The sequence below is a fragment of the Pseudophryne corroboree genome, unplaced genomic scaffold, assembly GCF_028390025.1.
Source record: "Pseudophryne corroboree isolate aPseCor3 unplaced genomic scaffold, aPseCor3.hap2 scaffold_1085, whole genome shotgun sequence".
NCBI classification, from domain to species: domain Eukaryota; kingdom Metazoa; phylum Chordata; class Amphibia; order Anura; family Myobatrachidae; genus Pseudophryne; species Pseudophryne corroboree.
The window spans coordinates 131,717-195,483 of record NW_026967711.1 but is presented as its reverse complement, the minus strand read 5'-3'; the positions used below and the strand labels follow the sequence as shown (position 1 = coordinate 195,483).

General features: G+C 43.4%; 6 non-coding genes across 6 annotated transcripts; 3 read left to right on the top strand and 3 right to left on the bottom strand.

Annotated features, from left to right (window-relative positions):
* Positions 1-12,317: 12,317 nt before the first annotated feature.
* On the top strand, positions 12,318-12,391 carry TRNAY-AUA (transfer RNA tyrosine (anticodon AUA)). Its single transcript has one exon. It is a non-coding gene; the product is annotated as a tRNA-Tyr (tRNA).
* A 1,095-nt stretch (positions 12,392-13,486) lies between these two features.
* Positions 13,487-13,560, top strand: TRNAS-ACU (transfer RNA serine (anticodon ACU)). Its single transcript has one exon. It is a non-coding gene; the product is annotated as a tRNA-Ser (tRNA).
* A 2,266-nt stretch (positions 13,561-15,826) lies between these two features.
* On the top strand, positions 15,827-15,900 carry TRNAN-AUU (transfer RNA asparagine (anticodon AUU)). Its single transcript has one exon. It is a non-coding gene; the product is annotated as a tRNA-Asn (tRNA).
* Positions 15,901-45,380: 29,480 nt separating this feature from the next.
* TRNAN-AUU (transfer RNA asparagine (anticodon AUU)) lies at positions 45,381-45,454 on the bottom strand. Its single transcript has one exon. It is a non-coding gene; the product is annotated as a tRNA-Asn (tRNA).
* A 12,637-nt stretch (positions 45,455-58,091) lies between these two features.
* Positions 58,092-58,165, bottom strand: TRNAS-ACU (transfer RNA serine (anticodon ACU)). The gene has a single exon. It is a non-coding gene; the product is annotated as a tRNA-Ser (tRNA).
* A 1,073-nt stretch (positions 58,166-59,238) lies between these two features.
* Positions 59,239-59,312, bottom strand: TRNAY-AUA (transfer RNA tyrosine (anticodon AUA)). Its single transcript has one exon. It is a non-coding gene; the product is annotated as a tRNA-Tyr (tRNA).
* Positions 59,313-63,767: the final 4,455 nt, after the last annotated feature.

Here is a 63,767-nt window from a genome sequence, read left to right as displayed (position 1 = left end):
CTACTAACCAAAAGGTTGGTGGTTCAATCCCACCCAGGGACATGATTGACATTGTGATCAGGTTTTGGTGATATTTAAGTAGACAAGTCAAAATTTCAAACCCCCTCTTTTGGTGTAGGGTACCTGGCCTTCTCTGATGTAATCGGAGTTAGATTTGATTCAGTGATTTTATAAAAAACAGCTAGGAAGCACAATTTAGCAATGGGTTGCAGAGAAAAAAATATGCTGGTAGAAAAATCCAATTGAGTGATTAAACAGCTCTTCATTTTCTGCCTTTATTTTTATGCTAACAAATTTGTTCTCTGAAAAGTGTCCACAAAGCCAAGTCTCTGATTAACACCTTTGTAAGGATGGTTTTTCACCTATTACTAAATTAAACTTGCTTCATTGGAAAGGCAGCAAGATGCATCCTCATTTCAATGTCTACTGAAATAATACAGGTTGACACCAGGAAACATTAACACCACTGCATCCTTGCTGCTTTCTCATGTAGAAGTCTGTTTTATGTGAAAACAAGGTGACATGTAATTAGCACACAGGTAAGGAATTAAGAAAATCTTTATTTAAGGGTGAAGATGTTTCTCACAAAATCGTTGCCCCAATGCATCATTGAAATTCAAGCTGGAAAGATGATTTTAATATATCACTTGTACATTTTGTATTGCTCTTCTGGTGACAATGTAGTTTGTTTTTGTCAATTACCCTTTTAATAATAGGGTAAAGAAAATTAAGTGGATTTTTTAAAGAAAACTATACTGTCAATATACTATTAAAACAAATTAAAATGGTAAAAGTTATTGTACTTTAAGTAAAAATAAAAGAGCAAAAATATCAATCCCAGTTTTGATTACTTAAATTAACAAAAAAAAATGCATATAGCAAAGGATAGTTTCAATTAGAGATGAGCGCCTGAAATTTTTCAGGTTTTGTGTTTTGGTTTTGGGTTCGGTTCCGCGGCCGTGTTTTGGGTTCGACCGCGTTTTGGCAAAACCTCACCGAATTTTTTTTGTCGGATTCGGGTGTGTTTTGGATTCGGGTGTTTTTTTCAAAAAACCCTAAAAAACAGCTTAAATCATAGAATTTGGGGGTCATTTTGATCCCATATTATTATTAACCTCAAAAACCATAATTTCCACTCATTTTCAGTCTATTCTGAATACCTCACACCTCACAATATTATTTTTAGTCCTAAAATTTGCACCAAGGTCGCTGGATGACTAAGCTAAGCGACACTAGTGGCCGACACAAACACCTGGCCCATCTAGGAGTGGCACTGCAGTGTCACGCAGGATGTCCCTTCCAAAAAACCCTCCCCAATCAGCACATGATGCAAAGAAAAAAAGAGGCGCAATGAGGTAGCTGACTGTGTGAGTAAGATAAGCGACCCTAGTGGCCGACACAAACACCGGGCCCATTTAGGAGTGGCACTGCAGTGTCACGCAGGATGTCCCTTCCAAAAAACCCTCCCCAATCAGCACATGACGCAAAGAAAAAAAGAGGCGCAATGAGGTAGCTGACTGTGTGAGTAAGATTAGCGACCCTAGTGGCCGACACAAACACCGGGCCCATTTAGGAGTGGCACTGCAGTGTCACGCAGGATGTCCCTTCCAAAAAACCCTCCCCAATCAGCACATGACGCAAAGAAAAAAAGAGGCGCAATGAGGTAGCTGACTGTGTGAGTAAGATTAGCGACCCTAGTGGCCGACACAAACACCGGGCCCATTTAGGAGTGGCACTGCAGTGTCACGCAGGATGTCCCTTCCAAAAAACCCTCCCCAATCAGCACATGACGCAAAGAAAAAAAGAGGCGCAATGAGGTAGCTGACTGTGTGAGTAAGATTAGCGACCCTAGTGGCCGACACAAACACCGGGCCCATTTAGGAGTGGCACTGCAGTGTCACGCAGGATGTCCCTTCCAAAAAACCCTCCCCAATCAGCACATGACGCAAAGAAAAAAAGAGGCGCAATGAGGTAGCTGACTGTGTGAGTAAGATTAGCGACCCTAGTGGCCGACACAAACACCGGGCCCATTTAGGAGTGGCACTGCAGTGTCACGCAGGATGTCCCTTCCAAAAAACCCTCCCCAATCAGCACATGACGCAAAGAAAAAAAGAGGCGCAATGAGGTAGCTTACTGTGTGAGTAAGATTAGCGACCCTAGTGGCCGACACAAACACCGGGCCCATTTAGGAGTGGCACTGCAGTGTCACGCAGGATGTCCCTTCCAAAAAACCCTCCCCAATCAGCACATGACGCAAAGAAAAAAAGAGGCGCAATGAGGTAGCTGACTGTGTGAGTAAGATTAGCGACCCTAGTGGCCGACACAAACACCGGGCCCATTTAGGAGTGGCACTGCAGTGTCACGCAGGATGTCCCTTCCAAAAAACCCTCCCCAATCAGCACATGACGCAAAGAAAAAAAGAGGCGCAATGAGGTAGCTGACTGTGTGAGTAAGATTAGCGACCCTAGTGGCCGACACAAACACCGGGCCCATTTAGGAGTGGCACTGCAGTGTCACGCAGGATGTCCCTTCCAAAAAACCCTCCCCAAACAGCACATGACGCAAAGAAAAATAAAAGAAAAAAGAGGTGCAAGATGGAATTGTCCTTGGGCCCTCCCACCCACCCTTATGTTGTATAAACAAAACAGGACATGCACACTTTAACCAACCCATCATTTCAGTGACAGGGTCTGCCACACGACTGTGACTGATATGACGGGTTGGTTTGGACCCCCCCCAAAAAAGAAGCAATTAATCTCTCCTTGCACAAACTGGCTCTACAGAGGCAAGATGTCCACCTCATCATCACCCTCCGATATATCACCGTGTACATCCCCCTCCTCACAGATTATCAATTCGTCCCCACTGGAATCCACCATCTCAGCTCCCTGTGTACTTTGTGGAGGCAATTGCTGCTGGTCAATGTCTCCGCGGAGGAATTGATTATAATTCATTTTAATGAACATCATCTTCTCCACATTTTCTGGATGTAACCTCGTACGCCGATTGCTGACAAGGTGAGCGGCGGCACTAAACACTCTTTCGGAGTACACACTTGTGGGAGGGCAACTTAGGTAGAATAAAGCCAGTTTGTGCAATGGCCTCCAAATTGCCTCTTTTTCCTGCCAGTATAAGTATGGACTGTGTGACGTGCCTACTTGGATGCGGTCACTCATATAATCCTCCACCATTCTTTCAATGGTGAGAGAATCATATGCAGTGACAGTAGACGACATGTCCGTAATCGTTGTCAGGTCCTTCAGTCCGGACCAGATGTCAGCATCAGCAGTCGCTCCAGACTGCCCTGCATCACCGCCAGCGGGTGGGCTCGGAATTCTGAGCCTTTTCCTCGCACCCCCAGTTGCGGGAGAATGTGAAGGAGGAGATGTTGACAGGTCGCGTTCCGCTTGACTTGACAATTTTCTCACCAGCAGGTCTTTCAACCCCAGTAGACTTGTGTCTGCCGGAAAGAGAGATCCAAGGTAGGCTTTAAATCTAGGATCGAGCACGGTGGCCAAAATGTAGTGCTCTGATTTCAACAGATTGACCACCCGTGAATCCTTGTTAAGCGAATTAAGGGCTCCATCCACAAGTCCCACATGCCTAGCGGAATCGCTCCGTGTTAGCTCCTCCTTCAATGTCTCCAGCTTCTTCTGCAAAAGCCTGATGAGGGGAATGACCTGACTCAGGCTGGCAGTGTCTGAACTGACTTCACGTGTGGCAAGTTCAAAGGGCATCAGAACCTTGCACAACGTTGAAATCATTCTCCACTGCGCTTGAGACAGGTGCATTCCACCTCCTATATCGTGCTCAATTGTATAGGCTTGAATGGCCTTTTGCTGCTCCTCCAACCTCTGAAGCATATAGAGGGTTGAATTCCACCTCGTTACCACTTCTTGCTTCAGATGATGGCAGGGCAGGTTCAGTAGTTTTTGGTGGTGCTCCAGTCTTCTGTACGTGGTGCCTGTACGCCGAAAGTGTCCCGCAATTTTTCTGGCCACCGACAGCATCTCTTGCACGCCCCTGTCATTTTTTAAATAATTCTGCACCACCAAATTCAAGGTATGTGCAAAACATGGGACGTGCTGGAATTTGCCCATATTTAATGCACACACAATATTGCTGGCGTTGTCCGATGCCACAAATCCACAGGAGAGTCCAATTGGGGTAAGCCATTCCGCGATGATCTTTCTCAGTTGCCGTAAGAGGTTTTCAGCTGTGTGCGTATTCTGGAAACCGGTGATACAAAGCGTAGCCTGCCTAGGAAAGAGTTGGCGTTTGCGAGATGCTGCTACTGGTGCCGCCGCTGCTGTTCTTGCGGCGGGAGTCCATACATCTACCCAGTGGGCTGTCACAGTCATATAGTCCTGACCCTGCCCTGCTCCACTTGTCCACATGTCCGTGGTTAAGTGGACATTGGGTACAACTGCATTTTTTAGGACACTGGTGAGTCTTTTTCTGAGGTCTGTGTAAATTTTCGGTATCGCCTGCCTAGAGAAGTGGAACCTAGATGGTATTTGGTAACGGGGGCACACTGCCTCAATAAATTGTCTAGTTCCCTGTGAACTAACGGCGGATACCGGACGCACGTCTAACACCAACATAGTTGTCAAGGCCTCAGTTATCCGCTTTGCAGCAGGATGACTGCTGTGATATTTCATCTTCCTCGCAAAGGACTGTTGAACAGTCAATTGCTTACTGGAAGTAGTACAAGTGGGCTTACAACTTCCCCTCTGGGATGACCATCGACTCCCAGCAGCAACAACAGCAGCGCCAGCAGCAGTAGGCGTTACACGCAAGGATGCATCGGAGGAATCCCAGGCAGGAGAGGACTCGTCAGAATTGCCAGTGACATGGCCTGCAGGACTATTGGCATTCCTGGGGAAGGAGGAAATTGACACTGAGGGAGTTGGTGGGGTGGTTTGCGTGAGCTTGGTTACAAGAGGAAGGGATTTACTGGTCAGTGGACTGCTTCCGCTGTCACCCAAAGTTTTTGAACTTGTCACTGACTTATTATGAATGCGCTGCAGGTGACGTATAAGGGAGGATGTTCCGAGGTGGTTAACGTCCTTACCCCTACTTATTACAGCTTGACAAAGGGAACACACGGCTTGACACCTGTTGTCCGCATTTCTGTTAAAATAGTTCCACACCGAAGAGCTGATTTTTTTGGTATTTTCACCAGGCATGTCAACGGCCATATTCCTCCCACGGACAACAGGTGTCTCCCCGGGTGCCTGACTTAAACAAAACACCTCACCATCAGAATCCTCCTGGTCAATTTCCTCCCCAGCGCCAGCAACACCCATATCCTCCTCATCCTAGTGTACTTCAACACTGACATCTTCAATCTGACTATCAGGAACTGGACTGCGGGTGCTCCTTCCAGCACTTGCAGGGGGCGTGCAAATGGTGGAAGGCGCATGCTCTTCACGTCCAGTGTTGGGAAGGTCAGGCATCGCAACCGACACAATTGGACTCTCCTTGTGGATTTGGGATTTCGAAGAACGCACAGTTCTTTGCGGTGCTACTGCTTTTGCCAGCTTGAGTCTTTTCATTTTTCTAGCGAGAGGCTGAGTGCCTCCATCCTCATGTGAAGCTGAACCACTAGCCATGAACATAGGCCAGGGCCTCAGCCGTTCCTTGCCACTCCGTGTGGTAAATGGCATATTGGCAAGTTTACGCTTCTCCTCCGACAATTTTATTTTAGGTTTTGGAGTCCTTTTTTTACTGATATTTGGTGTTTTGGATTTGACATGCTCTGTACTATGACATTGGGCATCGGCCTTGGCAGACGACGTTGCTGGCATTTCATCGTCTCGGCCATGACTAGTGGCAGCAGCTTCAGCACGAGGTGGAAGTGGATCTTGATCTTTCCCTAATTTTGGAACCTCAACATTTTTGTTCTCCATATTTTAATAGGCACAACTAAAAGGCACCTCAGGTAAACAATGGAGATGGATGGATACTAGTATACAATTATGGACGGACTGCCGAGTGCCGACACAGAGGTAGCTACAGCCGTGAACTACCGTACTGTGTCTGCTGCTAATATAGACTGGTTGATAAAGAGATGTCGTAGTATGTATGTATGAAGAAGAAAGAAAAAAAAACCACGGTTAGGTGGTATACAATTATGGACGGACTGCCGAGTGCCGACACAGAGGTAGCCACAGCCGTTAACTACCGTACTGTACTGTGTCTGCTGCTAATATAGACTGGTTGATAAAGAGATGTCGTAGTATGTATGTATAAAGAAGAAAGAAAAAAAAACCACGGTTAGGTGGTATACAATTATGGACGGACTGCCGAGTGCCGACACAGAGGTAGCCACAGCCGTGAACTACCGTACTGTACTGTGTCTGCTGCTAATATAGACTGGTTGATAAAGAGATGTCGTAGTATGTATGTATGAAGAAGAAAGAAAAAAAAAACACGGTTAGGTGGTATACAATTATGGACGGACTGCCGAGTGCCGACACAGAGGTAGCCACAGCCGTGAACTACCGTACTGTACTGTGTCTGCTGCTAATATAGACTGGTTGATAAAGAGATGTCGTAGTATGTATGTATGAAGAAGAAAGAAAAAAAAACCACGGTTAGGTGGTATACAATTATGGACGGACTGCCGAGTGCCGACACAGAGGTAGCCACAGCCGTGAACTACCGTACTGTACTGTGTCTGCTGCTAATATAGACTGGTTGATAAAGAGATGTCGTAGTATGTATGTATAAAGAAGAAAGAAAAAAAAACCACGGTTAGGTGGTATACAATTATGGACGGACTGCCGAGTGCCGACACAGAGGTAGCCACAGCCGTGAACTACCGTACTGTACTGTGTCTGCTGCTAATATAGACTGGTTGATATAGAGATGTCGTAGTATGTATGTATGAAGAAGAAAGAAAAAAAAACCACGGTTAGGTGGTATACAATTATGGACGGACTGCCGAGTGCCGACACAGAGGTAGCCACAGCCGTGAACTACCGTACTGTACTGTGTCTGCTGCTAATATAGACTGGTTGATAAAGAGATGTCGTAGTATGTATGTATGAAGAAGAAAGAAAAAAAAACCACGGTTAGGTGGTATACAATTATGGACGGACTGCCGAGTGCCGACACAGAGGTAGCCACAGCCGTTAACTACCGTACTGTACTGTGTCTGCTGCTAATATAGACTGGTTGATAAAGAGATGTAGTAGTATGTATGTATAAAGAAGAAAGAAAAAAAAAACCACGGGTAGGTGGTATACAATTATGGATGGACTGCCGAGTGCCGACACAGAGGTAGCTACAGCCGTGAACTACCGTACTGTGTCTGCTGCGACTGGATGATAAATAATGATATAAAAAATATATATATATCACTACTGCAGCCGGACAGGTATATATATTATATAATGACGGACCTGCTGGACACTGTCTGTCAGCAGAATGAGTTTTTTATAGAATAAAAAAAAAAACACCACACAAGTGAAGTCACACGACGAGTGTTTAACTTTTTCAGGCAATCACAATATAGTATACTACTAACTATACTGGTGGTCAGTGTGGTCAGGTCACTGGTCAGTCACACTGGCAGTGGCACTCCTGCAGCAAAAGTGTGCACTGTTTAATTTTAATATAATATGTACTCCTGGCTCCTGCTATAACCTATAACTGGCACTGCAGTGCTCCCCAGTCTCCCCCACAATTATAAGCTGTGTGAGCTGAGCACAGTCAGATATATAATATATATATACATAGATGATGCAGCACACTGGGCTGAGCAGTGCACACAGATATGGTATGTGACTGTCTTGTACTCCTGGCTCCTGCTATAACCTATAACTGGCACTGCAGTGCTCCCCAGTCTCCCCCACAATTATAAGCTGTGTGAGCTGAGCACAGTCAGATATATATACATAGATGATGCAGGCATGCAGCACACTGGGCTGAGCAGTGCACACAGATATGGTATGTGACTGAGTCACTGTGTGTACCGTTTTTTTCAGGCAGAGAACGGATATATTAAATAAAACAACTGCACTGCTGGTGGTCACTGTGGTCAGTCACTAAACTCTGCACTCTCTTCTACAGTATCAGCCTCAGGTCAATCTCTCTCTCTCTCTCCTAATCTAAATGGAGAGGACGCCAGCCACGTCCTCTCCCTATCAATCTCAATGCACGTGTGAAAATGGCGGCGACGCGCGGCTCCTTATATAGAATCCGAGTCTCGCGAGAATCCGACAGCGTCATGAGGGTGAAAATGTTTCTCACAAAATCGTTGCCCCAATGCATCATTGAAATTCAAGCTGGAAAGATGATTTTAATATATCACTTGTACATTTTGTATTGCTCTTCTGGTGACAATGTAGTTTGTTTTTGTCAATTACCATTTTAATAATAGGGTAAAGAAAATTAAGTGGATTTTTAAAAGAAAACAATACTTTCAATATACTATTAAAACAAATTAAAATGGTAAAAGTTATTGTACTTTAATGAAAAATAAAAGAGCAAAAATATCAATCCCAGTTTTGGATTACTTTAATTAACAAAAAAAATGCATATAGCAGAGGATAGTTTTAATCTGCTTACCTCTGGGTTATGGGCCCAGCATGCTTCCATTGCAATACTCTGCTGCACATGTAAGTGCAAGAGATCCTGAAGCACTCACTCATCATGGGAAAGTACCAATGTGTTTCTTCGTTGGTGGATGGAAGAAACATCTTACAAAAACTCTCCAGATTATTGACTTTTTAAAGTTTTTCTAGGAAACGTTTTAGATGAATGCTTATTAGCCTTTGTCAGTATGTACTTTTGCAAAGTGTCTCTGTGGCGCAATCAGTTAGTGTGTACGGCTATAAACCAAAAGGTTGGTGGTTCAATCCCACCCAGGGACGTAATTGACCTTGTTATCAGATTTTGGTGATCTTTAAGTAGACAAGTCAAAATTTCAAATCCCCTCTTATGGTGTAGGGTACCTGGCCTTCTCTGATGTAATCAGAGTTAGATTTGATTCAGTGATTTTATAAAAACAGCTAGGAAGCACAATTTAGCAATGGGTTGCAGAGAAAAAAAATATGCTGGCAGAAAAATCCAATTGAGTGATTAAACAGCTCTTCATTTTCAGCCTTTATTTTTATGCTAACAAATTTGTTCTCTAAAAAGTGTCCACAAAGCCAAGTCTCTGATTAACACCTTTGTAGGGATGGTTTTTCACCTATAACTAAATTAAACTTGCTTCATTGGAAAGGCAGCAAGATGCATCCTCATTTCAATGTCTACAGAAATAATACAGGTTGACACCAGGAAACATTAACGCCACTGCATCCTTGCTGCTTTCTCATGAAGAAGTCTGTTTAATGTGAAAACAAGGTGATATCTAATTAGCACACAGGTAAGGAATTAAGAAAATCTTTATTTAAGGGTGAAGATGTTTCTCACAAAATCGTTGCCCCAATGCATCATTGAAATTCAAGCAGGAAAGATGATTTTAATATATCACTTGTACATTTTGTATTGCTCTTCTGGTGACAATGTAGTTTGTTTTTGTCAATTACCCTTTTAATAATAGGGTAAAGAAAATTAAGTGGATTTTTTAAAGAAAACTATACTGTCAATATACTATTAAAACAAATTAAAATGGTAAAAGTTATTGTACTTTAAGTAAAAATAAAAGAGCAAAAATATCAATCCCAGTTTTGATTACTTAAATTAACAAAAAAAAATGCATATAGCAAAGGATAGTTTCAATCTGCCTACCTCTGGGTTATGGGCCCAGCATGCTTCCATTGCAGTACTCTGCTGCACATGTAAGTGCAAGAGATCCTGAAGCACTCAGTCATCATGGGAAAGTACCAATGTGTTTCTTCGTTGGTTGATGGAAGAAACATCTTACAAAAACTCTCCAGATTATTGACTTTTTAAAGTTTTTCTAGGAAACGTTCTAGATGTATGCTTATTAGACTTTGTCAGTATGTACTTTTTGCAAAGTGTCTCTGTAGCGCAATCGGTTAGTGTGTCCGGCTACTAACCAAAAGGTTGGTGGTTCAATTCCAACCAGGGACGTAATTGACCTTGTTATCAGATTTTGGTGATCTTTAAGTAGACAAGTCAAAATTTCAAACCCCCTGTTATGGTGTAGGGTACCTGGCCTTCTCTGATGTAATCAGAGTTAGATTTGATTCAGTGATTTTATAAAAACAGCTAGGAAGCACACTTTAGCAGTGGGTTGCAGAGAAAAAGAAATATGCTGGCAAAAAAATCCAATTGAGTGATTAAACAGCTCTTCATTTTCTGGCTTTATTTTTATGCTAACAAATTTGTTCTTTGAAAAGTGTCCACAAAGCCAAGTCTCTGATTAACACCTTTGTAGGGATGGTTTTTCACCTATTACTAAATTAAACTTGCTTCATTGGAAAGGCAGCAAGATACATCCTCATTTCAATGTGTACTGAAATAATACAGAATGACACCAGGAAACATTAACGCCACTGTGTCCTTGCTGCTTTCTCATGTGGAAGTCTGTTTAATGTGAAAACAAGGTGATATCTAATTAGCACACAGGTAAGGAATTAAGAAAATCTTTATTTAAGGGTGAAGATGTTTCTCACAAAATCGTTGCCCCAATGCATCATTGAAATTCAAGCTGGAAAGATGATTTTAATATATCACTTGTACATTTTGTATTGCTCTTCTGGTGACAATGTAGTTTGTTTTTGTCAATTACCATTTTAATAATAGGGTAAAGAAAATTAAGTGGATTTTTGAAAGAAAACAATACTGTCAATATACTATTAAAACAAATTAAAATGGTAAAAGTTATTGTACTTTAAGTAAAAATAAAAGAGCCAAAATATCAATCCCAGTTTTGGATTACTTTAATTAACAAAAAAAAATGCATATAGCAGAGGATAGTTTCAATCTGCCTACCGCTGGGTTATGGGCCCAGCATGCTTCCATTGCTGTACTCTGCTGCACATGTAAGTGCAAGAGATCCTGAAGCACTCACTCATCATGGGAAAGTACCAATGTGTTTCTTCGTTGATTGATGGAAGAAACATCTTACAAAAACTCTCCAGATTATTGACTTTTTAAAGTTTTTCTAGGAAACGTTCTAGATGTATGCTTATTAGCCTTTGTCAGTATGTACTTTTTACAAAGTGTCTCTGTGGCGCAATCGGTTAGTGTGTCTGGCTACTAACCGAAAGGTTGGTGGTTCAATCCCAACCAGGGACGTAATTGACATTGTTATCAGATTTTGGTGATCTTTAAGTAGACAAGTCAAAATTTCAAACTCCCTGTTATGGTGTAGGGTACCTGGCCTTCTCTGATGTAATCAGAGTTAGATTTGATTCAGTGATTTTATAAAAACAGATAGGAAGCACAATTTAGCAGTGGGTTGCAGAGAAAAAGAAATATGCTGGCAAAAAAAAACCAATTGAGTGATTTAAACAGCTCTTCATTTTCTGGCTTTATTTTTATGCTAACAAATTTGTTCTCTGAAAAGTGTCCACAAAGCCAAGTCTCTGATTAACACCTTTGTAGGGATGGTTTTTCACCTATTACTAAATTAAACTTGCTTCATTGGAAAGGCAGCAAGATGCATCTTCATTTCAATGTCTACTGAAATAATACAGGTTGACACCAGGAAACATTACCGCCACTGCATCCTTGCTGCTTTCTCATGTAGAAGTCTGTTTAATGTGAAAACAAGGTGATATCTAATTAGCACACAGGTAAGGGATTAAGAAAATCTTTATTTAAGGGTGAAAATGTTTCTCACAAAATCGTTGCCCCAATGCATCATTGAAATTCAAGCTGGAAAGATGATTTTAATATATCACTTGTACATTTTGTATTGCTCTTCTGGTGACAATGTAGTTTGTTTTTGTCAATTACCATTTTATTAATAGGGTAAAGAAAATTAAGTGGATTTTTTAAAGAAAACTATACTGTCAATATACTATTAAAACAAATTTAAATGGTAAAAGTTATTGTACTTTAAGTAAAAATAAAAGAGCCAAAATATCAATCCCAGTTTTGGATTACTTTAATTAACAAAAAAAAATGCATATAGCAGAGGATAGTTTCAATCTGCCTACCGCTGGGTTATGGGCCCAGCATGCTTCCATTGCTGTACTCTGCTGCACATGTAAGTGCAAGAGATCCTGAAGCACTCACTCATCATGGGAAAGTACCAATGTGTTTCTTCGTTGGTTGATGGAAGAAACATCTTACAAAAACTCTCCAGATTATTGACTTTTTAAAGTTTTTCTAGGAAACGTTTTAGATGAATGCTTATTAGCCTTTGTCAGTATAGACTTTTGCAAAGTGTCTCTGTGGCGCAATTGGTTAGTGTGTACGGCTATAAACCAAAAGGTTGGTGGTTCAATCCCACCCAGGGACGTAATTGACCTTGTTATCAGATTTTGGTGATCTTTAAGTAGACAAGTCAAAATTTCAAACCCCCTCTTATGGTGTAGGGTACCTGGCCTTCTCTGATGTAATCAAAGTTAGATTTGATTCAGTGATTTTATAAAAACAGCTAGGAAGCACAATTTAGCAGTGGGTTGCAGAGAAAAAGAAATATGCTGGTAAAAAAATCCAATTGAGTGATTAAACAGCTCTTAATTTTCTGGCTTTATTTTTATGCTAACAAATTTGTTCTCTGAAAAGTGTCCACAAAGCCAAGTCTCTGATTAACACCTTTGTAGGGATGGTTTTTCACCTATTACTAAATTAAATTTGCTTCATTGGAAAGGCAGCAAGATGCATCCTCATTTCAATGTCTACTTACATAATACGGGTTGACACCAGGAAACATTAACGCCACTGCATCCTTGCTGCTTTCTCATGTGGAAGTCTGTTTAATGTGAAAACAAGGTGATATCTAATTAGCACACAGGTAAGGAATTAAGAAAATCTTTATTTAAGGGTGAAAATGTTTCTCACAAAATCGTTGCCCCAATGCATCATTGAAATTCAAGCTGGAAAGATGATTTTAATATATCACTTGTACATTTTGTATTGCTCTTCTGGTGACAATGTAGTTTGTTTTTGTCAATTACCATTTTAATAATAGGGTAAAGAAAATTAAGTGGATTTTTAAAAGAAAACAATACTTTCAATATACTATTAAAACAAATTAAAATGGTAAAAGTTATTGTACTTTAAGTAAAAATAAAAGAGCAAAAATATCAATCCCAGTTTTGATTACTTAAATCAACAACAAAAAATGCATATAGCAAAGGATAGTTTCAATCTGCCTACCTCTGGGTTATGGGCCCAGCATGCTTCCATTGCAGTACTCTGCTGCACATGTAAGTGCAAGAGATCCTGAAGCACTCACTCATCATGGGAAAGTACCAATGTGTTTCTTCGTTGGTTGATGGAAGAAACATCTTACAAAAACTCTCCAGATTATTGACTTTTTAAAGTTTTTCTAGGAAACGTTCTAGATGTATGCTTATTAGCCTTTGTCAGTATGTACTTTTAACAAAGTGTCTCTGTGGCGCAATCGGTTAGTGTGTCTGGCTACTAACCGAAAGGTTGGTGGTTCAATCCCACCCAGGGACGTAATTGACATTGTTATCAGATTTTGGTGATCTTTAAGTAGACAAGTCAAAATTTCAAACTCCCTGTTATGGTGTAGGGTACCTGGCCTTCTCTGATGTAATCAGAGTTAGATTTGATTCAGTGATTTTATAAAAACAGATAGGAAGCACAATTTAGCAGTGGGTTGCAGAGAAAAAGAAATATGCTGGCAAAAAAAAACCAATTGAGTGATTTAAACAGCTCTTCATTTTCTGGCTTTATTTTTATGCTAACAAATTTGTTCTCTGAAAAGTGTCCACAAAGCCAAGTCTCTGATTAACACCTTTGTAGGGATGGTTTTTCACCTATTACTAAATTAAACTTGCTTCATTGGAAAGGCAGCAAGATGCATCTTCATTTCAATGTCTACTGAAATAATACAGGTTGACACCAGGAAACATTACCGCCACTGCATCCTTGCTGCTGTCTCATGTAGAAGTCTGTTTAATGTGAAAACAAGGTGATATCTAATTAGCACACAGGTAAGGGATTAAGAAAATCTTTATTTAAGGGTGAAAATGTTTCTCACAAAATCGTTGCCCCAATGCATCATTGAAATTCAAGCTGGAAAGATGATTTTAATATATCACTTGTACATTTTGTATTGCTCTTCTGGTGACAATGTAGTTTGTTTTTGTCAATTACCATTTTATTAATAGGGTAAAGAAAATTAAGTGGATTTTTTAAAGAAAACTATACTGTCAATATACTATTAAAACAAATTTAAATGGTAAAAGTTATTGTACTTTAAGTAAAAATAAAAGAGCCAAAATATCAATCCCAGTTTTGGATTACTTTAATTAACAAAAAAAAATGCATATAGCAGAGGATAGTTTCAATCTGCCTACCGCTGGGTTATGGGCCCAGCATGCTTCCATTGCTGTACTCTGCTGCACATGTAAGTGCAAGAGATCCTGAAGCACTCACTCATCATGGGAAAGTACCAATGTGTTTCTTCGTTGGTTGATGGAAGAAACATCTTACAAAAACTCTCCAGATTATTGACTTTTTAAAGTTTTTCTAGGAAACGTTTTAGATGAATGCTTATTAGCCTTTGTCAGTATAGACTTTTGCAAAGTGTCTCTGTGGCGCAATTGGTTAGTGTGTACGGCTATAAACCAAAAGGTTGGTGGTTCAATCCCACCCAGGGATGTAATTGACCTTGTTATCAGATTTTGGTGATCTTTAAGTAGACAAGTCAAAATTTCAAACCCCCTCTTATGGTGTAGGGTACCTGGCCTTCTCTGATGTAATCAGAGTTAGATTTGATTCAGTGATTTTATAAAAACAGCTAGGAAGCACAATTTAGCAGTGGGTTGCAGAGAAAAAGAAATATGCTGGTAAAAAAATCCAATTGAGTGATTAAACAGCTCTTAATTTTCTGGCTTTATTTTTATGCTAACAAATTTGTTCTCTGAAAAGTGTCCACAAAGCCAAGTCTCTGATTAACACCTTTGTAGGGATGGTTTTTCACCTATTACTAAATTAAATTTGCTTCATTGGAAAGGCAGCAAGATGCATCCTCATTTCAATGTCTACTTAAATAATACGGGTTGACACCAGGAAACATTAACGCCACTGCATCCTTGCTGCTTTCTCATGTGGAAGTCTGTTTAATGTGAAAACAAGGTGATATCTAATTAGCACACAGGTAAGGAATTAAGAAAATCTTTATTTAAGGGTGAAGATGTTGCTAACAAAATCGTTGCCCCAATGCATCATTGAAATTCATGCTGGAAAGATGATTTTAATATATCACTTGTACATTTTGTATTGCTCTTCTGGTGACAATGTAGTTTGTTTTTGTCAATTACCATTTTAATAATAGGGTAAAGAAAATTAAGTGGATTTTTGAAAGAAAACAATACTGTCAATATACTATTAAAACAAATTAAAATGGTAAAAGTTATTGTACTTTAAGTAAAAATAAAAGAACCAAAATATCAATCCCAGTTTTGGATTACTTTAATTAACAAAAAAAATGCATATAGCAGAGGATAGTTTCAATCTGCCTACCTCTGGGTTATGGGCCCAGCATGCTTCCATTGCAGTACTCTGCTGCACATGTAAGTGCAGTAGATCATGAAGCACTCACTCATCATGGGAAAGTACCAATGTGTTTCTTCATTGGTTGATGGAAGAAACATCTTACAAAAACTCTCCAGATTATTGACTTTTTAAAGTTTTTCTAGGAAACGTTCTAGATAAATGCTTATTAGCCTTTGTCAGTATGTACTTTTTGCAAAGTGTCTCTGTGGCGCAATCGGTTAGTGTGTTTGGCTATTAACCAAAAGGTTGGTGGTTCAATCCCACCCAGGGACGTAATTGACCTTGTGATCAGATTTTGGTGATCTTTAAGTAGACAAGTCAAAATTTCAAACCCCCTGTTATGGTGTAGGGTACCTGGCCTTCTCTGATGTAATCAGAGTTAGATTTGATTCAGTGATTTTATAAAAACAGCTAGGAAGCACAATTTAGCAGTGGGTTGCAGAGAAAAAGAAATATGCTGGCAAAAAAATCCAATTGAGTGATTAAACAGCTCTTCATTTTCTGGCTTTACTTTTATGCTAACAAAGTTGTTCTCTGAAAAGTGTCCACAAAGCCAAGTCTCTGATTAACACCTTTGTAGGGATGGTTTTTCACCTATTACTAAATTAAACTTGCTTCATTGGAAAGGCAGCAAGAAACACTAGACTAATTGGAGGTGCGCCCTAAAGCAAATTACAATGTTAGGATTAGGGGGTTCGGAAAGACCTCTAGTGTATACTGTCACGATCCGGGTATCTGGACGCCATAACTTACCTTTCAGATGCCTCCTAAGGCTGGCTCAGCGCTCCAGGACCGGATCCCATCTGTTATTCTGATGTCCCCATTCCTGCCTCCTCTCCTGTCACTCTGAGACGCTGTCACAGCGGCGCCATGTTACATCTTGAATGGCATCTCCCGCAGCCTCCGCCGCCGTCCCTGAGTTTCTGCATGCAGGATGTCAGAGTGGCGCTTATGTCAGCCGCGGCCTCCGCTGTTGCCCGCGTGGTTCAAATGTGCACTCATCAGTCTGGCGTCTCCTGTTTACTGTTGCCGGCGCCGCCATTGCTGTTAAAGTTCCCACATGGATTATCAAACCAATCTTCCCTCCAAGTGTCTGCATGGGCGCAGCCATGTTGGATTCTGTCACCTGTTCATTTCCACCAATCCGCTGTTTCCATTGTAATCTGCATAATTGCCTAGCCAATCCCTTCCTTGCTGCAGGTATAAGTATTCTGTGCCTGAGCAAGGAAGGCGTCAGTGATTTGGTTGTCAAACCTAGTTCCAGTTTGTCTCTCTCCCGTGGTTGTTTTCCAGGTTCCAGTTACCATCTCCAAACCTCCACTAAAGAGACCCGCTCTAGTCTACCACCTGCGGTGCAGCCTGAGTCTCTAGTCCTCTGGGACTCATCTGTTTCCAGTTACAGATTTACCTGCTTCCAGCCTAGCTTCCAGCAGAGATCAGCTCTTCTTAAAGTGCCGGTATCATTTCCGCAGATTACCACTCACCACCGGCACTATTATTTCACCGCTCTCAAACTCCATATATCAATCATATTTCATCGCTCTCAAGCTTCATTTATTATTTGGCTGGTTCCATCCAGCAATCCACTCCGTGCTTACATCAGTCTGGTTTCAGCCAGTACCCACAGCAGCCATTTTATCCACAGCAGCCCAGCTTTTCCTGGAACACCAGCTAGTATGATCCTGGGCTATCTCCATTGCTACAGTCGGGCCTGGTAAGGACTTTCCAACTAGAAGATAATAAGAACTGTCTCATACTACCAGAGCCCTGTGGTCCTTGTCCTCCTGTAGTACCCAGGAACTGTATTATTTCTCTGCTGATTTTATGTTTCTCTTTTATTACTGCTGTGATGCATGGAGTTTGTCAAAATAAACATCATTGACTTTTATCCTGGTTGTCGTGGGCACGCCTTCAGGCAATTCTTCTACATTTAACTTACATGTCCAGGGGTCTGATACAACCTCCCAGGTTCCACTACACCTCAGCCCCTACAACTGAGGCTGCCTCCAGTCAGCTCAGGCCCTCAGTTGTGACATATACACTGTATATACATTTTAAGATAGGAAGGTACAAATTACATATTCACATTGCATCTATGGGCTGGATTCACATGTCCCTTTCCTCCCTCAATCGTGCCCGTCAGCAGCTATTCTATTCTATATAAGGAGCCACGAGTCGCCGCCATTTTCACTTGTGCATTGGAGATGATAGGGAGAGGACGTGCAGCGTTTTCTCAGTTTCTGTGTTCAGTGTGCTGCAAATATCTGTGCTCAGTGTGCTTGCAAATATCTGTGCTCAGTGTGCTGAAAATATCTACGTTCTCTGCCTGAAAAATGCTCCATATCTGTGCTGCATTGTATTATATAGTATGAGGACAGGGCAAAATTTTGCTGACCACCAGTATATAATATATAGCAGTATGGTACAGTAGGCCACTGCTCTACCTACCTCTGTGTCGTCAAGTATACTATCCATCCATACCTGTGGTGTATTTTAGTAGTTGTGCGCAGTATATATAGTAGGAGGACAGGGCAGAATTTTGCTGACCACCAGTATATAATATATAGCAATACGGTACAGTAGGCCACTGCTCTACCTACCTCTGTGTCGTCAAGTATACTATCCATCCATACCTGTGGTGTATTTTAGTAGTTGTGCGCACTATATATAGTAGGAGGACAGTGCAAAATTTTGCTGACCACCAGACTTCTACTTAAGTCCAATGGTGTAGGATGTGCAAAGCTGTTTGGCTGTGCATTTATTGATCTAAGCATGCATTTTTATCAAAGCGTGATAAAATTGACACATAACGCAGCGTTCAATCAGCGTTAATTTATCTTCAGCTGATATCGATTGTGAATTGACGTTTCTTCTCTTCTTGTCACCTACAGGTAATTACAATTGACTACAACCACCAATCTATTCTGCTGCACTATATCTATATATGCAAAGCTAATTCTGCTGGGTAATGCAAATTGAAACATTATTGCATAGTATGTGATTTTGAAGTACTTTTTTAAAGTTTTGAATGATATAGACCCAGTTTAATTTTTGTGGAATGCCTGGTTGTAGCTTTTAAGGTAATTTATTGCCTGGCATTTGAGGGGGTGGGGTGTGGTTACAGATTTAAATTATTGGTTTCACTTGTAATAGTCTTCTACTTAAGTCCAATGGTGTAGGCTGTGCAAAGCCATTTGGCTGTGCATTTATTGATCTAAGCGTGCATTTTTATAAAAGCGTGATAAAATTGACACATAACAGCAGTGTTCAATTAGCGTTCAATCGAAGTGAAAAAGAAGGAAAACAGAAGCACACCAATCTAACAAAACAAAGAAAACTGAAGAACTAATAACAAATGTGAGTCACTTACTCCTCAGATCACTCACCTCCTGATTGTTGCATCTGATTACATAGCACAGAACTACCTTACTTGGACATTTCATAAACCATCCATTTCACCTACAAATGCCTGTATCTGTATTATTGTAATTTTGTTTTTTAAGCACAGCTGCACCAATGCAATTTTACCTGCAAACACTTAAAACATCTAACATAATTACCATTGCTTCTTAAACCTCTCACAATCCTTTCATTTCTTACACTCCAAATACATTTCCACGGCCCAGAGAATTTTCACCAAGGTAATGGCGGAAATGATGGTTCTCCTGCGTAAGCAAGGTGTCACAATTATCCCGTACTTGAGCGATCTCATAAAAGCGAGATCAAGAGAGCAGTTGCTGAACAGCGTATCACTTTCACTGAAAGTGTTACAGCAACACGGCTGGATTTTCAATATCCCAAAGTCGCAGTTGGTTTCTACGACTCGTCTGTCTTTCTTGGGCATGATTCTGGACACAGACCAGAAGAGAGTTTATCTCCCGATAGGAAAGGCCCAGGAACTCATGACTCTTGTCAGGAACCTATTGAAACCAAAACTTGTGTCAGTGCATCACTGCACTCGAGTCCTGGGAAAGATGGTGGCATCATACGAAGCCATTCCATTCGGCAGACGCAGATTCGGCATTCAGGACTGGATCCTGGTGACCACAGAGGCAAGCCTCCAAGGTTGGGGAGCAGTCACACAGGGAAGAAATATCCAAGGTCTTTGGTCAAGTCAAGAGACTTGTCTTCACATCAACATCCTGAAACTAGGGGCCATATACAATGCCCTACGTCAAGCGGAGACCTTACTTCGCGACCAACCGGTTCTGATCCAGTCAGACAACGTCACCGCAGTGGCTCATGTAAACCGCCAAGGCGGCACAAGGAGCAGAGTGGCGATGGCACAAGCCACCAGAATTCTTCGCTGGGTGGAGAATCACGCAAGCGCACTGTCAGCAGTGTTCATTCTGGGAGTGGACAACTGGGAAGCAGACTTCCTCAGCAGACACGACCTACATCCGGGAGAGTGGGGACTTCATCAGGAAGTCTTTGCACAGATTACAAGTCGGTGGGAACTGCCACAGATAGACATGATGGCGTCCCGGCTCAACAAAAAGCTACAGAGGTATTGCGCAAGGTCAAGAGACCCTCAGGCAGTAGCTGTAGACACCCTAGTGACACCGTGGGTGTTCCGGCCGGTCTATGTATTTCCTCCTCTTCCTCTCATACCCAAGGTGTTAAGGATAATAAGACAAAGAGGAGTGAGAACAATCCTCATTGTTCCAGATTGGCCACGGAGGACCTGGTATCCGGATCTGCAGGAAATGCTCACAGAAGATCCGTGGCCTCTTCCTCTAAGACAGGACCTGTTGCATCAGGGGCCCTGTCTGTTCCAAGACTTACCGCGGCTGCGTTTGACGGCATGGCGGTTGAATGCCGGATCCTAGCAGTGAAAGGCATTCCGGTTGAGGTCATCCCTACGCTGATAAAGGCTAGGAAGGATGTAACGTCAAAACATTACACCGTATATGGTGAAATTATGTTTCTTGGTGTGAGGCCAGGAATGCTCCTACGGAAGAATTCCATCTGGGCCGTTTCCTTCACTTCCTACAAACTGGAGTGAATTTGGGCCTAAAATTAGGCTCTATTAAGGTCCAGATTTTGGCCTTATCCATTTTCTTTCAAAAAGAATTGGTTTCTCTTCCAGAAGTTCAGACTTTTGTAAAAGGAGTGCTGCATATTCAGCCTCCTTTTGTGCCTCCGGTGGCACCTTGGGACCTTAACGTGGTGTTAAGTTTTCTAAAATCACACTGGTTTGAACCACTTAAAACGGTGGAGTTAAAATATCTTACATGGAAGGTGGTCATGTTATTAGCCTTGGCTTCGGCTAGGCGAGTGTCGGAATTAGCGGCTTTGTCACATAAAAGCCCATATTTGGTGTACCATGTGGATAGAGCGGAATTGCGGACCCGTCCTCAATTCCTACCAAAAGTGGTCTCATCTTTTCACATGAACCAACCTATTGTGGTGCCTTTGGCTACGCGTGACTTGGAGGATTCCGAGTTACTTGATGTGGTCAGGGCTTTGAAGATTTACGTGGCCAGGACGGCTAGAGTCAGGAAAACTGAAGCGCTGTTTGTCCTGTATGCAACCAACAAGATTGGTGCCCCTGCTTCAAAGCAGGCTATTGCTCGCTGGATTTGTAACACGATTCAGCAAGCGCATTCTATGGCTGGATTGCAGTTACCGAAATCGGTCTAGGCTCATTCCACGAGGAAAGTGGGCTCTTCTTGGGCGGCTGCCCGAGGGGTCTCGGCACTACAGCTGTGTCGAGCTGCTACTTGGTCAGGTTCAAACACCTTTTCAAAATACTATAAGTTTGATACCCTGGCTGAGGAGGAACTCATGTTTGCTCAATCGGTGCTGCAGAGTCATCCGCACTCTCCCGCCCATTTTGGAGCTTTGGTATAATCCCCATGGTCCTTACGGAGTCCCCAGCATCCTCTAGGATGTTAGAGAAAATAAGATTTTAAACCTACCGGTAAATCTTTTTCTCGTAGTCCGTAGAGGATGCTGGGTGACCGTCCCAAGTGCGGACTACTTCTGCAATACTTGTATATAGTTATTGCTTCAATAAGGGTTATGTTAGAGTTGCATCAATCCTGCACTGATGCTACAGTATGTTGTTTTTTCGTACTCATAACTGGGTAGTTTATCACAAGTTATACGGTGTGATTGGTGTGGCTGGTATGAATCTTGCCCTGGATTAACAAAATCCTTTCCTCATACTGCCAGTCTCCTCTGGGCACAGTTTCTCTAACTGTGGCATAGAGGGGCATAGAGGGAGGAGCCAGTGCACACCCAGAACTAAAGTCTTTCTTAAAGTGCCCATGTCTCCTGCGGAGCCCGTCTATCCCCATGGTCCTTACGGAGTCCCCAGCATCCTCTACGGACTACGAGAAAAAGATTTACCGGTAGGTTTAAAATCTTATTTTCTACTTTATTCTTTTCTATCCTAGTTTATTACGACCAACTTTCATCCAAGGAGTTTGATATTCTACTACCTGCATGCAATTTAAATTGCTTAAATTGTTTATATGGTTGATTTGTCCTTCACAATCCATAATCTGCAACTTGGATGTACTTGTGTCATTGAAAATCTTATAATAAAAATGTTTATATATTGAAAAAAAAAGTTATAAGACATATGCCTACCTACTAAATGGGGTAAAATTAGGGGATTCTGTACTGGAAAAGGACTTAGGTGTCCTCATAGATAGCAAGCTAAGCAGTAGTACCCAAAGTAGGACTGCAGCAAAGAAGGCTAATAAGATATTAGCATGCATAAAACGGGGTATTGATGCTAGGGACGAGAGTATTATACTCCCGTTATATAAATCACTAGTGAGGCCACACCTTGAATACTGTGTACAGTTCTGGGCACCGTACTACAAAAAGGATATCCTGGAGCTTGAAAAGGTACAGAGGAGGGCGACCAAACTAATTAAGGGCATGGAGATGATGGAATACAAGGAAAGGCTTGAAAGACTAGGCATGTTTACATTGGAAAAGCGGAGACTAAGAGGGGATATGATCAACATCTACAAATATATAAGGGGACAATACACAGAGCTTGCGCGGGACCTGTTTCTGGTTAGATCAACACAGAGGACTCGTGGACACTCGCTCAGGTTAGAGGAGAGGAGATTCCGCACAATACAGCGTAAAGGCTTTTTCACGGTAAGGACAATACGTGTTTGGAATTCCCTGCCCGAGGGAGTTGTAATGGCGGAATCTGTCAACACCTTTAAGAATGGGTTAGATAAATTCCTATTGGATAAGGATATCCAGGGGTATGGTGCATAGTCATGCATTATAATTACTATAAATAGGGATAAAATGCAATGGCTGACAGCAGCATCAGTCAGACATTTTAGTAAAATCATCATGCATAGGACACCACAAATAGGTTGAACTCGATGGACAATTGTCTTTTTTCAACCTCAGATACTATGTTACTATGTTACTATGTAATATTTGAAGAAACAAAATAAAATAAAGCTATGTATTGGGTTTCACTAACAAGCACATTGGAAGACTTGACTACTGTTAAAAGACATGCATTACATGGTATAGAGCCACAAACCACAATGTAGTAAAATAAAAACAAACTTACATGTGTATCAAACCTATGTGAGGCTTACATTGATAGTGCAAGATCAACACTCTATCAACTGTGCAAACTAGACTGCACATAAATGCCATAAAATTTATCTGAGATTTTAGTAAATAAGGCCTGTTGCTGTCCGGGTCACACAGCCGTCACGGCCCCGCCCCCATACGGTCCGGTCATGTCTGCGTTGTCCTGACTGTGCTCCCAAAATGGCGGCACAACGCCGCTGGCCCGACTCCTCCTGCCCAGTGACCGCCTCTACCTGTCAATCAGGCAGAGGCGCTCACTGGGCAGAGATGCTGATCGCATCTCTGGCATGTGCCGGTGCACTGTGGCACCAGCACACACGCACTTCAGACCTGATCTCCTGTTGTGTGAATATGCACAGCAGGGATCAGGTCTTAATTAGGCCCTATATACAGCTGTCAGTAAAGCAGGGATGTGCTGCTGCCAGTGAGGCAGGGATGTTCTGCTGTCAGTGAAGCAGTGATGTGCTGCTGTCAGTGAAGCAGTGATGTGCTGCTGTCAGCGAGGCAGTGATGTGCTGCTGTCAGCGAGGCAGGGATGTGCTGCTATAAGTGAGGCAGGGATGTGCTGCCGTCAATGAGGCAGGGATGTGCTGCCGTCAATGTTGCAGGGATGTGTTGCTGTCAACGTTGCAGGGATGTGCTGCTGTCAGTGAAGCAGGAATGTGCTGCTGCAGTGAGGCAGAGATATGCTGCCCACTATCTCCCTATCACCCCTGCCTGAGTCGCACACTTTCCCTGTCACCCCTGCCTCAGTTACCCACTATCTCCCAGTCACCGCTGCCTCAGTCAACCACTATACCTGCGACCCCTGCCTCAGTCTCTTACTGTCCCTGTCACCCCTGCCACAGTCATCCACTATCTCCCTATCATCCCTGCCTTATTCATTTATTATCCCTGTCACCCACTTTCTTCCCATACTTACCCAACCCCTTCCTATCACCCCTCCCTCAGTAACCCACTATCTCCCTGTCACCCCTGCCTAAGTCACCCACTATCACTGTCACCCCTGCATCAGTCACCCACTATCTCCCAGTCACCCCGGCTTCAGTCACCCACTATATCCCACTCATACATGCTTCAGTCACCCACTATCTCCCAGTCATCCCTGCCTCAGTCACCTACTGACACCAGTGCAGATATTTCTGCTGCAGCCTCTCCACTCTCCAGCGTGAACGTCCTGACGACTGAGGAAATCCGTTTCCCAGTTGAGGACTCCGGGAATGAACACTGCCGATATTGCTGGCAGATGACGTTCTACCCAACTGAGGATTTTTTTATACTTCCAGCTTTGCCATGCAGTTTCGAGTGCCGACTTGATGATTTGTGTACACTACCGTGGTGGCGTTGTCCGATTGTACTTGAACAGGCCTGTTCTGTACTAGAGGCAGGGCCAGTATCAATGAATTGAACACTGCCCGCAATTCCAGAATGTTTATCGGGAGGAGAGATTCCTCCCTGGTCCACCGATGGTGAAGGGTCGTCATCACGGCCATGACCTTGGTGAATTTCCGAGGTGCCGTGGCCAAACCAGAAGGCAGGACCTGAAATCCAAAAACTAACCAGGCACAACACTGCTTAGCTTCCAACATCAGATGAGATTGGACATATCCAGTGCGATGCGGCTGTAGATGATTTTTGCTGTTTCTAACTTCTACATCAATGAATAAGTTTCAAAATAGAATGCATCAAGAGAACGGTGTTGGTAGTATAAAACTACCTACAGCACCTGGTATTCCCAGGTGGTCTCACATCCAAGAACAAACCAGGCCTAAGATCAGGTGATATTGGGCATATACAGTGTGGTGTGGCTGTAGATGAGCTTAGTGGTTTCTGTTAGAGTTCTTCTACTTCTAACTACTAGTACATAAATGAATAAGCGGCCGATTTATTAAACCTGGTGGAATGATAATTTGCATGGTGATAAAGTACCTAATTGCCATGTCACAGGCTGGGTTTGAAAAATGACAGTTAGGAGCTGACTGGCTGGTACTTTATCACCTTGCACTTTATCAGTTCACCAGGCTTAATAGATCTGCCCCAATGTTTCAAAATGGAATGCATCAAGAGAACGGTGTTGGTATTGTAAAAATACACACAGCTCCTGGTATTTCCTGGTGGTCTCCCATCCAAGTACTAAAACCAGGACCAACACTGCTCAGCTTCCATGATCAGGAGAGATTGGGCAAATCCAGTGTGCTGTGGCTGTAGATGAGCTGGTGGTTTCTGTTAGAGCTTTTCTACTTCTAACTTCTGGTACATAAAAGAATACATGTAAAAATTAAATGTACCAAGAAAAGGGTGTTGGTAGTTTAAAAACACCTAAAGAATCTGATAATACATGGATGGGAGACTGCTTGGTAGTAACAAAGTCCAATACTGCTTTGCTTCAAAGATCAAATGAGATTGGGCATATCCAGTGTGGTGTGGCTTTAGATAAGCTTTGTGGTTTCTGTTAGAGCTCTTCTACTTCTAACTACTGGTACATTAATGAATATGTATAAGGTTGTAGTTTATCCAATATGCCTTTACTACCTTACCTTACCCCCCCCTCCCCTCCCCTCCTTATAGCTTCCTTTGTTCTCTCCTCGTGTGTGCGTTATTTGTTTTCTCATACGTCCTAGAGGATGCTGGGATCACATTAAGAACCATGGGGTATAGACGGGATCCGCAGGAGACATGGGCACTTTAAGACTTTCAAAGGGTGTGAACTGTCTCCTCCCTCTATGCCCCTCCTCCAGACTCCAGTTTTAGAATTGTGCCCAGTGAGACTGGATGCACTACAGGGGAGCTCTACTGAGTTTCTCTGAAAAGACTTATGTTAGTTTTTCTTATTTTCAGGGAGGCTGCTGGCAACAGTCTCCCTGCTTCGTGGGACTTAGGGGAGAGAAGTATGACCAACTTCTAGTGAGTTCAATGGCTCTACTTCTGGCTGACAGGACACCATTAGCTCCTGAGGGTGCTGATCGCTGGGTACGCCTAGATGCCCACTCCCGTAGCCTGCCATCACCCCCTTACAGAGCCAGAAGTCAGAAGACAGGCGAGTAGCAGAAGAACAGATGGCATTCTGAGGTACCACGCAGCGAGCGGAATGCTGTGCGCCATGTTCCCACACAAACACAGGCACTGCAGGGTGCAGGGCGTTGGGGGGGGGGGGCACCCTGGGCAGCATAAATTCCTCACAAAAGGCTGGCAAAAGTGGACATTAGTGCCTGGGCACTGTCCTTACCCCACCAGCGTAATTAATTATTTGTTTCTGAGCGGGACAGAAGCGTGCCATTACAGCGGCGGGGCTTCTTCCTCACCTCACCAGCACATCTATAGAGCGTTACAAGTCTATCACTATAGAGTTTATTATTTCCCAGACTGTGTACTTTTGATGCTGGGTTGTGAGCTGAAAAATCCCATCTGTCCCTCTGACAGATTTACTGTAGGTCTATCCCCCATAAGCCGATGTGTCTGTGGGTACTTGGTACATGTGTGTCAACATGTCGGTGGCTGAATGTTTTTCCCAAGAGGAAACTATATTAGGAATGCAGACATATGATGGTGGCCCTGTTGGCACCACCAATAACTGACTGGGTGAAAGTTTCAGTAATATCAGAGTGAGGTTGGATAAATCTGTGTCCCAGACACAGACGTAGAGAAAAGATGTGATGTTCATGGCTATGCTTCTTTTCCCTCAGGCCCCGCAAAAATGTTATTTTGCCCAGTTACTACACACTGATACTGACTCGGATACTGATTCCTATGTCGACCATAATATTTCCTGATTAGATCCAATATTGGCAAGGAGCATTCAGTACATGATTGTGGATATTAAGGACATATTAACATCACTGAGGACCCTGCTGTTCCTGACAAAGGGGTCTATATGTATGTATATATAGATATATAATGAAAGCTGATGTAACGTTCCTCCATCTCTGTTTGAGAAAGTATGGGCCAGCTCGACAAGATGGTTTCAAATCCCCAAAAGGTTTCCGGTTGTTTATTCATTTCCTGCCGCGGACAGAATAAAGTGGGAATCACCCCCTGTTCTGCATGGGGCCCTGTCACAAATCCAGCGGATCGTATGCAGGAAGCTACATTATTTCTAGTTATGTAACCACGGGTACATTACTTAGACCTGCCATTACATGCGCATGGGTGAGTAGTAGTATTCAAGAATTGGTCGAATACCTTGTCATCCGATATAGATATCCTGGAGACATGGGATGCTCCTTACGTTGGATCATATCAAGGACACTGCAGCATACTTACGACTGCAAGGGATATAGGACTCTTGAGTTCACGGGCCAATTTCATGGCAGTCTCGGATAGGAGGGCATTGTGGATTCACCAAGGGAATGCTGATGCTGACTCCAAGAAGAAAGGGAGTCTCTTCCCTATGAAGGTGAAGCCTTGTTTGGCGACGGCCTAGTTAATTTGATCTCGGCAGCTCCCGCAGGTAAGTCAACCTTCTTGCCCTATGTTCCCTCTCAACGGATGAAGACTCATCATTATCTAACGCAGTCATTTTGGCCCAATAGATATGCAAGAAGTTAAGATTCCCCTTTCTTTGCAGGTAGAGGAAGGAGAAGAGGGAAGAGGTCTGTAGCCTCTTCAAGATCGCAGGAGCAGAGATCGTCCTCTGCTTCTGCCAAATCCACTGCATGACGCTGGGGCTCTCTTGCAGGAGCCCACACCAGTGGGGGCACGTCTAAAACACTTCAGTCAGTTCTGGATTAATTTGGACCTGGACTCGTGGGTTTTACAAATAGTGTCCCAAGGGTACAAACTGGGGTTTCAAGACGTTCCCCCTCACCGATTGTTCAAATCGGCCTTAGTCAGCAGGGAGAAGGCTTTTATTCAAGCCTCTTCGTGGTCCCGAAGCCGGAAGGCTCAGTCAGACCAATCTGAAATCCCTCAATTTCTACCTAAAGAAATTCAATTTCAAGATGGAATCTCTCAGGGTAGGGATCTCCAGTCCGGAGGAAGGAGATTTCATGGTTTTGGTAGACATAAGGATGCCTACTTACATGTTCCGTTTAGCCACTGCATCAAGCTACCTGAGGTTTGCAATTCAGTATTGTCATTACCAATTTCAGACGTTGCCGTTTGGTCTGTCCACGGCTCCGAGGATTTTCACCAGGGTGATGGCGGAAATGATGGTTCTCCTTCGCAAGCAAGGAGTCACAATTATCCCGTACTTGGATGATCTCTTGATAAAGGCGAGATCCAGGGACCAGTTGTTGCAAAACATTGCACTCTCCCTGACAGTTCTTCAACAACATGGTTGGCTCCTAAACTTGCCAAAATCGCAGTTGGTCCCAATGACGCGGTTGTTGTTTTTGGGAGTGATACTGGACACAGAAGAGGTTTTCTTCCAGTGGAAAGGCTATGGAGATCCAGAGTCTGGTCAAACAAATTCTGAAACCAGCAAGAGTGTTAATCCATCAATGCATTCGGTTGCTGGGGAAGATGGTTGCGGCCTACGAGGCCATTCAGTTTGGCAGGTTCCATGCTAGAGTGTTCCAGTGGGACCTGTTGGACAAGTGGTCCGGATCCCACCTACACATGCACCGGAGGATAATCCTATCTTCCAAGACCAGAATATCACTCCATTGGCGGCTGCACAGTTCTCACCTCCTAGAGGGGCGATGGTTCGGGATCCAGGACTGGATCCTAGGGACCACGGATGCAACCCTCCGAGGCTGGGGAGCAGTCACACAGGGGGAAAACATCCAAGGAAGATGGTCAAGTCGGGAAAGTTGTCTCCACATAAATGTTCTGGAGTTAAGGGCCATTTAATAACTGCAGACACAGTACGCACTGGGACGGGTGCCCTGCATCCTCTACGGACTAAGAGAAAAGGATTTACCGGTAGGTATTAAAATCCTATTTTCTCTAACGTCCTAGAGGATGCTGGGGACTCTGTAAGGACCATGGGGATAGACGGGCTCCGCAGGAGACATGGGCACTTTAAGAAAGACTTTAGTTCTGGGTGTGCAGTGGCTCCTCCCTCTATGCCCCTCCTCCATACCTCAGTTTGATACTGTGCCCAGTGGAAACTGTGTGCTTTTCAGGAGCTCTCCTGAGCTTTCTGACAGAAAGTATTTTGTTAGGTTTTTAATTTTCAGGGAGCACTGCTGGCAACAGACTCCCTGCATCGAGGGACTGAGGGGAGAGAAGCAGCCCTACTCTCTGAGTTGCAAGGTCCTGCTTCTTAGGCTACTGGACACCATTAGCTCCAGCGGGATTGGTACGCAGGATCTCACCCTCGCCGTCCGTCCCAGAGCCGCGCCGCCGTCCCCCTCGCAGAGCCGGAAGATAGAAGCCGGGTGAGTATGAGAAGAAAAGAGACTTCAGCGGTGGCAGAAGACTTCATGATCTTCACTGAAGTAACGCACAGCACTGCAGCTGTGCGCCATTGCTCCCATACACCTCACATACTCTGGTCACTGTAAGGGTGCAGGGCGCCCTGGGCAGCAATATAAACCTCTTTTTGCCAAAAATATAACATATATACAGCTGAGCACTGTATATATGTATGAGCCCCCGCCAATTTTACAGTTTAAGCGGGACAGAAGCCCGCCGCCGAGGGGGCGGGGCTTCTCCCTCAGCACTCACCAGCGCCATTTTTTCTCCACAGCACCGCTGAGGCAGCTCCCCAGACTCTCGCCTGCTGAAACCACGGTAGACAAGAGGGTTGAAAAGAGGGGGGGGGCACATAATTCGGCGCAAATTACATACAGCAGCACTACTGGGCAAACATTAAGTTACTGTGTTATTCCTGGGTTATATAGCGCTGGGGTGTGTGCTGGCATACTCTCTCTCTCTGTCTCTCCAAAGGGCCTTGTGGGGAAACTGTTTTCAGAAAAAGCATTCCCTGTGTGTGTGGTGTGTCGGTACATGTGTGTCGACATGTCTGAGGAAGAAGGCTATATTAGAGAGGAGCGGGAGCAAATTAATGTGGTGTCTCTGCGACAGCTGATTGGATGGATATGTGGAATGTTTTAAATGCTAGTGTAAACTCAGTGCACAAAAGATTAGACAAGGCTGAAGCTTCGGGACAGTCAGGGTCTCAACCCATGCCTGATCCTATGTCGCAGGGACTGTCAGGGTCTCATAAGCGCCCACTATCCCAGATTGTTGACACAGATACTGACACGGATTCTGACTCCAGTGTCGATTACGATGATGCAAAGTTACAGCCAAAATTGGCAAAATCCAATGAATGTGGGAGGGCAGAAGGCTGCCTAATACTGAAGCACCCCCAAACAACAAACCAAAAGCATCAACTAGTGCAAGCATTCCTGGGGGAAGGATCCAATAACAGCTCCAGAGTTGCTCTACAAGACAAGTAAAAGGGTGTGAGCCCTGCAGCACCACCTGTACTTTGCATACACACATATAGGACAGCATCTCTTATATGCCCCAGGGTCAATAAAATAGTATCCTTATCTAGGGTATCCATCCCCTCAGATAAGGTATCCGTCCATGCTGCTACAGCACTACACACCCAGGCCGACGCAATTGCCGGTCTGAGTAAGGTACCCGAATGTGTATAAATGGACTTCAGGGTTATCTCCTGTTTGCGGTCAGCAGACTCTTTGAGGGTAGCCGTATCCTGGGACGGGAGGGCTACCTTCTTGGATAAGCGTGTTAATGCTTTGTCCACCCTAGGGGAGGATTCCCATCTTAACCTATCCATTGATGGGAAAGGATACGCCATAAGAATCCTTTTGGAAATCTGCAGTCTTTTATCTGGAGATTCCCAGGCTTTTTCACATAACTCGTTCAGCTCGTGTGAGGGGGGAAAGGTTACCTCAGGCTTCTTTCCCTTGTACTTATGTACCCTCTTGTCAGGGACAGGGGGTTCCTCTGTGATGTGCAAAACATCTTTTATTGCCATAATCCTATATCGAATGGATTTTGCCAATTTTGGCTGTAACTTTGCATCAACGTAATCGACACTGGAGTCAGAATCCGTGTCGGTATCTGTGTCAACAATCTGGGATAGTGGGCACTTATGAGACCCTGACAGTCCCTGCGACATAGGATCAGGGATGGGTTGAGACCCTGACTGTCCCAAAGCTTCAGCCTTGTCTAATCTTTTGTGCAATGAGTTTACACTAGCATTTAAAACATTCCACATATCCATCCAATCAGGTGTCGGCGGAGACACCACATTCATTTGCTCCCGCTCCTCTCTAATATAGCCTTCTTCCTCAGACATGTCGACACACGTGTACCGACACACCACACACACACAGGGAATGCTTTTTCTGAAGACAGTTTCCCCACAAGGCCCATTGGAGAGACAGAGAGAGAGAGTATGCCAGCACACACCCCAGCGCTATATAACCCAGGAATAACACAGTAACATAATGTTTGTCCAGTAGCGCTGCTGTATGTCATTTGCGCCGAATTATGTGCCCCCCCTCTCTTTTCAACCCTCTTGTCTACCATGGTATAAGCAGGGGAGAGTCCGGGCAGCTTCCTCTCAGCGGTGCTGTGGAGAAAAAATGGCGCTGGTGAGTGCTGAGGGAGAAGCCCCGCCCCCTCGGCGGCGGGCTTCTGTCCCGCTTAAACTGTAAAATTGGCAGGGGCTCATACATATACAGTGCCCAGCTGTATATATGTTATATTTTTGCCAAAAAGAGGTTTATATTGCTGCCCAGGGCGCCCCCCCTGCGCCCTGCACCCTTACAGTGACCGGAGTATGTGAGGTGTATGGGAGCAATGGTGCACAGCTGCAGTGCTGTGCGTTAACTCAGTGAAGATTATGAACTCTTCTGCCGCCTCTGAAGTCTTCTTTTCTTCTCATACTCACCCTGCTTCTATCTTCTGAATCTGCAAGGGAGACGGCGGCGCGGCTCTGGGACGGACGGCGAGGGTGAGATCCTGCGTACCAATCCCTCTGGAGCTAATGGTGTCCAGTAGCCTAAGAAGCAGGACCTTGCAACTCAGAGAGTAGGGCTGCTTCTCTCCCCTCAGTCCCTCGATGCAGGGAGTCTGTTGCCAGCAGTGCTCCCTGAAAATTAAAAACCTAACAAAATACTTTCTGTCAGAAAGCTCAGGAGAGCTCCTGAAAAGCACCCAGTCTCAACTGGGCACAGTATCAAACTGAGGTATGGAGGAGGGGCATAGAGGGAGGAGCCAGTGCACACCCAGAACTAAAGTCTTTCTTAAAGTGCCCATGTCTCCTGCGGAGCCCGTCTATCCCCATAGTCCTTACGGAGTCCCCAGCATACTCTAGGACATTAGAGAAACTAGAATTTTAATACCTACCGGTAAATCCTTTTCTCTTAGTCCGTAGAGGATGCTGGGCACCCGTCCCAGTGTGTACTGTGTCTGCTGTTATTAAATGGCCCTTAACTCCAGAACATTTATGTGGAGACAACTTTCCTGACTTGACCATCTTCCTTGGACGTTTTCCCCCTGTGTGACTGCTCCCCACCTCGAAAGGGTTGCATCCGTGGTCCCTAGGATCCAGTCCTGGATCCCGAACCATCGCCCCTCTAGGAGGTGAGAACTGTGCAGCCACCAATGGAGTGAGATTCTGGTCTTGGAAGACAGGATTATCCTCCGGTGCATGTGTAAGTGGGATCCGGACCACTTGTCCAACAGGTCCCACTGGAACACTCTGGCATGGAACCTGCCAAACTGAATGGCCTCGTAGGCCAAAACCATTTTCCCCAGCAACCGAATGCATTGATGGATTAACACTCTTGCTGGTTTCAGAATTTGTTTGACCAGACTCTGGATCTCCATAGCCTTTCCACTGGAGGAAAACCTCTTCTGTGTCCAGTATCACTCCCAAAAACAACAACCGCGTCATTGGGACCAACTGCGATTTTGGCAAGTTTAGGAGCCAACCATGTTGTTGAAGAACTGTCAGGGAGAGTGCAATGTTTTGCACCAACTGGTCCCTGGATCTCGCCTTTATCAGGAGAACATCCAAGTACGGGATAATTGTGACTCCTTGCTTGCAAAGGAGAACCATCATTTCCGCCATCACCCTGGTGAAAATCCTCGGAGCCGCGGACAGACCAAATGGCAACGTCTGAAATTAGTAATGACAATCCTGAATTGCAAACCTCAGGTAGCTTGATGCAGTGGCTAAATGGGAACATGTAAGTAGGCATCCTTTAAGTTTACCAAAACCATGAAATCTCCTTCCTCCAGACTGGAGATCACTACCGTGAGAGATTCCATCTTGAAATTGAATTTCTTTAGGTAGAAATTGAGGGATTTCAGATTTCAGATTGGTCTGACTGAGCCGTCCGGCTTCGGGACCACGAAGCGGCTTGAATAAAAACCTTCTCCCTGCTGACTAAGGCTGATTTGAACAATCGGTGAGGGGGAACGTCTTAAAACCCCAGTTTGTACCCTTGGGACACTATTTATAAAACCCACGAGTCCAGGTCCGAATGAATCCAGAACTGACTGAAGAGTTTTAGACGTGCCCCCACTGGTGCGGGCTCCTGCAAGAAAGCCCTAGCGTCATGCAGTGGATTTGGCAGAAGCAGAGGACAATCTCTGCTCCTGCAATCTTGAAGAGGCTACAGACCTCTTCCCTCTTCTCCTTCCTCTACCTGCAAAGAAAGGGGAATCTTAACTTCTTGCATATCTATTGGGCCGAAATGACTGCATCAGATAATGATGCGTCTTTATCCGTTGAGAGGGAACATAGTGCAAGAAGGTTGACTTACCTGCGGGAGCTGCCGAGATCAAATTAACTAGGCCGTCGCCAAACAAGGCTTCACCTTCATAGGGAAGAGACTCCCTTTCTTCTTGGAGTCAGTATCAGCATTTCCTTGGTGAATCCAGATATACAGGGAATGGGGGGAAGGGGATGTGTTTTGCACCAGCTATTAAATTCTAAATATTTGTATGAAGAGGCCCCAATAAATGTCCATCAGTTATATTAAATATTAATTGTAGGACGTTCGGGGGTGCTACCAGAGACAAGTAATGTTATGCAGGAAAGGAGAAGAGAAAAGAATGTCTCTTTTGCTGGCGCACAAATGATGATTTAAAAATTAACTTTTAATAAATTTGTTAAAATTGTCTAAACACGAAATAAAGTACAATAAGTTTGTATAATGTAATTACCATATATAATAAATGGAAATACATTTATTAATATCAAGGTTCGCTACCTGTGTTGTGTCTTTATTATTGATCCAAATTGACTATATCGATTAGTCTGATACTGAATTACTGGACACTATGTAATATTAGTTGAATGTATATTAGTAATTCACTTGACAAATGTCAGAACCTGGCAATAGTTCTACATATCATACACTTACAGCACTCTTTCCACAATATTTTCCCTTTATTCCAGATCAAATGGTATAATCCCCCACAGTAATTATTCCTGTTGTAGTATAGTACAGTATGGTTGCTGGGGACGTCTACAATGAAAAGAGAGGGAACATCTAATGTGTCTCCTTATGGGTAAAATACTTGCAAGCTAAGTGCTATGAATAGCATCAGCATGTAGATAAATGCTGAGTGTTAGGTGAGTAATGCAGATAAATAGGGATATCTAATAATTCTATAGAATAGTGGGTGAATTATTAGATATCCCTATTTATCTGCACCTCTAAGCACACTATTTGACTGTCCACACCCTGCTGTGCCTATTACCCATCTCCTCCACCACCCTCAACACTGACCCACACATCATTCACCCACAAAGATACAATAAAGGTAGTTTGGATAAATTAGCTAAATGAAATGGATTTAACCAATTTATCTAAATGACCATTTTTGGATGTTTTCCAGTGTTTGGGAGCAAATGGTCAATTGTCATTTGCTGCCACATATTAGCATAATTTTGTTTCAACTAGAAAAAAAAATTGGACAGATAATCTAAGTGTGGATCCAGTTTAATGCTGATTTCAGAGCCAACTATAGACTTGATTGAGGTACTGTGTCCCCGGTACCAAATACCAATTAAAATAATATTGTGAGGTGTGAGGTGTTCAAAAAAGACTGAAAATGAGTGGAAATTATGGTTATTGAGGTTAATAATACTATGGGATCAAAATGACCCCCAAATTCTATGATTTAAGCTGTTTTTTAGGGTTTTTTGAAAAAAACACCCGAATCCAAAACACACCCGAATCCGACAAAAAAATTTCGGTGAGGTTTTGCCAAAACGCGTCCGAACCCAAAACACGGCCGCGGAACCGAACCCAAAACCAAAACCCGAAAAATTTCCGGTGCACATCACTACTTAATTAGAACTTCAGTCAATGTGAATTAATTATTGGACTCAACCATGGTTATCCTTAAAACCCAGGGGTCTATTTAAGATCGATCTTAATCGATGTTGGGCTTCCAGGTTGAAAAAAACACACATTTACTAACATTTTAAAATTTATATAAAAAATCATCTGTTCGTAAATGCAGTGCACATGGTTTTGCCCAACTGCTAACAAAATTCCTGCTGCGATCAACTTGGAATTACCCCCATCGATTGATGTTTTCACACTGCTCGTTCCAACCCCAAAAACTATGAAGAGGATGGGGGCATATACGCAGGGTCCATCCTGTGCATGTGCCTACATTTTCTCCGGGTGCCCCGCAGAAAATGCGAATGCCTCTGCCTGTCAATCAATAGAGGGCGTACCTTCGCAGGTATATCGCGATCATGAGCCATGTCTCCCATTTTTCTCATTATAGGTGCTCTGTGAGCTGCTGACCATGCCCCAGCCCCTCTGTCTCCCGTGAATAGACATTGGGGCTTATTCAGACCAGATCGCTTCAATTTATTTTCACCCAGCGGGCAATCAGGTCTGCACTGCACATGCGTATGCGCCACAATGCGTAGGTGCACAAGAAGATTGACAAGAAGAGGGTGTTTGTGTGGGTGGCAACTGAATGTTTCTAGGGAGTGTCCGGAAAAACACTGGAGGGACCCGGCGTTTTGTGGGAGGATTTGTGACGTCACCTCAATGGCTGAGTAAGTGCTGAGCTGTGCAGCTCTTGTGCACATGTGATCACACACCTGCACAGCAAATTTTCCCTTCCGCTGTAGGCGGCAACCACCTGATCACAGGGATGCAAAAAACACACCCTAGCGATCAGGTCTGAATTACCCACAATGTGCATATTTGCAGAGCAACAAGCTACAGGGAGCCTTCCACCCCCCCCCCCCTTCCCCATGACTATGGGACACTGGGGGGGGGTTATTTGGGTTAGCTGGACATTCCCAAAAAAAGTGACTGTCCTGCAAAAATTGGGTTAGTTGGGAGGTATGTGCAAATACATTTATTGTTTTGCATGCAGGGTAAATACTGGCTTCTTTGACATTTAGCCACAAATGCTGCACAGTTGAATTACAGTATTACACTGCAATTAACAGTTATGCTAGGACATTCCTTCTCCCAAAATCTACCTCTCTCTGCATGTTACATCTGTCCCACAGTGGCGTGCGGTGAGGTCAGTGGCTAGTGAGGCACTACAGCCATAATGTCCGCCGAATCCTGCCGATGACCCTTAGCCAATGCCCGCTACTGCCTCTGAGCCGATACCCACTGCCACCGCCAATGGCTTACAAACTCTCCCACAATCAACTGACCCAGCCCTCCACCACTAATTTCTATCTCAGTCCGATGCCGCCAATGCCCGCTGCCTGCCTGCTCATTGTTCTTGTGATATATTATAAATTTTTTAAGAAAAAAAATGAGTGTTTGGGACTGGGAAGGGTGAGGGAGGAGGACATGAATGCAATTTTGTTGTCCAGGGCTTCCATTAACTTAAAGGAGAAGGGTCTGAATGGGTTAAAAAAAATGTGTGAGGTCCCCCCTCCTTAGTATAACCAGCCTCTTTGAGCCGGTCCTGGTTATTTAAATACTGGGGGGAAAATTGGACAGAGGTTCCCCGTATTTAGACAACCAGCACCGGGCTCTTAGACGGGTCCTGGTTCCAAAAATACGTGGGACAAAATATGTAGGGGTCCCCCATATTTTTAAAACCAGCACCGGGCTCCACTAGCCAGAGAGATAATGCCACAGCCAGGGGACACTTTTATGTAGGTCCCTGCGGCCCTGGCATTACCCCTCCAACTAGTCACCCCTGGCCGGGGTTCCCTGGAGGAGTGGGGATCCCTTAAATCAAGAGGTTCCTCCCCTCGAGGCACCCAAGGGCCAGGGGTGAAGCCCGAGGCTGTCCCCAGCACCCCTGGGTGGTGGGTGCCGGGCTGATAGCCATATGTGTAAAAAAAGAATATTGTTTTTTTGTTGTGGAACTACAAGGCCCAGCAAGCCTCCCCCACTTGCTGGTACTTGGAGAACCTCAAGTACCAGCAGGCGGGGAAATAACGGGCTCGCTGGTACCTGTAGTTCTACAACAACAAAAAATACCCAAATAAAAACACAAACACACACACTGTGACAGTAAAATTATTGAGACAGGCTGTAGCATGTGGATGCATGTAACCCTATAAAAGTGATGGATTGGGTGACTATTACAATACCCACTGTTGCTGTCTGAAAAATGATGGATATATAGGCCCTCATTCCGAGTTGTTCGCTCGGTATTTTTCATCGCATCGCAATGAAAATCCGCTTAGTACGCATGCGCAATGTTCGCACTGCGACTGCGCCAAGTAACTTTGCTATGTAGAAAGTAATTTTACTCACGGCTTTTTCATCGCTCCGGCGAACGTAATGTGATTGACAGGAAATGGGTGTTACTGGGCGGAAACACGGCGTTTCAGGGGCGTGTGGCTGAAAACGCTACCGTTTCCGGAAAAAACGCAGGAGTGGCCGGAGAAACGGTGGGAGTGCCTGGGCGAACGCTGGGTGTGTTTGTGACGTCAACCAGGAACGACAAGCACTGAACTGATCGCACAGGCAGAGTAAGTCTGAAGCTACTCTGAAACCGCTAAGTAGTTAGTAATCGCAATATTGCGAATACATCGGTCGCAATTTTAAGAAGCTAAGATTCACTCCCAGTAGGCGGCGGCTTAGCGTGTGTAACTCTGCTAAATTCGCCTTGCGACCGATCAACTCGGAATGAGGGCCATAGATTGCTCTGCCGAGATATGTTTTATTTCTAAAATGCACCACAGGTATGGATGGATAGTATACTTGACGACACAGAGGTAGGTAGAGCAGTGGCCTACTGTACCGTACTGCTATATATTATATTATTTATTATTATTATCCTTTATTTATATGGCGCCACAAGGGTTCCGCAGCACCAAATTACAGAGTACATAAACAAATAATCAAACAGGAAAACAGCAACTTACAGTTGATGACAATATAGGACAAGTACAGGGTAAATAAACATAGCTACATCAGCAGATGACACTGGAATAAGTATCAGGTGGCAGAAGACTGCTGGATTTGGTGCAGCTGAAGATTATTAAAGTAAGAAAAGAGTAAGCACATGAGGGAAGAGGGCCCTGCTCATGAGAGCTTACATTCTAAAGGGGAGGGGTAGACAGACAGGGGTGAGACAGATGGGGTACATAGAGAGCGTGGAACAGAGGTTTAGGATGAGATTTGGCTGGGTTTGGTGAAGAAGTGGGTCTTGAGAGCCCATTTGAAGTTTTGTAGAGAGGTGGAGAGTCTGAGGGGGAGAGGTAGGGAATTCCAGAGAAGTGGTGCAGCACGTGAAAAATCTTGGAGGTAGGAGTGGGAGGAAGTAATCCGTAGGCAGGAGAGTCGGTGTGCATTAGCAGAGCGAAGAGGACCGGTGGGAGTGTAAAGCGAGATAAGATCAGAGAAGGGGGAAGGGGAGCCAGTGAAGGACTAGTAAGAGAGGAGAGGTGGACGTAGTGCATTTGGTGAGGAAAATGAGCCGGGCAGCAGCATTGAGGATAGATTGGAGTGGAGAGAGGTATTTGTCAGGAATGCCAGTCAGGAGGAGATTACAGTAGTCCAGTCTGGAGATGACCAGTGAGTGGATAAGAGTCTTAGTAGCATCCTGGGTCAGAAAGGGTCTGATCCTGGAAATATTTTTTAGATGAAAACGGCAGGTTTGTGAGAGGTGCTGAATGTGTGGTTTGAAGGAGAGGGAGGAGTCAAGGATTACTCCAAGACAGCGCACTTGGGGGGTAGAGGAGATAGTAGTGCCATCAATAGATAATGAGATTGTAGGAGGTGAGGTTATGCGGGAGGGAGGGAAGATGATCAGCTCGGTCTTAGACATGTTAAGTTTAAGAAAGCGCTGGGACATCCAGGAAGAGATAGCAGAGAGACAGTTGGAGATACGAGTGAGGAGAGTAGGGGAGAGGTCTGGAGAGGAAAGATAGATTTGAGTGTCATCAGCATAGAGATGATATTGGAAACCAAAAGAACTAATGAGCTTACCTAGTGAGGACGTATAAAGAGAGAAGAGGACCAAGGACAGAACCTTGGGGTACCCCTACAGTTAGTGGAAGTGAGGGGGAGGTGGAGTCATGAGAGGAGACAGAGAATGAACGGTCAGAAAGGTAGGACGACAACCAAGAGAGGGCAGTGTTACGCAGACCAATGGAGTGAAGGATTTGCAGTAGGAGAGGATGGTCCACAGTGTCAAAAGCAGCAGAGAGATCAAGTAGAATAAGTAGAGAGTAGTGTCCCTTAGATTTAGCAGCATGGAGGTCATTGCATACTTTTGTAAGGGCAGTTTCAGTGGAGTGGAGAGGACGGAAGCCAGACTGGAATGGGTCAAGCAGTGAGTGTGAGGAAAGAAAGGAAGTAAGGCGGTTGTAGACAATACGCTCAAGGAGTTTGGAGGCAAAAGGGAGAAGAGAGATGGGTCGGTAGTTGGAGAGAGTGTTTGGATCAAGGGTAGGTTTTTTTAAGAATAGGAGAGATGAGAGCGTGCTTGAAGGCAGAGGGGACAGTGCCTGATGAGAGGGAGAGATTGAGAAGGTGGGAAAGATGGGAACAAGCAGAAGAAGAGATGTGGCAGAGGAGGCGGGAGGGGATAGGGTCAAGTGGGGAGGTGGTGAGGGGACAGGAACGAATGAGGGCCATGACTTCCTCTCCAGATGCATGGGAGAAAGATGACAGAGTTGGTGCGAGGGATGGGGAGGGTTGGTAAGGGATGGGAGAAGGCTGGTTACTGATAGTCTGGTGTGATGTGATGTCCTGACATATGGAGTCAATTTTGGATGTGAAGTAAGTGGCAAAGTCAAGAGCAGAGAGTGAGGAAGGGAGACGAGGTGGAGGTGGGCAGATGAGTGAGTTGAGAGTGGCAAAGAGGCGCCGGGGGTTGGAAGACTGGGAGGAGATGAGGTTCTTGAAGTATGACTGTTTAGCAAGAGAAAGGGCAGCACTGAAGGATGAGAGCATAAGTTTGAAATGGAGGAAGTCTGCCTTAGAGCGTGATTTCCTCCAGTGTCGCTCAGCAGTACGTGAGCATTTTTGCAGATATCTGGTGCATTTGGTGTGCCAGGGTTGAGGTGTTAATTTGCGAGGGTGAACAGTGGTTGGTGGAGCAACAGAGTCAAGAGCAGAAGTAAGGGAAGCATTGTATGTGGAAGTGGCTTGTTCAGGGCATGAGAGAGAGAGAGAATAGGAGAGAGAAGTGAGTCAAACAGGGAGGAAAGGAATGTGGTGTCAATAGCTTCAATGTTACGCTTAGTGATGGTAGCCTTAGGAGGTTGAGATGGGGAAGTCGAGAGAGATAGGTTGAAGGAGAGCAGGTGGTGGTCAGAGAGGGGAAATGGGGAGTTTGAAAAATCAGAAATATCACAGCGGTGAGTGAAGACCAGATCCAGTGAGCTCCCATTCACATGGGAGGGTGAGGAGGTCCACTGGGAGAGACCAAGTGAAGAGGTGAGGTTAAGGAGTTTAGAGGCAGGGGATTGTGTGGGGATGTCAATAGGGATGTTGAAATCGCCTAGGATAATGGTGGGAATGTCAGAAGAGAGGAAGTGAGGAAGCCAGGAAGCAAAGTTGTCGATGAATTTGGAAGCAGTGCCAGGGGGGCGGTAAATGACAGCTACTCTAAGATGGACTGGTTGGAAGAGACATATGGAGTGGACCTCAAATGTAGATAATATAAGGGATGGTTCTGGTGGTATGAGTTGGTAGGAGTAACTAGAAGGTAAAAGGACCCCAACACCACCCCCATGGCGACCCCCAGGTCGGGGGGTGTGTGTGAATGTAAGGCCCCCAGCAGAGAGAGCAGCAGCAGAAGTAGTGTCAGAGGGCGTAATCCAAGTTTCAGTAATGGCTAGTAGGTGTAGGGAGTTGGAAATGAAAAGGTCATGAGTGGGGACCAGTTTGTTACAAACGGATCTGGCATTCCAGAGGGCACAGGATAGGGGGTATGAGTTTGTGGGAGAGATGTGAATTAGATTTTCAGGGTTGCTGTAGCGATGAGGTGGGATTAACTTTGAGGGCAGGGATGAGAGAGTAGTGATGGTACGGGTGCCTGAGATAGGAGGGGAAACTGCAGGAGGTGGGCAGGGAGGGAGGTCAGTGTGATGTGGATGGGGGTGTGGGGAGGTGACAGGGAAGGGAGAGAGGGAGCAGGGCTGAGTTGTGGGGTAGCAGGACCATGGGGCAGAGGTGAATGAAAGTGGGGTAACAGGAAAGGTGGGGGAAGGAAACAGAGGGATGGAGGGGAGACAGAGGAGGAGGTGGAGGAGACTGGGGGGGGAAGGATAAAGATACATTATTAGGTAGACACTGAGTGATGTGGGGAGTATAAGAAAGCATTCACATAGTGTTAAGAAGGTAAATAGGTTGAGGGAAAGTGGAAGTAGGAGAGGAGACTGTAAGGGAATCCGAGCAGAAGAATTGTAGAAATGCAGGTGAGAAAAGCAGTGTAGGCTCAATTTAGTATGAAATGAGTCAAAAGCGTAGATAAAGTGGGTGCAGAAATGTATTTGGAGTGTAAGAAATGAAAGGATTGTGAGAGGTTTAAGAAGCAATGGTAATTATGTTAGATGTTTTAAGTGTTTGCAGGTAAAATTGCATTGGTGCAGCTGTGCTTAAAAAACAAAATTACAATAATACAGATACAGGCATTTGTAGGTGAAATGGATGGTTTATGAAATGTCCAAGTAAGGTAGTTCTGTGCTATGTAATCAGATGCAACAATCAGGAGGTGAGTGATCTGAGGAGTAAGTGACTCACATTTGTTATTAGTTCTTCAGTTTTCTTTGTTTTGTTAGATTGGTGTGCTTCTGTTTTCCTTCTTTTTCACTTCGATTGAACGCTAATTGAACACTGCTGTTATGTGTCAATTTTATCACGCTTTTATAAAAATGCACGCTTAGATCAATAAATGCACAGCCAAATGGCTTTGCACAGCCTACACCATTGGACTTAAGTAGAAGACTATTACAAGTGAAACCAATAATTTAAATCTGTAACCACACCCCACCCCCTCAAATGCCAGGCAATAAATTACCTTAAAAGCTACAACCAGGCATTCCACAAAAATTAAACTGGGTCTATATCATTCAAAACTTTAAAAAAGTACTTCAAAATCACATACTATGCAATAATGTTTCAATTTGCATTACCCAGCAGAATTAGCTTTGCATATATAGATATAGTGCAGCAGAATAGATTGGTGGTTGTAGTCAATTGTAATTACCTGTAGGTGACAAGAAGAGAAGAAACGTCAATTCACAATCCATATCAGCTGAAGATAAATTAACGCTGATTGAACGCTGCGTTATGTGTCAATTTTATCACGCTTTGATAAAAATGCATGCTTAGATCAATAAATGCACAGCCAAACAGCTTTGCACATCCTACACCATTGGACTTAAGTAGAAGTCTGGTGGTCAGCAAAATTTTGCACTGTCCTCCTACTATATATAGTGCGCACAACTACTAAAATACACCACAGGTATGGATGGATAGTATACTTGACGACACAGAGGTAGGTAGAGCAGTGGCCTACTGTACCGTATTGCTATATATTATATACTGGTGGTCAGCAAAATTCTGCCCTGTCCTCCTACTATATATACTGCGCACAACTACTAAAATACACCACAGGTATGGATGGATAGTATACTTGACGACACAGAGGTAGGTAGAGCAGTGGCCTACTGTACCGTACTGCTATATATTATATACTGGTGGTCAGCAAAATTTTGCCCTGTCCTCATACTATATAATACAATGCAGCACAGATATGGAGCATTTTTCAGGCAGAGAACGTAGATATTTTCAGCACACTGAGCACAGATATTTGCAAGCACACTGAGCACAGATATTTGCAGCACACTGAACACAGAAACTGAGAAAACGCTGCACGTCCTCTCCCTATCATCTCCAATGCACAAGTGAAAATGGCGGCGACTCGTGGCTCCTTATATAGAATAGAATAGCTGCTGACGGGCACGATTGAGGGAGGAAAGGGACATTTGAATCCAGCCCATAGATGCAATGTGAATATGTAATTTGTACCTTCCTATCTTAAAATGTATATACAGTGTATATGTCACAACTGAGGGCCTGAGCTGACTGGAGGCAGCCTCAGTTGTAGGGGCTGAGGTGTAGTGGAACCTGGGAGGTTGTATCAGACCCCTGGACATGTAAGTTAAATGTAGAAGAATTGCCCGAAGGCGTGCCCACGACAACCAGGATAAAAGTCAATGATGTTTATTTTGACAAACTCCATGCATCACAGCAGTAATAAAAGAGAAACATAAAATCAGCAGAGAAATAATACAGTTCCTGGGTACTACAGGAGGACAAGGACCACAGGGCTCTGGTAGTATGAGACAGTTCTTATTATCTTCTAGTTGGAAAGTCCTTACCAGGCCCGACTGTAGCAATGGAGATAGCCCAGGATCATACTAGCTGGTGTTCCAGGAAAAGCTGGGCTGCTGTGGATAAAATGGCTGCTGTGGGTACTGGCTGAAACCAGACTGATGTAAGCACGGAGTGGATTGCTGGATGGAACCAGCCAAATAATAAATGAAGCTTGAGAGCGATGAAATATGATTGATATATGGAGTTTGAGAGCGGTGAAATAATAGTGCCGGTGGTGAGTGGTAATCTGCGGAAATGATACCGGCACTTTAAGAAGAGCTGATCTCTGCTGGAAGCTAGGCTGGAAGCAGGTAAATCTGTAACTGGAAACAGATGAGTCCCAGAGGACTGGAGAGTCAGGCTGCACCGCAGGTGGTAGACTAGAGCGGGTCTCTTTAGTGGAGGTTTGGAGATGGTAACTGGAACCTGGAAAACAACCACGGGAGAGAGACAAACTGGAACTAGGTTTGACAACCAAATCACTGACGCCTTCCTTGCTCAGGCACAGAATACTTATACCTGCAGCAAGGAAGGGATTGGCTAGGCAATTATGCAGATTACAATGGAAACAGCGGATTGGTGGAAATGAACAGGTGACAGAATCCAACATGGCTGCGCCCATGCAGACACTTGGAGGGAAGATTGGTTTGATAATCCATGTGGGAACTTTAACAGCAATGGCGGCGCCGGCAACAGTAAACAGGAGACGCCAGACTGATGAGTGCACATTTGAACCACGCGGGCAACAGCGGAGGCCGCGGCTGACATAAGCGCCACTCTGACATCCTGCATGCAGAAACTCAGGGACGGCGGCGGAGGCCGCAGGAGATGCCATTCAAGATGTAACATGGCGCCGCTGTGACAGCGTCTCAGAGTGACAGGAGAGGAGGCAGGAATGGGGACATCAGAATAACAGATGGGATCCGGTCCTGGAGCGCTGAGCCAGCCTTAGGAGGCATCTGAAAGGTAAGTTATGGCGTCCAGATACCCGGATCGTGACAGTATACACTAGAGGTCTTTCCGAACCCCCTAATCCTAACATTGTAATTTGCTTTAGGGCGCACCTCCAATTAGTCTAGTGTTTCTTGCTGCCTTTCCAATGAAGCAAGTTTAATTTAGTAATAGGTGAAAAACCATCCCTACAAAGGTGTTAATCAGAGACTTGGCTTTGTGGACACTTTTCAGAGAACAACTTTGTTAGCATAAAAGTAAAGCCAGAAAATGAAGAGCTGTTTAATCACTCAATTGGATTTTTTTGCCAGCATATTTCTTTTTCTCTGCAACCCACTGCTAAATTGTGCTTCCTAGCTGTTTTTATAAAATCACTGAATCAAATCTAACTCTGATTACATCAGAGAAGGCCAGGTACCCTACACCATAACAGGGGGTTTGAAATTTTGACTTGTCTACTTAAAGATCACCAAAATCTGATCACAAGGTCAATTACATCCCTGGGTGGGATTGAACCACCAACCTTTTGGTTAATAGCCAAACACACTAACCGATTGCGCCACAGAGACACTTTGCAAAAAGTACATACTGACAAAGGCTAATAAGCATTTATCTAGAACGTTTCCTAGAAAAACTTTAAAAAGTCAATAATCTGGAGAGTTTTTGTAAGATGTTTCTTCCATCAACCAATGAAGAAACACATTGGTACTTTCCCATGATGAGTGAGTGCTTCATGATCTATTGCACTTACATGTGCAGCAGAGTACTGCAATGGAAGCATGCTGGGCCCATAACCCAGAGGTAGGCAGATTGAAACTATCCTCTGCTATATGCATTTTTTTTTTGTTAATTAAAGTAATCCAAAACTGGGATTGATATTTTGGTTCTTTTATTTTTACTTAAAGTACAATAACTTTTACCATTTTAATTTGTTTTAATAGTATATTGACAGTATTGTTTTCTTTAAAAAATCCACTTAATTTTCTTTACCCTATTAATAAAATGGTAATTGACAAAAACAAACTACATTGTCACCAGAAGAGCAATACAAAATGTACAAGTGATATATTAAAATCATCTTTCCAGCTTGAATTTCAATGATGCATTGGGGCAACGATTTTGTGAGAAACATTTTCACCCTTAAATAAAGATTTTCTTAATCCCTTACCTGTGTGCTAATTAGATATCACCTTGTTTTCACATTAAACAGACTTCTACATGAGAAAGCAGCAAGGATGCAGTGGCGGTAATGTTTCCTGGTGTCAACCTGTATTATTTCAGTAGACATTGAAATGAAGATGCATCTTGCTGCCTTTCCAATGAAGCAAGTTTAATTTAGTAATAGGTGAAAAACCATCCCTACAAAGGTGTTAATCAGAGACTTGGCTTTGTGGACACTTTTCAGAGAACAAATTTGTTAGCATAAAAATAAAGCCAGAAAATGAAGAGCTGTTTAAATCACTCAATTGGTTTTTTTTTGCCAGCATATTTCTTTTTCTCTGCAACCCACTGCTAAATTGTGCTTCCTATCTGTTTTTATAAAATCACTGAATCAAATCTAACTCTGATTACATCAGAGAAGGCCAGGTACCCTACACCATAAGAGGGGGTTTGAAATTTTGACTTGTCTACTTAAAGATCACCAAAATCTGATAACAAGGTCAATTACGTCCCTGGGTGGGATTGAACCACCAACCTTTTGGTTAATAGCCGTGCACACTAACTGATTGCGCCACAGTGACACTTTGCAAAAGTCCATACTGACAAAGGCTAATAAGCATTCATCTAAAACGTTTCCTAGAATAACTTTAAAAAGTCAATAATCTGGAGAGTTTTTGTAAGATGTTTCTTCCATCAACCAACGAAGAAACACATTGGTACTTTCCCATGATGAGTGAGTGCTTCATGATCTCTTGCACTTACATGTGCAGCAGAGTACTGCAATGGAAGCATGCTGGGCCCATAACCCAGCGGTAGGCAGATTGAAACTATCCTCTGCTATATGCATTTTTTTTGTTAATTAAAGTAATCCAAAACTGGGATTGATATTTTGGCTCTTTTATTTTTACTTAAAGTACAATAACTTTTACCATTTTAATTTGTTTTAATAGTATATTGACAGTATTGTTTTCTTTCAAAAATCCACTTAATTTTCTTTACCCTTTTATTAAAATGGTAATTGACAAAAACAAACTACATTGTCACCAGAAGAGCAATACAAAATGTACAAGTGATATATTAAAATCATCTTTCCAGCTTGAATTTCAATGATGCATTGGGGCAACGATTTTGTGAGAAACATCTTCACCCTTAAATAAAGATTTTCTTAATTCCTTACCTGTGTGCTAATTAGATATCACCTTGTTTTCACATTAAACAGACTTCCACATGAGAAAGCAGCAAGGACACAGTGGCGTTAATGTTTCCTGGTGTCAACCTGTATTATTTCAGTAGACATTGAAATGAGGATGTATCTTGCTGCCTTTCCAATGAAGCAAGTTTAATTTAGTAATAGGTGAAAAACCATCCCTACAAAGGTGTTAATCAGAGACTTGGCTTTGTGGACACTTTTCAAAGAACAAATTTGTTAGCATAAAAATAAAGCCAGAAAATGAAGAGCTGTTTAATCACTCAATTGGATTTTTTTTGCCAGCATATTTCTTTTTCTCTGCAACCCACTGCTAAAGTGTGCTTCCTAGCTGTTTTTATAAAATCACTGAATCAAATCTAACTCTGATTACATCAGAGAAGGCCAGGTACCCTACACCATAACAGGGGGTTTGAAATTTTGACTTGTCTACTTAAAGATCACCAAAATCTGATAACAAGGTCAATTACGTCCCTGGTTGGAATTGAACCACCAACCTTTTGGTTAGTAGCCAGACACACTAACCGATTGCGCCACAGAGACACTTTGCAAAAAGTACATACTGACAAAGTCTAATAAGCATACATCTAGAACGTTTCCTAGAAAAACTTTAAAAAGTCAATAATCTGGAGAGTTTTTGTAAGATGTTTCTTCCATCAACCAACGAAGAAACACATTGGTACTTTCCCATGATGACTGAGTGCTTCAGGATCTCTTGCACTTACATGTGCAGCAGAGTACTGCAATGGAAGCATGCTGGGCCCATAACCCAGAGGTAGGCAGATTGAAACTATCCTTTGCTATATGCATTTTTTTTTGTTAATTTAAGTAATCAAAACTGGGATTGATATTTTTGCTCTTTTATTTTTACTTAAAGTACAATAACTTTTACCATTTTAATTTGTTTTAATAGTATATTGACAGTATAGTTTTCTTTAAAAAATCCACTTAATTTTCTTTACCCTATTATTAAAAGGGTAATTGACAAAAACAAACTACATTGTCACCAGAAGAGCAATACAAAATGTACAAGTGATATATTAAAATCATCTTTCCAGCTTGAATTTCAATGATGCATTGGGGCAACGATTTTGTGAGAAACATCTTCACCCTTAAATAAAGATTTTCTTAATTCCTTACCTGTGTGCTAATTAGATATCACCTTGTTTTCACATTAAACAGACTTCCACATGAGAAAGCAGCAAGGATGCAGTGGCGTTAATGTTTCCTGGTGTCAACCTGTATTATTTCAGTAGAAATTGAAATGAGGATGCATCTTGCTGCCTTTCCAATGAAGCAAGTTTAATTTAGTTATAGGTGAAAAACCATCCCTACAAAGGTGTTAATCAGAGACTTGGCTTTGTGGACACTTTTTAGAGAACAAATTTGTTAGCATAAAAATAAAGGCTGAAAATGAAGAGCTGTTTAATCACTCAATTGGATTTTTCTGCCAGCATATTTTTGTTCTCTGCAACCCATTGCTAAATTGTGCTTCCTAGCTGTTTTTATAAAATCACTGAATCAAATCTAACTCTGATTACATCAGAGAAGGCCAGGTACCCTACACCATAAGAAGGGATTTGAAATTTTGACTTGTCTACTTAAAGATCACCAAAATCTGATAACAAGGTCAATTACGTCCCTGGGTGGGATTGAACCACCAACCTTTTGGTTTATAGCCGTACACACTAACTGATTGCGCCACAGAGACACTTTGCAAAAGTACATACTGACAAAGGCTAATAAGCATTCATCTAAAACGTTTCCTAGAAAAACTTTAAAAAGTCAATAATCTGGAGAGTTTTTGTAAGATGTTTCTTCCATCCACCAACGAAGAAACACATTGGTACTTTCCCATGATGAGTGAGTGCTTCAGGATCTCTTGCACTTACATGTGCAGCAGAGTATTGCAATGGAAGCATGCTGGGCCCATAACCCAGAGGTAGGCAGATTAAAACTATCCTCTGCTATATGCATTTTTTTTGTTAATTAAAGTAATCCAAAACTGGGATTGATATTTTTGCTCTTTTATTTTTCATTAAAGTACAATAACTTTTACCATTTTAATTTGTTTTAATAGTATATTGAAAGTATTGTTTTCTTTTAAAAATCCACTTAATTTTCTTTACCCTATTATTAAAATGGTAATTGACAAAAACAAACTACATTGTCACCAGAAGAGCAATACAAAATGTACAAGTGATATATTAAAATCATCTTTCCAGCTTGAATTTCAATGATGCATTGGGGCAACGATTTTGTGAGAATCATTTTCACCCTTAAATAAAGATTTTCTTAATTCCTTACCTGTGTGCTAATTAGATATCACCTTGTTTTCACATTAAACAGACTTCCACATGAGAAAGCAGCAAGGATGCAGTGGCGTTAATGTTTCCTGGTGTCAACCTGTATTATTTCAGTAGACATTGAAATGAGGATGCATCTTGCTGCCTTTCCAATGAAGCAAGTTTAATTTAGTAATAGGTGAAAAACCATCCTTACAAAGGTGTTAATCAGAGACTTGGCTTTGTGGACACTTTTCAGAGAACAAATTTGTTAGCATAAAAATAAAGCCAGAAAATGAAGAGCTGTTTAATCACTCAATTGGATTTTTTTGCCAGCATATTTCTTTTTCTCTGCAACCCACTGCTAAATTGTGCTTCCTAGCTGTTTTTATAAAATCACTGAATCAAATCTAACTCTGATTACATCAGAGAAGGCCAGGTACCCTACACCATAAGAGGGGGTTTGAAATTTTGACTTGTCTACTTAAAGATCACCAAAATCTGATAACAAGGTCAATTACGTCCCTGGGTGGGATTGAACCACCAACCTTTTGGTTTATAGTAGAGATGAGCGGGTTCGGTTTCTCTGAATCCGAACCCGCACGAACTTCATGTTTTTTTTCACGGGTCCGAGCGACTCGGATCTTCCCGCCTTGCTCGGTTAACCCGAGCGCGCCCGAACGTCATCATGACGCTGAAGGATTCTCGCGAGACTCGGATTCTATATAAGGAGCCGCGCGTCGCCGCCATTTTCACACGTGCATTGAGATTGATAGGGAGAGGACGTGGCTGGCGTCCTCTCCATTTAGATTAGGAGAGAGAGAGAGAGATTGACCTGAGGCTGATACTGTAGAAGAGAGTGCAGAGTTTAGTGACTGACCACAGTGACCACCAGCAGTGCAGTTGTTTTATTTAATATATCCGTTCTCTGCCTGAAAAAAACGGTACACACAGTGACTGAGTCACATACCATATCTGTGTGCACTGCTCAGCCCAGTGTGCTGCATGCCTGCATCATCTATGTATATATATCTGACTGTGCTCAGCTCACACAGCTTATAATTGTGGGGGAGACTGGGGAGCACTGCAGTGCCAGTTATAGGTTATAGCAGGAGCCAGGAGTACAAGACAGTCACATACCATATCTGTGTGCACTGCTCAGCCCAGTGTGCTGCATCATCTATGTATATATATATTATATATCTGACTGTGCTCAGCTCACACAGCTTATAATTGTGGGGGAGACTGGGGAGCACTGCAGTGCCAGTTATAGGTTATAGCAGGAGCCAGGAGTACATATTATATTAAAATTAAACAGTGCACACTTTTGCTGCAGGAGTGCCACTGCCAGTGTGACTGACCAGTGACCTGACCACACTGACCACCAGTATAGTTAGTAGTATACTATATTGTGATTGCCTGAAAAAGTTAAACACTCGTCGTGTGACTTCACTTGTGTGGTGTTTTTTTTTTTATTCTATAAAAAACTCATTCTGCTGACAGACAGTGTCCAGCAGGTCCGTCATTATATAATATATATACCTGTCCGGCTGCAGTAGTGATATATATATATTTTTTATATCATTATTTATCATCCAGTCGCAGCAGACACAGTACGGTAGTTCACGGCTGTAGCTACCTCTGTGTCGGCACTCGGCAGTCCATCCATAATTGTATACCACCTACCCGTGGTTTTTTTTTCTTTCTTCTTTATACATACATACTACTACATCTCTTTATCAACCAGTCTATATTAGCAGCAGACACAGTACAGTACGGTAGTTCACGGCTGTGGCTACCTCTGTGTCGGAACTCGGCAGTCCGTCCATAATTGTATACCACCTAACCGTGTTTTTTTTTTCTTTCTTCTTCATACATACATACTACGACATCTCTTTATCAACCAGTCTATATTAGCAGCAGACACAGTACAGTACGGTAGTTCACGGCTGTGGCTACCTCTGTGTCGGCACTCGGCAGTCCGTCCATAATTGTATACCACCTAACCGTGTTTTTTTTTTCTTTCTTCTTTATACATACATACTACGACATCTCTTTATCAACCAGTCTATATTAGCAGCAGACACAGTACAGTACGGTAGTTCACGGCTGTGGCTACCTCTGTGTCGGCACTCGGCAGTCCGTCCATAATTGTATACCACCTAACCGTGGTTTTTTTTTCTTTCTTCTTCATACATACATACTACGACATCTCTTTATCAACCAGTCTATATTAGCAGCAGACACAGTACGGTAGTTCACGGCTGTAGCTACCTCTGTGTCGGCACTCGGCAGTCCGTCCATAATTGTATACTAGTATCCATCCATCTCCATTGTTTACCTGAGGTGCCTTTTAGTTGTGCCTATTAAAATATGGAGAACAAAAATGTTGAGGTTCCAAAATTAGGGAAAGATCAAGATCCACTTCCACCTCGTGCTGAAGCTGCTGCCACTAGTCATGGCCGAGACGATGAAATGCCAGCAACGTCGTCTGCCAAGGCCGATGCCCAATGTCATAGTACAGAGCATGTCAAATCCAAAACACCAAATATCAGTAAAAAAAGGACTCCAAAACCTAAAATAAAATTGTCGGAGGAGAAGCGTAAACTTGCCAATATGCCATTTACCACACGGAGTGGCAAGGAACGGCTGAGGCCCTGGCCTATGTTCATGGCTAGTGGTTCAGCTTCACATGAGGATGGAGGCACTCAGCCTCTCGCTAGAAAAATGAAAAGACTCAAGCTGGCAAAAGCAGTAGCACCGCAAAGAACTGTGCGTTCTTCGAAATCCCAAATCCACAAGGAGAGTCCAATTGTGTCGGTTGCGATGCCTGACCTTCCCAACACTGGACGTGAAGAGCATGCGCCTTCCACCATTTGCACGCCCCCTGCAAGTGCTGGAAGGAGCACCCGCAGTCCAGTTCCTGATAGTCAGATTGAAGATGTCAGTGTTGAAGTACACCAGGATGAGGAGGATATGGGTGTTGCTGGCGCTGGGGAGGAAATTGACCAGGAGGATTCTGATGGTGAGGTGGTTTGTTTAAGTCAGGCACCCGGGGAGACACCTGTTGTCCGTGGGAGGAATATGGCCGTTGACATGCCTGGTGAAAATACCAAAAAAATCAGCTCTTCGGTGTGGAACTATTTCAACAGAAATGCGGACAACAGGTGTCAAGCCGTGTGTTCCCTTTGTCAAGCTGTAATAAGTAGGGGTAAGGACGTTAACCACCTCGGAACATCCTCCCTTATACGTCACCTGCAGCGCATTCATAATAAGTCAGTGACAAGTTCAAAAACTTTGGGTGACAGCGGAAGCAGTCCACTGACCAGTAAATCCCTTCCTCTTGTAACCAAGCTCACGCAAACCACCCCACCAACTCCCTCAGTGTCAATTTCCTCCTTCCCCAGGAATGCCAATAGTCCTGCAGGCCATGTCACTGGCAATTCTGACGAGTCCTCTCCTGCCTGGGATTCCTCCGATGCATCCTTGCGTGTAACGCCTACTGCTGCTGGCGCTGCTGTTGTTGCTGCTGGGAGTCGATGGTCATCCCAGAGGGGAAGTCGTAAGCCCACTTGTACTACTTCCAGTAAGCAATTGACTGTTCAACAGTCCTTTGCGAGGAAGATGAAATATCACAGCAGTCATCCTGCTGCAAAGCGGATAACTGAGGCCTTGACAACTATGTTGGTGTTAGACGTGCGTCCGGTATCCGCCGTTAGTTCACAGGGAACTAGACAATTTATTGAGGCAGTGTGCCCCCGTTACCAAATACCATCTAGGTTCCACTTCTCTAGGCAGGCGATACCGAAAATGTACACAGACCTCAGAAAAAGACTCACCAGTGTCATAAAAAATGCAGTTGTACCCAATGTCCACTTAACCACGGACATGTGGACAAGTGGAGCAGGGCAGGGTCAGGACTATATGACTGTGACAGCCCACTGGGTAGATGTATGGACTCCCGCCGCAAGAACAGCAGCGGCGGCACCAGTAGCAGCATCTCGCAAACGCCAACTCTTTCCTAGGCAGGCTACGCTTTGTATCACCCGTTTCCAGAATACGCACACAGCTGAAAACCTCTTACGGCAACTGAGGAAGATCATCGCGGAATGGCTTACCCCAATTGGACTCTCCTGTGGATTTGTGGCATCGGACAACGCCAGCAATATTGTGTGTGCATTAAATATGGGCAAATTCCAGCACGTCCCATGTTTTGCACATACCTTGAATTTGGTGGTGCAGAATTATTTAAAAAACGACAGGGGCGTGCAAGAGATGCTGTCGGTGGCCAGAAAAATTGCGGGACACTTTCGGCGTACAGGCACCACGTACAGAAGACTGGAGCACCACCAAAAACTACTGAACCTGCCCTGCCATCATCTGAAGCAAGAAGTGGTAACGAGGTGGAATTCAACCCTCTATATGCTTCAGAGGTTGGAGGAGCAGCAAAAGGCCATTCAAGCCTATACAATTGAGCACGATATAGGAGGTGGAATGCACCTGTCTCAAGTGCAGTGGAGAATGATTTCAACGTTGTGCAAGGTTCTGATGCCCTTTGAACTTGCCACACGTGAAGTCAGTTCAGACACTGCCAGCCTGAGTCAGGTCATTCCCCTCATCAGGCTTTTGCAGAAGAAGCTGGAGACATTGAAGGAGGAGCTAACACGGAGCGATTCCGCTAGGCATGTGGGACTTGTGGATGGAGCCCTTAATTCGCTTAACAAGGATTCACGGGTGGTCAATCTGTTGAAATCAGAGCACTACATTTTGGCCACCGTGCTCGATCCTAGATTTAAAGCCTACCTTGGATCTCTCTTTCCGGCAGACACAAGTCTGCTGGGGTTGAAAGACCTGCTGGTGAGAAAATTGTCAAGTCAAGCGGAACGCGACCTGTCAACATCTCCTCCTTCACATTCTCCCGCAACTGGGGGTGCGAGGAAAAGGCTCAGAATTCCGAGCCCACCCGCTGGCGGTGATGCAGGGCAGTCTGGAGCGACTGCTGATGCTGACATCTGGTCCGGACTGAAGGACCTGACAACGATTACGGACATGTCGTCTACTGTCACTGCATATGATTCTCTCACCATTGAAAGAATGGTGGAGGATTATATGAGTGACCGCATCCAAGTAGGCACGTCACACAGTCCATACTTATACTGGCAGGAAAAAGAGGCAATTTGGAGGCCATTGCACAAACTGGCTTTATTCTACCTAAGTTGCCCTCCCACAAGTGTGTACTCCGAAAGAGTGTTTAGTGCCGCCGCTCACCTTGTCAGCAATCGGCGTACGAGGTTACATCCAGAAAATGTGGAGAAGATGATGTTCATTAAAATGAATTATAATCAATTCCTCCGCGGAGACATTGACCAGCAGCAATTGCCTCCACAAAGTACACAGGGAGCTGAGATGGTGGTTTACAGTGGGGACGAATTGATAATCTGTGAGGAGGGGGATGTACACGGTGATATATCGGAGGGTGATGATGAGGTGGACATCTTGCCTCTGTAGAGCCAGTTTGTGCAAGGAGAGATTAATTGCTTCTTTTTTGGGGGGGGTCCAAACCAACCCGTCATATCAGTCACAGTCGTGTGGCAGACCCTGTCACTGAAATGATGGGTTGGTTAAAGTGTGCATGTCCTGTTTTGTTTATACAACATAAGGGTGGGTGGGAGGGCCCAAGGACAATTCCATCTTGCACCTCTTTTTTCTTTTATTTTTCTTTGCGTCATGTGCTGTTTGGGGAGGGTTTTTTAGAAGGGACATCCTGCGTGACACTGCAGTGCCACTCCTAAATGGGCCCGGTGTTTGTGTCGGCCACTAGGGTCGCTAATCTTACTCACACAGTCAGCTACCTCATTGCGCCTCTTTTTTTCTTTGCGTCATGTGCTGATTGGGGAGGGTTTTTTGGAAGGGACATCCTGCGTGACACTGCAGTGCCACTCCTAAATGGGCCCGGTGTTTGTGTCGGCCACTAGGGTCGCTAATCTTACTCACACAGTCAGCTACCTCATTGCGCCTCTTTTTTTCTTTGCGTCATGTGCTGATTGGGGAGGGTTTTTTGGAAGGGACATCCTGCGTGACACTGCAGTGCCACTCCTAAATGGGCCCGGTGTTTGTGTCGGCCACTAGGGTCGCTAATCTTACTCACACAGTAAGCTACCTCATTGCGCCTCTTTTTTTCTTTGCGTCATGTGCTGATTGGGGAGGGTTTTTTGGAAGGGACATCCTGCGTGACACTGCAGTGCCACTCCTAAATGGGCCCGGTGTTTGTGTCGGCCACTAGGGTCGCTAATCTTACTCACACAGTCAGCTACCTCATTGCGCCTCTTTTTTTCTTTGCGTCATGTGCTGATTGGGGAGGGTTTTTTGGAAGGGACATCCTGCGTGACACTGCAGTGCCACTCCTAAATGGGCCCGGTGTTTGTGTCGGCCACTAGGGTCGCTAATCTTACTCACACAGTCAGCTACCTCATTGCGCCTCTTTTTTTCTTTGCGTCATGTGCTGATTGGGGAGGGTTTTTTGGAAGGGACATCCTGCGTGACACTGCAGTGCCACTCCTAAATGGGCCCGGTGTTTGTGTCGGCCACTAGGGTCGCTAATCTTACTCACACAGTCAGCTACCTCATTGCGCCTCTTTTTTTCTTTGCGTCATGTGCTGATTGGGGAGGGTTTTTTGGAAGGGACATCCTGCGTGACACTGCAGTGCCACTCCTAAATGGGCCCGGTGTTTGTGTCGGCCACTAGGGTCGCTAATCTTACTCACACAGTCAGCTACCTCATTGCGCCTCTTTTTTTCTTTGCGTCATGTGCTGATTGGGGAGGGTTTTTTGGAAGGGACATCCTGCGTGACACTGCAGTGCCACTCCTAAATGGGCCCGGTGTTTGTGTCGGCCACTAGGGTCGCTAATATTACTCACACAGTCAGCTACCTCATTGCGCCTCTTTTTTTCTTTGCGTCATGTGCTGATTGGGGAGGGTTTTTTGGAAGGGACATCCTGCGTGACACTGCAATGCCACTCCTAAATGGGCCCGGTGTTTGTGTCGGCCACTAGGGTCGCTAATCTTACTCACACAGTCAGCTACCTCATTGCGCCTCTTTTTTTCTTTGCATCATGTGCTGATTGGGGAGGGTTTTTTGGAAGGGACATCCTGCGTGACACTGCAGTGCCACTCCTAAATGGGCCCGGTGTTTGTGTCGGCCACTAGGGTCGCTTATCTTACTCACACAGTCAGCTACCTCATTGCACCTCTTTTTTTCTTTGCATCATGTGCTGATTGGGGAGGGTTTTTTGGAAGGGACATCCTGCGTGACACTGCAGTGCCACTCCTAGATGGGCCAGGTGTTTGTGTCGGCCACTAGTGTCGCTTAGCTTAGTCATCCAGCGACCTTGGTGCAAATTTTAGGACTAAAAATAATATTGTGAGGTGTGAGGTATTCAGAATAGACTGAAAATGAGTGGAAATTATGGTTTTTGAGGTTAATAATAATATGGGATCAAAATGACCCCCAAATTCTATGATTTAAGCTGTTTTTTTAGGGTTTTTTGAAAAAAACACCCGAATCCAAAACACACCCGAATCCGACAAAAAAAATTCGGTGAGGTTTTGCCAAAACGCGGTCGAACCCAAAACACGGCCGCGGAACCGAACCCAAAACCAAAACACAAAACCCAAAAAATTTCAGGCGCTCATCTCTAATTGAAACTATCCTTTGCTATATGCATTTTTTTTTGTTAATTTAAGTAATCAAAACTGGGATTGATATTTTTGCTCTTTTATTTTTACTTAAAGTACAATAACTTTTACCATTTTAATTTGTTTTAATAGTATATTGACAGTATAGTTTTCTTTAAAAAATCCACTTAATTTTCTTTACCCTATTATTAAAAGGGTAATTGACAAAAACAAACTACATTGTCACCAGAAGAGCAATACAAAATGTACAAGTGATATATTAAAATCATCTTTCCAGCTTGAATTTCAATGATGCATTGGGGCAACGATTTTGTGAGAAACATCTTCACCCTTAAATAAAGATTTTCTTAATTCCTTACCTGTGTGCTAATTACATGTCACCTTGTTTTCACATAAAACAGACTTCTACATGAGAAAGCAGCAAGGATGCAGTGGCGTTAATGTTTCCTGGTGTCAACCTGTATTATTTCAGTAGACATTGAAATGAGGATGCATCTTGCTGCCTTTCCAATGAAGCAAGTTTAATTTAGTAATAGGTGAAAAACCATCCTTACAAAGGTGTTAATCAGAGACTTGGCTTTGTGGACACTTTTCAGAGAACAAATTTGTTAGCATAAAAATAAAGGCAGAAAATGAAGAGCTGTTTAATCACTCAATTGGATTTTTCTACCAGCATATTTTTTTCTCTGCAACCCATTGCTAAATTGTGCTTCCTAGCTGTTTTTTTATAAAATCACTGAATCAAATCTAACTCCGATTACATCAGAGAAGGCCAGGTACCCTACACCAAAAGAGGGGGTTTGAAATTTTGACTTGTCTACTTAAATATCACCAAAACCTGATCACAATGTCAATCATGTCCCTGGGTGGGATTGAACCACCAACCTTTTGGTTAGTAGCCAGACACACTAACCGATTGCACCACAGAGACACTTTGCAAAAAGTACATACTGACAAAGGCTAATAAGCATTAATCTAGAACGTTTCCTAGAAAAACTTTAAAAAGTCAATAATCTGGAGAGTTTTTGTAAGAATTTTCTTAAATCAACCAACGAAGAAACACATTGGTACTTTCCCATGATGAGTGAGTGCTTCAGGATCTCTTGCACTTACATGTGCAGCAGAGTACTGCAATGGAAGCATGCTGGGCCCATAACCCAGAGGTAGGCAGATTAAAACTATCCTCTGCTATATGCATTTTTTTTGTTAATTAAAGTAATCCAAAACTGGGATTGATATTTTTGCTCTTTTATTTTTCATTAAAGTACAATAACTTTTACCATTTTAATTTGTTTTAATAGTATATTGAAAGTATTGTTTTCTTTTAAAAATCCACTTAATTTTCTTTACCCTATTATTAAAATGGTAATTGACAAAAACAAACTACATTGTCACCAGAAGAGCAATACAAAATGTACAAGTGATATATTAAAATCATCTTTCCAGCTTGAATTTCAATGATGCATTGGGGCAACGATTTTGTGAGAAACATTTTCACCCTTAAATAAAGATTTTCTTAATTCCTTACCTGTGTGCTAATTAGATATCACCTTGTTTTCACATTAAACAGACTTCCACGTGGCGTTAATGTTTCCTGGTGTCAACCTGTATTATTTCAGTAGACATTGAAATGAGGATGCATCTTGCTGCCTTTCCAATGAAGCAAGTTTAATTTAGTAATAGGTGAAAAACCATCCTTACAAAGGTGTTAATCAGAGACTTGGCTTTGTGGACACTTTTCAGAGAACAAATTTGTTAGCATAAAAATAAAGCCAGAAAATGAAGAGCTGTTTAATCACTCAATTGGATTTTTTTTGCCAGCATATTTCTTTTTCTCTGTAACCCACTGCTAAATTGTGCTTCCTAGCTGTTTTATAAAATCACTAAATCAAATCTAACTCTGATTACATCAGAGAAGGCCAGGTACCCTACACCATAAGAGGGGGGTTGAAATTTTGACTTGTCTACTTAAAGATCACCAAAATCTGATAACAAGGTCAATTACGTCCCTGGGTGGGATTGAACCACCAACCTTTTGGTTTATAGCCATACACACTAACTGATTGCGCCACAGAGACACTTTGCAAAAGTACATACTGACAAAGGCTAATAAGCATTCATATAAAAGGTTTCCTAGAAAAACTTTAAAAAGTCAATAATCTGGAGAGTTTTTGTAAGATGTTTCTTCCATCAACCAACGAAGAAACACATTGGTACTTTCCCATGATGAGTGAGTGCTTCAGGATCTATTGCACTTACATGTGCAGCAGAGTACAGCAATGGAAGCATGCTGGGCACATAACCCAGAGGTAGGCAGATTGAAACTATCCTCTGCTATATGCATTTTTTTTTTGTTAATTAAAGTAATCCAAAACTGGGATTGATATGTTGGCTCTTTTATTTTTACTTACAGTACAATAACTTTTACCATTTTAATTTGTTTTAATAGTATATTGACAGTATTGTTTTCTTTCAAAAATCCACTTAATTTTCTTTACCCTATTATTAAAATGGTAATTGACAAAAACAAACTACATTGTCACCAGAAGAGCAATACAAAATGTACAAGTGATATATTAAAATCATCTTTCCAGCTTGAATTTCAATGATGCATTGGGGCAACGATTTTGTGAGAAACATTTTCACCCTTAAATAAAGATTTTCTTAATTCCTTACCTGTGTGCTAATTAGATATCACCTTGTTTTCACATTAAACAGACTTCCACATGAGAAAGCAGCAAGGATGCAGTGGCGTTAATGTTTCCTGGTGTCAACCTGTATTATTTCAGTAGACATTGAAATGAGGATGCATCTTGCTGCCTTTCCAATGAAGCAAGTTTAATTTAGTAATAGGTTAAAAACCATCCTTACAAAGGTGTTAATCAGAGACTTGGCTTTGTGGACACTTTTCAGAGAACAAATTTGTTAGCATAAAAATAAAGCCAGAAAATTAAGAGCTGTTTAATCACTCAATTGGATTTTTTTTGCCAGCATATTTCTTTTTCTCTGCAACCCACTGCTAAATTGTGCTTCCTAGCTGTTTTTATAAAATCACTGAATCAAATCTAACTCTGATTACATCAGAGAAGGCCAGGTACCCTACACCAGAACAGGGGGATTTGAAATTTTGACTTGTCTACTTAAAGATCACCAAAATCTGATAACAAGGTCAATTACGTCCCTGGGTGGGATTGAACCACCAACCTTTTGGTTAATAGCCGTGCACACTAACTGAATGCGCCACAAAGACACTTTGCAAAAGTCCTTACTGACAAAGGCTAATAAGCATTCATCTAAAACGTTTCCTAGAAAAACTTTAAAAAGTCAATAATCTGGAGAGTTTTTGTAAAATGTTTCTTCCATCAACCAACGAAGAAACACATTGGTACTTTCCCATGATGAGTGAGTGCTTCAGGATCTCTTGCACTTACATGTGCAGCAGAGTACAGCAATAGAAGCATGCTGGGCCCATAACCCAGCGGTAGGCAGATTGAAACTATCCTCTGCTATATGCATTTTTTTTTTGTTAATTTAAGTAATCCAAAACTGGGATTGATATTTTGGCTCTTTTATTTTTACTTAAAGTACAATAACTTTTACCATTTTAATTTGTTTTAATAGTATATTGACAGTATTGTTTTCTTTCAAAAATCCACTTAATTTTCTTTACCCTATTATTAAAATGGTAATTGACAAAAACAAACTACATTGTCACCAGAAGAGCAATACAAAATGTACAAGTGATATATTAAAATCATCTTTCCAGCTTGAATTTCAATGATGCATTGGGGCAACGATTTTGTGAGAAACATTTTCACCCTTAAATAAAGATTTTCTTAATTCCTTACCTGTGTGCTAATTAGATATCACCTTGTTTTCACATTAAACAGACTTCCACATGAGAAAGCAGCAAGGATGCAGTGGCGTTAATGTTTCCTGGTGTCAACCTGTATTATTTCAGTAGACATTGAAATGAGGATGCATCTTGCTGCCTTTCCAATGAAGCAAGTTTAATTTAGTAATAGGTTAAAAACCATCCTTACAAAGGTGTTAATCAGAGACTTGGCTTTGTGGACACTTTTCAGAGAACAAATTTGTTAGCATAAAAATAAAGCCAGAAAATTAAGAGCTGTTTAATCACTCAATTGGATTTTTTTTGCCAGCATATTTCTTTTTCTCTGCAACCCACTGCTAAATTGTGCTTCCTAGCTGTTTTTATAAAATCACTGAATCAAATCTAACTCTGATTACATCAGAGAAGGCCAGGTACCCTACACAGCAGCAATTGTATCCACAAAGTACACAGGGAGCTGAGATGGTGGTTTACAGTGGGGACGAATTGATAATCTGTGAGGAGGGGGATGTACACGGTGATATATCGGAGGGTGATGATGAGGTGGACATCTTGCCTCTGTAGAGCCAGTTTGTGCAAGGAGAGATTAATTGCTTCTTTTTTGGGGGGGGGTCCAAACCAACCCGTCATATCAGTCACAGTCGTGTGGCAGACCCTGTCACTGAAATGATGGGTTGGTTAAAGTGTGCATGTCCTGTTTTGTTTATACAACATAAGGGTGGGTGGGAGGGCCCAAGGACAATTCCATCTTGCACCTCTTTTTTCTTTTGTTTTTCTTTGCGTCATGTGCTGTTTGGGGAGGGTTTTTTAGAAGGGACATCCTGCGTGACACTGCAGTGCCACTCCTAAATGGGCCCGGTGTTTGTGTCGGCCACTAGGGTCGCTAATCTTACTCACACAGTCAGCTACCTCATTGCGCCTCTTTTTTTCTTTGCGTCATGTGCTGATTGGGGAGGGTTTTTTGGAAGGGACATCCTGCGTGACACTGCAGTGCCACTCCTAAATGGGCCCGGTGTTTGTGTCTGCCACTAGGGTCGCTAATCTTACTCACACAGTCAGCTACCTCATTGCGCCTCTTTTTTTCTTTGCGTCATGTGCTGATTGGGGAGGGTTTTTTGGAAGGGACATCCTGCGTGACACTGCAGTGCCACTCCTAAATGGGCCCGGTGTTTGTGTCGGCCACTAGGGTCGCTAATCTTACTCACACAGTCAGCTACCTCATTGCGCCTCTTTTTTTCTTTGCGTCATGTGCTGATTGGGGAGGGTTTTTTGGAAGGGACATCCTGCGTGACACTGCAGTGCCACTCCTAAATGGGCCCGGTGTTTGTGTCGGCCACTAGGGTCGCTAATCTTACTCACACAGTCAGCTACCTCATTGCGCCTCTTTTTTTCTTTGCGTCATGTGCTGATTGGGGAGGGTTTTTTGGAAGGGACATCCTGCGTGACACTGCAGTGCCACTCCTAAATGGGCCCGGTGTTTGTGTCGGCCACTAGGGTCGCTAATCTTACTCACACAGTCAGCTACCTCATTGCGCCTCTTTTTTTCTTTGCGTCATGTGCTGATTGGGGAAGGTTTTTTGGAAGGGACATCCTGCGTGACACTGCAGTGCCACTCCTAAATGGGCCCGGTGTTTGTGTCGGCCACTAGGGTCGCTAATCTTACTCACACAGTCAGCTACCTCATTGCGCCTCTTTTTTTCTTTGCGTCATGTGCTGATTGGGGAGGGTTTTTTGGAAGGGACATCCTGCGTGACACTGCAGTGCCACTCCTAAATGGGCCCGGTGTTTGTGTCGGCCACTAGGGTCGCTAATCTTACTCACACAGTCAGCTACCTCATTGCGCCTCTTTTTTTCTTTGCGTCATGTGCTGATTGGGGAGGGTTTTTTGGAAGGGACATCCTGCGTGACACTGCAATGCCACTCCTAAATGGGCCCGGTGTTTGTGTCGGCCACTAGGGTCGCTAATCTTACTCACACAGTCAGCTACCTCATTGCGCCTCTTTTTTTCTTTGCGTCATGTGCTGATTGGGGAGGGTTTTTTGGAAGGGACATCCTGCGTGACACTGCAGTGCCACTCCTAAATGGGCCCGGTGTTTGTGTCGGCCACTAGGGTCGCTTATCTTACTCACACAGTCAGCTACCTCATTGCACCTCTTTTTTTCTTTGCATCATGTGCTGATTGGGGAGGGTTTTTTGGAAGGGACATCCTGCGTGACACTGCAGTGCCACTCCTAGATGGGCCAGGTGTTTGTGTCGGCCACTAGTGTCGCTTAGCTTAGTCATCCAGCGACCTTGGTGCAAATTTTAGGACTAAAAATAATATTGTGAGGTGTGAGGTATTCAGAATAGACTGAAAATGAGTGGAAATTATGGTTTTTGAGGTTAATAATAATATGGGATCAAAATGACCCCCAAATTCTATGATTTAAGCTGTTTTTTTAGGGTTTTTTGAAAAAAAACACCCGAATCCAAAACACACCCGAATCCGACAAAAAAATTTCGGTGAGGTTTTGCCAAAACGCGGTCGAACCCAAAACACGGCCGCGGAACCGAACCCAAAACCAAAACACAAAACCCGAAAAATTTCAGGCGCTCATCTCTAATTGAAACTATCCTTTGCTATATGCATTTTTTTTTTGTTAATTTAAGTAATCAAAACTGGGATTGATATTTTTGCTCT